Source organism: Lutra lutra, chromosome 5 (assembly GCF_902655055.1).
Source record: "Lutra lutra chromosome 5, mLutLut1.2, whole genome shotgun sequence".
NCBI classification, from domain to species: domain Eukaryota; kingdom Metazoa; phylum Chordata; class Mammalia; order Carnivora; family Mustelidae; genus Lutra; species Lutra lutra.
The window spans coordinates 85,836,964-85,909,052 of NC_062282.1; the positions used below are offsets into that span (position 1 = coordinate 85,836,964).

Genomic DNA, 72,089 nt, shown 5'->3' on the forward strand with positions numbered 1-72,089 from the left:
TGATATACTGCATCACACTTAAATTTTATTCTATGGCTGTTTATATGATTATTATGTAATATCCCTTTCCCTTTAGGGAGAAAATATGGTTGCTTTGTAATTGCAATACCTCACCAAGTGCCTGGTAAATAGAAAGTTCTGAATAAATATTTGCAGAAAACATGAATAAAGTAATATATATGCATATGCTTCTTTTCTTGAAGACCTAGATCTATGCCTTGTTCATTTCTGTGTCTCTTGCCTGCCACAGAAGAGTCCCTTATTGGGTCACTCAGTCTTACTCATTTAGCCATCATTATAATTCAGATACCCACTGAGTTCCTCATATTTAAAAGCCCTGGCCTGACTGCCAGGGAAATAGATTTTAATTTCTGTGTTTATGGAGTTTAGGCTAAGCATTGATGGATACAGGTTGAATGAGTAAAACTTTTTTTCTTTTCATAATTTTCTTTTCATAATTTTCTTTTCATAATTTAAATAGCAGTTTGGTTGACAGTAAGAAGTTTCTAATAGCCTTTGTAAGGGGAGTTAATATTTGAGAGGAGGTTTTTTCCTTTGGCTTCGTAAGCAGTCGGAGGAGAAGGGAATTGGCTGGCATCTCGTTGCAGGAACTCTTTAGGTAATGATACCAGCAGTGATAACATTCAGATTTAGACCTGTCTCATGCCAAACCCCAGGCTCTTTGCCTTGATTTTTAAACATTTTTGACTGTATATCCGAGGCAAAAAATAAATTTTGTGTTATAGCCTACATAGGTGTAGACAAATAAAATTGTTAAGAAACAAAACTTAGCCTTATTATATGGGATGACTCTTGGTGCCTTTTATTCTCTTCTGTCTCATAATTCACCAATTCTGACTTGCATTTTGAAAACACTTAAGTATAGTAATATCCTGTGCCCTCATACAATCTTGCTTTTTTAATTGCTATGAAAGTAGAATAAAATTCTAGTTAGAGACTAGTCCTAAAACTGTAATAGGAAGTGGCTCTTTGAAGGCGGCAAGTTGAAGAGGACATGAAGAGAGACATCTGGCGGCAATTACAAACCTGCCCTTTCACCTTTGATGTGACTCTGGTTAAATCCTCAACTACAAAAATGTGTGTCATGATATATTCATTTGGTGTGAAAAATAAATGTAGGAAAGCAAATAAATACTGTGCAAAAATATTATCCTCCATTTCCCCTGGAATAATCATTACTAGCAGGTAATGACATGAGCCTTCCATGGATTAGAAATGAATGGATCATATATTAAAGCTTTTTCTGATCACTGTCTTGATAGAATAAATATTGTTTGCCCTAAGGGATGAGATGGGTAGGCATTGGCTGTAACAACCCTGCTGCCCTGCTAGACTGTAGTCATATTTAGTGTGTCTGCATGGCCTAGCCTTGTGTAAAGCTCTCCGTCTGTCTTCTTTTCTTCTCTGGGGACATATTTGTGTGTGCATGTCTTCAGGGACTCAGCAAACACACTGTGACCTACTCCCCTCAGTTTCAAGGACTAATTATTCACCTGAATAAAGAGTGATGACAAAACTTAAGAGACCTGTTCTCATGGTTGCTGATAAGACTTGCTGGAATGGGGATGTCGCTTGAGCACCTGTTGATTTTCACATCCTGGGCCCAAGATTTGACTGGTAAGAAAAATGACAGAAACTAATATATTTAGCCTGATATATGAAGATCTCTGACTTAATTATATCTTAACTCTTCTGTCTTATTTTTCATTATTCACGGAACCTCATCACTTTTTTTTGGAGAGGTAGAGAGCACAGGCACAGGGTGGGGAGAGGGGAGAGGGAGAGAGTGAATATTAAGCATGCTCCAAGCCCAGCACAGAGCCCCGCTCCTGACTCCATGATCTCAGGAGGCTGAGATCATGACCTGAGCCAAGATCAGGAGTTGGATGCTTAACCACCTGAGCCGCCAGGTACCCCATGGGCTGTTGAGGTCTGTCATCTCTCTAGTGGTCTCTTGTTTGTTTGTTTTTAAAGACTTTAATCATTCATTTGAGAGAGAGAGCATGAGCAGGGGGAGGTACGGAAGGAGAGAGAGAAGCAGACCTCCTGCTGAGCAGGGAGCCTGACGCGGTGCTCCATCCCAGGATCCTGAGATCACTACCTGAGTGGTAGTGGGGGGGGGGGTTGGTAGAAGGAGAGGGAGCCTGAAGTGGAGCTCAATCCCAAGACCCTGGGATCATGGCCTGAGCCAGCTGAAGGCAGACGCTTAGCTGACTGAGCGACCCAAGCACCCTGTTTTTTCCACAATTTTATTGAGTTATAATTGACATATGTCACTGTATAAGTTTAAGACACACAGCATGATGGTTTGATTTACACGTATTGTGAAATAGTTACCACAGTAGGGTCAGTTAGTAACCATTTCATCATATAGATACAAGAAAAAGAAAAGAAAGAAGAAAAGATTAAAGGGGGAAAATGTTCTCCTTGCGATGAGAACTCTCAGGATTTATTCTAACACATTTCCTCTGTAACTGGAGGTTTGTACCTTTTGACCATCTTTCTCCAATTCCCCCAACCTGCGTTCTCTACCTGAGGTAACCACAAGTCTGATTTCTTTCTCTGTGTATTTGTTTTCTTGTTTTTCAGTTTGTTTGTTTGTTTTGACTCCACATGTGAGTGACATCATAAGATATTTGTCCTGTGTCTGACTGATGTCACTTAGCTGTAATGCCTTCAAGGTCCATTCATATTGTTGCAAATGGTAGGTTGTCCTCATTTTCTATGGCTGAGTATTATTCCATGGTGTGTGTGTGTATATACATACATGTATACCACATGTATATAACAGTTCTTTATCCGTTCATCCTTCAGTGGATGCTTACTTAGGTTGTTTCTGTGTCTTGGCTATTGTAAATAATGCTGCCATGAACATGAGGGTGCAGATATCTTTTCTAGTTAATGTTTCATAAGTCTTTGGGTAAATACCCAGAAGTGGAATTGCTGGATCATATGGAAACTCTATTTTTAATTTTTTGGAGATGCTTCGTGCTATTTTCCATGGCGGCTACACCAATTTACTATCCCACTAACAGTGCCCAAAGGTTCCCTTTTCTCCACATCCCTGCCAGCATTTAGTATCTCTTGTTTTTTGTGGATGGCTGTTACGCTGGCATGCGGTGATATTGCACTATGGTTTTCATTTGTATTTCCCTAATGACAAGTGATGTGGAGCATATTTTCATGGACATTTGCAGAAATGTCTATTCACCAAGAAATGTCTCTGTGCATTTTTTAACTGGGTTATCTGGGTTTTTGCTACTGAGTTGCATGAATTCTTTGTACATTTTGAATATTGACCTTTTAATAGATGGTTTGTAAAGATTTGTAATATTGTAAATATTTGTAAAAAGAAAAATTGTCTTTTCACTGTGCAGAAGCTTTTTAGTTTGATGTAGTCCCATTTATCTACTTATTTTTGTTTTGTTGCTTGTGCCTTAGGTGTCACATCCAAAAACTTATTACCAAGAGCCGTGTCAAGGAACGACGTTCCTATGTTTTGTTCTAGGAGTTTCATGGCTTCAATCTTACATTTAAGTCTTTAGCCTATTTTGAGTTCATTTTTGTGAGTGATGTAAGATCCACTGGGGCCAGTTTCATTCTTTTACATGTGAATATCCAATTATTCCAGCACCATTTTTTGAAAAGGTTGCATACTGAACTTTTTTTTTTTAAAGATTTTATTTATTTATTTGACAGAGAGAGATCACAATTAGATGGAGAGGCAGGCAGAGAGAGAGAGAGGGAAGCAGGATTTCTGCCAAGCAGAGAACCCGATGCGGGACTTGATCCCAGGACCCTGAGATCATGACCTGAGCCGAAGGCAGCGGCTTAACCCACTGAGCCACCCAGGCGCCCCCATACTGAACTTTTTATCTGATGGGGTTTTCTGTGTGTGTGTGTGTGTGTGTGTGTGTACACACACACACGTACGTATATATGTATATGTATATATGTATGTATATGTATATACCTATATATGTATATGTATGTGTATGTATATATCTATATATGTATATGTATGTATATGTATATACCTATATATATATATGAGAAACAACTATTTGGCCCTCACAGATTCACTAACTTTGTTTACTGCTATGCACAGTATATGCAGCCTTCCCCTGTATGATTCTTGTCTTTGCTATTGGATGATGTTTCTTGACTTTGTAGAGGCCCATTCTTTGGCTTTAGAAAATCCACCCTAACCTGTCTATCGGACCACTTTGGTCTCATTGAAGTAGGTCTTTAATAACTGCTAGTGAATCTAACTGGAGTTGAACTATCTTCTCTTTCTTGCACTTGCTTTTTTGGTAGTCAAAGAATGTTGAAAATAGTGGAGGTGAGCGCTTGGAGTTTAGGTGTCAATGAGGTTCTGAGATTAGAGGTTCCTCATGATTCCAGTAAAACCATTGTCACAAACATGTCATAGTTAACCTTAGGGGATGTACATACTATTTTATTATCAACACAGCTTTAAGGCAAAATAGATGTCAGGTGGCAACATGCCTTTTCAAGATTTGCAGTTGTTCTCTAGAATAACTATGTTCCTCACAGGGCTAGGAGGGAGAACTGTCAATCTGTTCCAACTTTAACTCTTGTGTTTAAATCTCACCTATTATTGGGCATCTAATCAATGCTTAAATCTTTCAGGTGATAGATCAGGATCAGCAGTGCTTATATGGTGCTGAAACCTCTCTTGGAGTTTTGATTTATTTATCCTAGTGCTTGACTTCAGAAAAATTCTACTTGATTATCTCCATGATCCTCCTTCAAATGTTTGTTAATAACAACTATAGTCCAGTTTAAATTTTCTTTCTGTGAAATAATCCAGTCCATCAACTACTTCTCATTTGGTAGTGCTTCAGGTTTCCCCCCCACTCAGCATGTCTCCATTTTGTCTTTTCTGCTTTTGAGAGTGAACTGCCTGGAAGGCTCTTCCAGGACAGTCTGATGACCACAGTGGTCCAAGGTCTGCTACCCTCTCCCCTACCTCCCCACCTCCACTCACACAACACACAAAACTAATATCTAAAATCTTTTCAATTATCTTCTGACTCAAAGCTGTACTTCCACTTCATTACACAAAATGTAAGTACTACTTTCCCTGCCTCATACGATGCTGCTGAGTTTCTTCTCTTGCATCCGTCCTTTTGTTGACACTCGGCCTACTGCTTCTTCAGGGTAAGCCAGATGGGGAAGCACCTCAACTTCACTGCTTTCAGAGCACGTTGAAATTTTATATTTCATTCAACAGATACATGAATAGACTTATTACGTGTTAGAAGTTGGCAGAAGGGATATGTAGATTTCATTTGAAGTGGGTTAGAAAGTGAACAGAATGTGAGGAGATGGAGACAAAGAACAACATCTATTACAAGAAGTTTTGCTCTGAAGAGAATGAGAAATAAGAGTCATTGCTGCAAGGGGACATGGGGTTAAAAGGAATTTTAAGGTGGGAAGTGACGTACTTCAAACAAAGGCTTATGAAGACAACTGTCAGGCCCATTCTAAATACTTTATTTTTCCTGAAGACTCAAAATCCTGAGTTCCTTTAATCATTCATCAGAGTGGCAAGAAAATAATGTCATAGACCCTCCTTAGAGCTTTCCAGTATTCCACACATAAAAAAACAGGTGATGAGTTTCTACTGTTGGGGTAGTAAAGGAAGAAAACAGCTTGAGAACATGTATTTTTGAATACAAGACTGCTAAGAAATATCAAAAGCACCTGTGGAGCTCAAGAGGGAAATTTCTTCCAGCATTAGGGATCCAAATAGTGAATTTCCAAAAAACAGTTACTGAAGAAGCACATTTCAGTATCACGTGAAGATGGTCTTCCCTGCCTGGGCTGCACTTGTGGGTCCATAGGGAGAATAATGTGACCCCGCTAGGCAGATGGAGTTGCTCCTTTCTCTCTGCAAACCCTGCACTTATGCATGCTTCTAGTATAGAAGGTTAAACTGGGAATTCTAATTTTTTCACTTTTTTATCTCTCTTCTCTACTAAACTGCTCGAAGTCATGACCTTTTGGTTTTCATCCTGAGAGTCAAGCACACTGTTCAATCTAAAGGTACCTGATAACCACTAAATTCTAGTCATGAACAAATATTATACTATATGTTAACTAACTAGAATTTAAATAAAAACTTGAAACAAAAAAGAAGTCACCTGATAAAATGGGAAAAATCCATTCCCCCCAAGCATTTGAGGGCATAGTAGATTTAGTAAATATACAAAGAAATGGTGGAAGAGATAACATCACATACCAGACAACAAAATACTGTAAAACTACACCTTAGAATGTGCAGCAGTGTTAGCCTTTAGAGCTACTCTTATGCAAAGTCTTTCTTGGTCGGTTTCCCTCCAGGCTAGGGACAAGTCTGCAAATATTTGGTTCCTCGTTTTCCTTCTTACTCTTTCCTACCTCCTCCACTCATGAATAAAACAGCCAGTTTCTTTCCTTACCTAAAGCAGAACCAGATGACACATGGGTCTTCAATACCATACCCAGAACATTTTTTTCCAGGGTCTTTTTCCAACAAAGACAGAACTTTCCCCAGGATAAATTCTGGTACCACCTGTTAAGTTAATAACATTTTCAGCACATTACATAATAATTGAAAGCCCAGTCTTTAGAGAACAGCAGACCTAATTTCAGATCTACCTGTGTGACTTTGAGTGAAATGTCACATTTATGATCCTCGGTTTTTAGTATTTTCTCTAAAATCCCTGCTGCTGATGTGTTTTGGAATTCAGATGTTTTCTTAATTTTAGAAAAGTCATATGATGCCATACTGTTCATTACAGAAAGCTCCGTGGTGTCTAGGGTAGCACTGTTTGCTCAAACGCACTAGTAATTTTGCAGCAAAACAAATGATATAAAGAAAATAAATAGCCCTTAAGTCGTCTCCTGATAGGTTTTGCTGTCAAATGAGTTACAAAATAAAACAAAAACTTCTGGTTCTCAGAACTCTGTAGGGTGTGGAATGATGAATTAGGGACTGGGGACCTATATCTACTTCATGGGCTTGTCACAAGGCATAAAGAGGATAATATATGTCAAGCTCATAGCTCAGACCATGACACTAAAGGTTTAATACATGGTTATTATTACCACTGCTGCCCTATTTCAGCACATGTTAAACTTAGGATCAACTTCCTGCCCTTTCTCTTTCCTCTTATTGGTAAAATCTTTCCATACTGTGTATTTAATTTATAGGAAACTTCCAAACTGCTGTTATATTATGTTTTTTAGTTTGTTTTGTTTTTTAGAAGGAGTAAGCCTGCAGTGTTGCAGACCACCTCCGTTAGACCCAGCACAGTTGTGAACACCTCCCATTCTGGCTTCCTTGTTGACAGAGCCCTGAGTCTCCCTTTCCAGCAGCTTTACCTTCTCCCAGACTGGCACTGGTTCCTTTCCAGGAATGATTAACTAAAAGTTGAAACAGGGGAGAAGGAAGCATTCCAGTTGGCAAATATAAATGTTTACCAAGAGAAAAGAAAATATTATTATGACATACGGGAAAAAAGAAAAAAAAATATAGCCAAAGGTAGAAGCCTGTATTTGGGCACAAAAAAACGAATATGCAACTAACCACATTTCAAATAAGGAAATAATAAGATGGATATGAAACAAACATAGCAAGAGGAAGAGGATGTCCAGAACGTTAAAATAAATGGAATGAATTTTGATTTCTGGCCCTATGGCTCCTTTTTAAAATTATTTATTTGTTTTTAAAAAATTTTTATAATTTTTTTTTTTAAGATTTATTTATTGGACAGAGAGAGATCACAAGTAGGGAGTGAGGCAGGCAGAGAGAGAGAGGGGGAAGCAGGCTCCCTGCTGAGCAGAGAGCCCAATGCAGGGCTTGATCTCAGGACTCTGAGATCATGACCTGAGCTGAAGGCAGAGGCTTAACCCAATGAGCCACCTAGGCGCCCCCCTATGGCTCTTTTTAAAAATTTTTTAAGAAAGATTTTATTTACTTGAGAGAGAATGGGAGAGAGCAAGAGCAGTGGGGAGAAGAAGAAGCAGACTCCCTGCTGAGCAGGGAGCCCAATATGGGGGCTGGATCCCAGGACTCTGGGATCATAACCTGAACTGAAGACAGACACTTAATTTACAACTGAGCCACCCAGGTGCTCCGGCCCTACTGCTCTTAGACTAACTCTCTCATTTTATTGAGTTCATTCTTGCTGATTCTAATGATCTTTGTTAGTCTCTCTCATCTTTAGATATCTAGTATACGTCACCAGACCCTACCTGCTTTCATTCTGCCATGTGGCATGTCCTCTGAGGCTTGGAAATCTTTTCAAACATACTTTATAAAACAAATCTGATTATGTCTCCTGTCAGTCCTTCTTTTCCAGGCTTCTCCTGTTTTCTTGAGAGCAGTAATCAGTTCGGATCTTAGGCTTAAAGGCGTCTTTGGTGACTACTTTTCTGTGGCCCTAGATCTAACCAGCCACCAGTTTTCCTACTTCAACTTTTAATCCACATCCTGTTTCTGTTCTTCTTCTACCACTCTGCCCCATGCCTGGAGTATTTCCCTGTGTTCTTTCAGATGAGCTCTCCTATGAGCTACAGCGTGCATCAAAGGGTCATAAAGAGGCAGAGGACCTGGATTTATGAGTTGGTTTGCCCACTCACCCACAATGTATTCTCTGTCCCCTCTCAGTACCTCACCAGTTACCTTTGTCCCCTGACATAGTCACCAAGTCTTGTTGAGCCTACTCTAAGCATACTGACTGACTCTGTTCTCTTTCTCATATAGTGTTCTCTACTTCTCTAATTCAGACCGTTATTTACTCCTTGAAACAGTTTCCTAACTGCAGTTTTTGGTAGTTTTAGATTTATAGACATGTTAAAAAGATAATACAGAGAGTCCATGTATACCCCTCATCCAGTATTCCTTATTGTTAACATTTTACTTTACCTTGGTATATTTGTCATGACTAAGGAAGCAACTGACACGTTATATTATTCAACCTCAGACTTGATTCCAGTTTCACTATTTTTTACACCAATGTCCTTTTCCTGTCCCAGGATCTAATCCAAGACACAATATTTAATTTACTAGTCATGCTTCGTTAGTCTCCTCTGGTCACACTTTCTCATTTATTCCTTATTAATATACCCTGTTTATTCCTTGACAAGTTTTGTGGAGCGCTAGCCATTTTTAGAATATCCGTCAGTTTGGGTTTGTTCAGTATTTTTCTCATGGTTAGACTGGAGCTGAGGATTTTGGCAGGGAGAGCATCACAAAAATGAGACACCCTTCTTGCCATATACCACGGTTGTGTGCAATTCATATGACTTGCCGTGAGAGTGTTAAACCCAGTTACTTGGTCCAGGTTGTGCTTGCCAGTTTCTTCAACTGCAGAGTTACCTTTTATCCCTTTTCATAGTCTGTTATTTAGCATAAAGCCAGTAAATGTGGCCCCCACAGGGGAGAAGGGAAGTTAAGCTCCATCTCCTTGAGAGTGGAGAGTCTATATAAATTATGTTGAATCCCTCTCCACGAGAAGAGTCGTGTCTTCTGTATTTATTTATTCACATAACCAATAGCATATTTTTATCAATATAGAAGGACAAAGTTTCATGGATATTTATTTATTTTGTTTGTTTATTTGTTTATTTTTTGGTCACATTGTTCATGCTTTTGCAGGGGGAGTGCTTTCCACCCCTGTAGCCATGGGGCATGCTCTAATTCTTTTGTTTTCTGCTCAGTTCCTTCTTTTCAGGCACTGTAAGATGCTTGCAAATCGTCTTGTATTTTGCCTGTCTAGGCCTAGAATCAGCCATTTCTTCCCTGCCAGCTTTTTAATCCTCTAATCTTCACTTGGAAGCAGAATGGTCATGTACTCTCTTAATTAAACATTTTCATTGACCCCTTTTTGTAGTTAAAATAAAAGGCATAATTGCTCATTTGTGATTCATCTCTTGCCTAGGAATCAGTTCACCTTCATCTTAGCTTGGATTTCACTTCTTCTGGGAGATCTCTGCATTTCCTTAGTGTTCTGACCACTTGGTAGTAGGCTCTGAATGAACTATACAGAGTGCATCATACTATGAACTTTACAGTGGCAACTAACCATAGTCTCCTCAGTTGAAAAAATGGGCATCTGTAATCCAATCAGACTAATAGTTTGAATGCAGTGAAGTAGGTTTGTCAAAATTCTATGTGAATTTTAATCAGCTCCCAGATATAAGTTACGCTGACAAATAGAGGTGAGGAATGAAGTTTCATTATTTTTAAGGCAGTGGTTCTTGAAGAAGTGACCCCTTTATCATTATGTAATACTCTTTATTTATTTATTTCCTTTGAAGTTGGTTCTTTCTGAAGTTAATATAGCTACTTTGATTACTGTTAACATGGTGTATTTTTCTCCATCCATTTACTTTTAATCTGTGTCTTTGTATTTAAAGAAGTGTTTTTGGTGGGGGGGGGTGTTTGTTTTGTAGAAAATATACACCTGGATCATGTTTTTTTGTCCACTATGACGATCTCTTATCTTTTTGTATATATATATATATATATATATATATATATATATATATATATTTGTGTGTTTTTGACAGACAGAGAGCAAGCATGAGCGACGGGAGAGGGAGAAGAGGAGGACAAGCGGACTCTATGCTGAGCATGGAGCCCAGCATGGGGCTTGCTGTGGGACTCCATCCCATGACCCTGAAATCATTACTTGAGCCAAAATCAAGAGTCAGATGCTTAGCCAATTGAGATACCCAGGCCCCCTGATAATCTTTTTTTTTTTTTTAAAGGTTTTATGTATTTATTAGACAAAGATCACAAGTAGGCAGAGAGGCAGGCAGACAGAGAGAGGAGGAAGCAGGCTCCCCACTGAGCAGTGAGCCTGATGCGGGACTTGATCCCAGGACCCTGAGATCATGACCTGAGCCGAAGGCAGAGGCTTAACCCACTGAGCCACCCAGGTGCCCCAATCTTTTATCTTTTAATTGGTGCATTTAGACTACTGAAATTCAAAGTAATTATTGATATAGTTAGATTAATATCTACCATGTTCATTGCTGTTTTCTCTTTTTTGGCCATGTTCTTTGTTCTTATTTTTGTCTTCCACTCTTTTCTGCTTTTTGGGATTTTAATTGAACATTTTGTATGATTCAGTTTTCTCTCATTTGTTAGCATATCAGTTACACTTTTTAAACTTTTCTTAGTGGTTGTCTTAAGAGTTTGCAATATATATTTAAGATTAAGTCCACTTTCAAATAACACTATACCACTATGTGACTTCATGTATAGTGTGAGTACCTCCCTCCTGTTCCTTGTGTCATTGCTGTCATTCATTCCACTCGTATATAAGCTTACATAAATACATGTATAATATATACATTACATAAATATGCATACTCAAATACATGGTTGCTCGTATTATTTTGAACTGTTACTTGTTAGATGACTAAGAATAAAAATAACAGTTTTTAATTTTACCTTCACCTGTTCCTTCCGTGATACTCTTCTTTACTTTATGTAGATCCAAGTTTCTGACCTATATTATTTTCCTTCTCTCCGAAGTACTATTTGAAAACACTTTTTACAAAGCAGGTCTACTGGCAACAAATTTTCTCAGTGTTTGTTTACCTAAAAAAAGTCTTTATTTTTCTTTCACTCATGAAGGATAGTTCACAAAGTACAGAATTTTAGGTTGGTGGGATTTTTCTCCCAACACTTTAATTATTGCGTTCCACTCTTCTTGCTTGCATGGTTTCTGAGAGGTCAGATGTAATTTTTATCTTTGTTTTTCTGTGGGTAAGGTGGTATTTTTCCTCTGGCTTCTTTCAGGACTTTTTCTTTACCTTTGATTTTCTTTCTGTCTTTAAAATGTTATGCATAAGTATAGGGTATTTTTTGGCATTCATCCTGCATGGTGTCCCCTGAGCTTTCTGGATCTATGGTTTGGTGTCTGGCATTAATTTGGGGACATTCTCAGTCATTGTTTCAAATATTTCTTTTGTTCCTTTCTTTCTTCTCCTTCTGATATCCCCATTACATGTATGTTATATCTTTTATTATTGTCCCAAAGTCCTTGGATATTCTGTATTGTTTTTTCAGTCTTTGTTATCTTTCTTTTCAGTTTTCAGGGATTGTATTACTATAGCCACTAGTTCAAAGTGTCCTACACTGTGGGCATAAGCATATCAAAAGCATTCTTCATTTCTGACAGAGTGTTGTTTTTTTTTCCTCTAGCATTTCTTTTTGGTTCTTTCTTAGGAGTTCCAGCTCTCTGTTTTTATTGCCCTTCTTGCATGCTGTCTTCTTTATCTGTTAGATCTCTAAGCATATTAACCATACTTGTTTTAAATTCCTGGTCTGATAATTCCAACATCGCTTCCATGTCTGGTTCTGATGCTTGCTCCATCTCTTCCCATTGTGTTTTTAGCCTTCGGATGCCTTGTAATTTTTTTTTTCTTGATATGTGGATATGATGTACTAGGTAAAAGGGACTGTTGTAAATTGGCTTTTAGTAATATCATGGTGAGGAGTCAGGGAGGCAAAGTGTTCTGTGCCCTGTGATTAGGTCTCAGTTCTGTAAGCTTATGCCTCTGGACCTCGAACTTCACAAATGTTCTTAGTTTTTGTTCTCCCCATTTAGATGGGACAGGATGGCTAAATGACCTATGGCTGGTTATTTCTCTTCCCCACATCAGTTAGGCTCTGATAATACCCCAGTTGGTTAGGCTCTGGTTAAATAGTTTATACTAAGGGCATGCCTTGTTAAGAAGAACAGAATGCTCTGGCATATTTTAAAATGGTCCCTTTTCCCCCTTTTCTCTGCTGGAAGCCCAAGGGATTTTTCTGACCCATACTGTGGGAATCCTGCCAAGCTCCTGGAGGTAAATCTTACAATACTGTGGAGTCTCCTGGAGTTTTTAACTCTCAGACTTGTCCACACTGAGCTTGCAGCAATTTATCAATTACAGTTCAGGGTTTCCTACCCCAGTACTGGTACCATGGCAATTTCCACTGATGAGGCTCTGCTCTAGTAAGGTGTGATTCCCTGTAATTGCCTTGCTGTCTCTCCAGTCCTCCAGCAGCAGTTTGTCTTACGGATAAAGAATTGTTAATTTTTCAATCTGTTCAGCTTTTTACTTGTTAGGACAGAATGGCAACTTGCAGGCCCCTTATATTGGAACCTGAATCAGCTCTGTCCCTTCTAAATGCTTTCTCCTATTGTTGTTGATAACATCTCAGAAGTCCTGGGTTTGGCATCCATGCTAAGAAATGCAGACGATTGAATATTGATGCAGCCTGTGTCCAGCAGAAAGTCCACTTGTTTATCAAGGTTCTGGCATGACAAATCTTGAAGGTCTCCTTCTACACTGCTAAATATTTAGGGATGCTGTAAAAATCTCTGAGGATTAGAGGCTTCCAAGGCTTCCTGGTTTATTGGTCAGTTTGATTACTCTGCCATCACTCCATGTACAGCCCCTCCCCATATGGATTTTGTGGACCCCCAAATCATTGTAAGAGTTTCCACACCTTCTCTTACATTTGAGAGTGTTTCTTTTAGCTGGCTTATAATCTGAGAAGAAGATAAAAAACCAGAAACGATAAACTCTCCCTTCCCTTTTTTAACTTTGCAATTCCTTATTTTCCTCTAGCAGGGTGCCTAGCACAAAGATATTCATTAATCTGTTGCTGTTGCTTTGCTTTTTTTTTTTTTTTTCCTAGACAAACTCTAGCGCCATCTCTGAACTGGCCAGAAGAGGGCACTGGTGAACCATTTTTTAAATGATTCATTTCAAATTTCACAAACCCCATGGTTTCCCATAGTTTTTCCTTTTATTCAGCCCTGGAAGAAATAAAATATACAGGGACGCCTGAGTGGCTCAGTCGGTTAATTGTCTGTCCTCAGCTCAGATTATGATCCCAGGATCCTGGGATTGAGTCCCACATTGGACTCCTTGCTCAGCAGGGAGCCTGCTTCTCCTTCTGCCTGCCATTCCCTCTGCTTGTGCACTCGCATGCTCTCTCTCTGGCAAATAAATAACTAAGATCTTAAAAAAAAAAAAAAAAAGAAAGAAAGAAAAGAAAAAAGAAATAAAATGTAGTTATGGGACTTCTAGAGCAGAGAAACATATCAGACATAATCTAATTCAGCTGGTCAAACTGACGGCCCCAGCTTTCAGGACCTGTGAAAGTGTCATTCTTTAAAGTATTGATGAGACAGTGTGAGCTATTTGAAATATTTCAAAAGAGAAATATTTTAAGTATTTAATTTGGTGTTGAGCATCAAGTAGCTTTGCTTTTGACTTAAATTATTATAGTCTCATTTATCTCATACCCAAAATCTTTTTTTTTAATTAAAAAAAATTTTTTATAAACATATAATGTGTTATTAGCCCCAGGGATACAGGTCTGTGAATCGCCAGGTTTACACACTTCACAGCACTCACCATAGCACATACCCTCCCCAATGTCCATAACCCCCCCCACCCTCTTGCTACCCCTCTCCCCCTGGCCCCCCTCAGTTTGTTTTGTGACATTAAGAGTCTCTTATGGTTTGTCTCCCTCCCAATCCCATCTTGTTTCATTTATTCTTTTCCTACCCCTTAAACCCCCCACGTTGCTTCTCCACTTCCTCATATCAGGGAGATCATATGATCATTGTCTTTCTCCGATTGACTTATTTTGCTAAGCATAATACCCTCTAGTTCCATCCACATCAAGTTGCAAATGACAAGATTTCATTTCTTTTGATGGCTGCATAGTATTCCATTGTATATATATATACACCACCTCTTCTTTATCCATTCATCTGTTGATGGACATCTAGGTTCTTTCCATAGTTTGCCTATTGTGGACATTGCTGCTATAAAAAGTGCCCCTTCGGATCACTACATTTGTATCTTTAGGGTAAATACTCAGTAGTGCAATTGCTGGGTTGTAGAGTAGCTCTATTTTCAACCTTTTGAGGAAGGAACCTCCATGCTGTTTTCCAGAGTGGTTGCACCAGCTGGCATTCCCACCAACAGTGTAGGAGAGTTCCCCTTTCTCCGCATCCTCGCCAGCATCTGTCATTTCCTGACTTGTTAATTTTAGCCATTCTGATGGGTGTGAGGTGGTATCTCATTGTGGTTTTGATTTGTATTTCCCTGATGCCAAGTGATGTGGAGCACTTTTTCATGTGTCTGTTGGCCATCTGGATGTCTTCTTTGCAGAAATGTCTGTTCATGTCCTCTGCCCATTTCTTAATTGGATTATTTGTTCTTTGGGTGTTGACTTTGCTAAGCTCTTTATAGATTTGGGATACTAACCCTTTATCTGATATGTCCTTTGCAAATATCTTCTCCCATTCTGTCAGTTGTCTTTTGGTTTTGTTGACTGTTTCCTTTGCTGTGCAAAAGCTTTTGATCTTGATGAAGTCCCAATAGTTCATTTTTGCCCTTGCTTCCCTTGCCTTTGGCCATGTTTCTAGGAAGAAGTTGCTGTGGCTGAGGTCGAAGAGGTTGCTGCCTGTGTTCTCCTCAAGGACTTCAATGGATTCCTGTCTCACATTGAGGTCCTTCATCCATTTTGAGTCTGTTTTCATGTGTGGTGTAAGGAAATGGTCCAATTTCATTTTTCTGCATGTGGCTGTCCCAATTTTCCCAACACCATTTGTTGAAGAGGCTGTCTTTTTCCATTGGACATTCTTTCCTGCTTTGTCAAAGATTAGTTGACCAGAGAGTTGAGGGCCCATTTCGGGGCTCTCTATTCTGTTCCACTGATCTATGTGTCTGTTTTTGTGCCAGTACCATGCTGTCTTGAGGATGACAGCTTTGTAATAGAGCTTGAAGTCCGGAATTGTGATGCCACCAACTTTGGCTTTCTTTTTCAATATTCCTTTGGCTATTCGAGGTCTTTTCTGGTTCTATATAAATTTTAGGATTATTTGTTCCATTTCTTTGAAAAAAAATGGATGGGACTTTGATAGGGATTGCATTAAATGTGTAGATTGCTTTAGGTAGCATAAACATTTTCACAAAATTTGTTCTTCCAATCCATGAGCATAGAACATTTTTCCATTTCTTTGTGTCTTCCTTGATTTCTTTCATGAGTACTTTATAGTTTTCTGAGTATAGATTCTTTGCCTCTTTGGTTAGGTTTATTCCTAGGTATCTTATGGTTTTGGGTGCAATTGTAAATGGGATGGACTCCTTAATTTCTCTTTCTTCTGTCTTGTTGTTGGTGTAAAGAAATGCAACTGATTTCTGTGCATTGATTTTATATCCTGACACTTTACTGAATTCCTGTCATACCCAAAATCTTAAAAAAAAAAAAAAATGAGACCCAGAGAAAAAAAGTAATTTGTGCATCAACATTTACTGCACTGAGGAATTCTGCTTGTGGTAGAGTCCAAGAAATGGCAGATGAGAAGCTTCCCCAATTCTAAAATGGTTTCTTCTTGAATTAAGCTTCAGGTTAAGGAAGCTGTTAGAATCTATGATCACAGTATTGGATTTTTTTTTTTTTCTTCTTCTAAGAACCTTTCTACAGTAAATATAGCCTCAGCCAACCACTGTTTGTTGGTTTCAGTACTGAAATACTAAACTGTACATTCCTGTGATTTCTCATCACATTTCAAAAAAACCTCTCAAATTCTGTTCTATATCCTAGTCTATTCTTCTTTCATTAAGGTAGCTTTCCAAGTATTTGAGTAATATTTTAAGGTCTCCTTGATTCATCTTATCTCAAGGCTGGTGTTACCATATTCATTAACTGTCTCTAATATGATTATTTGAAAGTCTTGTACACCCTTCTTAATATAGCTTTGTTGTGGATTAAATATTGTAAAGTCATTTTTGCAGAAGCTTCCACCAAAAAGTCTATTTCCTCTCCCCTCAGATCTGGGCTGGTCCTATGGTTTGATTGTCATCAGACTATAGCATAAGAGATGTTGTATATCTGTTGAGGCTAAGACATTAAGATATATACAATTTCAATTTCATTTCTTGGAATATACTTTCTTGAACTTATAGACAACCAAGACTTCTTGTGGACAGCCTCTGCTGGACTCCTTGCCAAAGCCAATCATAAATGCCAGTATTTTGTATATCCACCATCCCAGTGCTCCAGTAAACATCCATGAAGCAGAAGAATGCAGTTGTTTTCAAGAATCATGAGAAATAATAAACTGGGGTTGTTTCAGGCCAAATTTTGGAGTGATTTGTTATGCTGCCTGAAATAACTGGTAAGATTTTGCAAATGGCTTCAAAGTTTTGAATTGGATCTAAATAGGTTGCCTGTAAATAATAACCAATAATAAAATGAGTTTTTCTTTGATTTTGATACCACATTCATGGATAATTCTAGTAGATTTTTATATCTGTGTTTTCATAACCTGTGGAGTCTTAGGTGACTTCGGAGCCCTGGACACTTTTTGCTCTTGTTGACTTAAAAAGAAAGACTATTGAACTTATGTCTTATTTCTCAGTTCCCTTTTCTGACAATCAAGGAATGAAGCCTGAATTTTTTTTTCTAGGTTTGATGGAATGAGAATGATGATTTTCATTATTGTAATGCCGACTATAAACCAAGGGACTGAAACTATACCATCTAAATTAATCCACACAGCCCTATATGGTAGGCATTAGTGACCCTTCTTTATAGATGAATAAGCCAAGAGTCAGAAAGGTGAGATGATTTGCTACAGGAATTAGATCAAAGAGATTGGGCTCAATTAAAACTTCTCTGACGCCTGTCAGCTGTTCTTTTTATTTCATCATCAATCAAGTTCATGGAGCTAGTAAACTGAGGCATGAATACAGGATAAGATCAGACCTTGGACAGCCCAGCTGAAATGAGCAACCTAGTACATAGATGATCCCCCAAGATTACTCTTTTTTTTTTTTTAAAAGATTTTATTTATTTGTCAGAGAGAGAGGGAGAGAGAGCGAGCATAGGCGGACAGAATGGCAGGCAGAGGGAGAAGCAGGCTCCCCGCCAAGCAAGGAGCCCGATGTGGGACTCGATCCCAGGACGCTGGGATCATGACCTGAGCCGAAGGCAGCTGCTTAACCAACTGAGCCACCCAGGCGTCCCCCTCAAGATTACTCTTAGATGAAGTACTAAGAGTCACTCCTTGAAGAAGTGTTTATTCAGGGCTGGGGCACAGAATTTTGATCATGAGCCTGAAGCATCTGGTAGTGCCAGAAAGCAAGGCAGTGCACAAAGAATGTTGGGGACACACCCAAAGGCGGTGAGGTCAGCTTGAAGAGGCTCAAAATTTGGGGCTCCAGTAAAACTTTAGAGTAATGGATCATAATCCATTTAACAAAGTAGTAAACCATGAGTCCATTTTGATATTTAAATGATAAATTGAAAATTTGATTAGGAATGGGATATTTACATAGTTTCAGAATAACTTCCCACAACAGGAAAAAAGTATCCTGGAGAAGTCTGGCAGACTTCACCTTAACCAAGTAATTGAGATGAACAGCATAAATCAGTAAGGGGAAATGCCATGTGCCAACTTAGGATCCGCTGGGATCACAGTGTGACTTCTTCCATAACCTGAAACTAGCCATGAGGAAATATCAGACAAACCCAAATGAGCAACATTCTACAAAAAAGCTGGCCTGTAATCTTCAAAAATGTCAAGGTCCTGAAAGTCAAGGAGTAACTGAGAAGTCTTCCAGACTGAAGATGACTAGAAGACCTGACAGCTGAATGAAACACATGATTCTGAACTGGATCCTTCACTGTAAGGGACATTATTCAGAGAACTGATGAAATTTGAATTGGATCTAACTCTTGGATGGTAACACTGTATAAATGTTAAATTCCTGCTTATGGTCACATTGGAGAATGTCTTTGCTTGTATGCACTAATATTTGTAAGCGAGGGAGCATTGGGTCAACAGTTGACTCTCACACGGTTCTGAAAAAAAAGTCTGTACTGTACTCAAATCTTTTCTGTAAGTCTGAAATTGTCTCAAATTGAAGACCATGTACCAAAAAAAACTCCCTTATTTGTTTACAGGATACAGTGAAGATCTATTCTCCTCCTATTCTTTGTAGCAAGCTTAAGAAATATGGAATTCCTTAAAGAGAAAATTATAAATAGAGCTTCCTAAATATAACTCAAAATTAAATGCATGAGTCCTGCTCATGAAGTCATTGGTCATGGTGCCTGCTGTGTTTGAGGTTATGGTTAGGAGGCTGGAAAACTAAAAGAGATGGAGAGATGAGGAGGAGGAGGGGGATGGTGATGTTAATAGTACTATCTAACATATATTGAGTACCCATTCTGAGGTACTAATTTTTAAGCATTTTGCATGTATTAACTTACTACTCCTTTTAACAGTCTCACAGGGAACTCATTTTGTTGGCTTTATTTTTCTAAGTTGACAAAACTGATACCTAGAAAGGTAACATAACCTCCTCAGTGGAGAAGCTAGGACAGGAATCCAAAAATGGCTAGCCCCAGGACCTGTGCACTTAATCACTGAAGGAAGAGTAAGGGCATTTGAGGAACAAAAGAGCAGTTGCAACAGTGGAAAGATTTGGAGAAGGTGGAGACATTGTCGAGAAAATACCATCTATTGTGCACATTTGATGAGGCTTGCCAAGGGCCCACACACCTTAGTAAAAATGCCACAGCAAACTGTACTGCTGGTCAGTAGAGTCACAGTGTAAACATTTGGAAAGGGGGAAAATGATTTATAGCTGAGATGCTGAGTGAGGACCTAAACTTGGCAGTGTACCGTGAAGTTTTCATTTTCCTCTCCAAGTCGCACCCACATGGTGTACATGCTTTTTGGCTGTTTACTGGAAGGGTGTCAAGCACACACATTTAAGACAAGGCAAGGCTAAGCCTGTTGTTTTTTAAGTAGAGCCAGATGCAGGGCTTGAACTCATGAGTCTGAGATCAAGATCTGAACTGAGATCAAGAGTCAGACACTTAAAACCCCCTAAGCCACCTAGGTGCCCCAAGGCTAAGCCTGATTGATTCAACTGTTAAAGAGACAGGAACCCCTTTTAGGTCAGGCAGTTTACCACTTACATAGACAGCAAAGAGAAGAATAAACCAAAAGTGCCAGCTCCCTGTCCTCTTTGTCCCATACAGCAGAAAGGATGACACCAGACAAGAAGGAGTTGGAGGACTATAGCATAAGTTGAGGGATATCCTCTTGCCTGAGTATCCATTCTAGAATATAGCAAAATGGTTTTGGTTTTGTGTTCTGCAGGTCTTTTCTGAGAGGGGTAGAGCAGGAAGCCTTAGACCTCATAGAACCTGGGAGTTGATGAGGAATGTCTTAAGACAGCCTTCCAGGGGAGATGGAAAGATGAGTGGGAGATGACCTCAGAGTAGCTCCAGCAGGCCCCCCACCTCTCAGGTTCAAGGTCAAGGTCAAACACCCTTTGCTTGAGTGGATCTTGGCAAGGTTGCCAGGGTACCAAGGTGAAATTCATTTCTCTATAAAGAGCAATTGTAAGGCAAGACTTTTTTTTTTTTTTTTTTTTAAGAAGGCAAGACTTAGGACAAGATCATGGTGTGAAGAATGCATGCTAGAGGGGCGCCTGGGTGGCTCAGTGTGTTAAAGCCTCTGCCTTCAGCTCAGGTCATGATCCCAGGGTCCTGGGATTGAGTCCCACATCTGGCTCACTGCTCAGCAGGGAGCCTGCTTCCCTTCCTCTCTCTCTGCCTGCCTCTCTGCCCATTTGTGATATCTGTCTGTCAAATCAATAAATAAAATCTTTAACAAAAAAAGAATGCATGCTAGACATTGAAGAGCCATCTTTTGTGAGGGCTTGACATTTTTGCTGGAAGTAAATCGTAGCAAATGCTCTCCTGGTCCTCTAAAAAGACAACAACATTAACTATGAATGGGGGAGTGGACCATAGATTGGCAGTATGTGGTCATGTGGGCCCAGAGTCCTCCTGGTCACTAAGAGATCTTTATGCTTTCCTTTCCACTAATCTGCTTATGAACTCTTATGACTAGATTTCCCTCTGCATAAGAATCTGTATTTCTCATTATTGATCAAGTCTTGACAGATAAGCAACAAAAGCAAAAATAAACAAGTGGGACTGCATCAGATGAAAAGCTTCTCTACAGCCAAGGAAACCAACAAAGAAAAGAAGAGGCAACCTACTGAATGGGAGAAGATATTTACAAATCATTTAGCTGATAAATGGTTAATATAAAAAACATATAAAGAACTCTTTCAACATAATACCAAAAAACCCCCCAAACAATCTAATTAAAAAATGGGCAGAGGATTTGATTAGACATTTCTCCAAAGAAGACATACAAATGGCCAACAAGAACATGAAAAGGTGTTCAACATCATTAATCATCGAGAAATGCAAATCCAAACCACAAAGACGTACCATCTCACACCTGTTAGAATGACTACTATCAAAAAGATGAGAAATAACAAGTGTTGGTGAGAATGTGGAGAGAAGGGCACCCTGGGACACTGTTGGGGGGAATGTGAATTGGTGCAACCACTATATAAAAGAGTATGAAGCTTCCTTAGAACATTGAAAATAAACTACCATACAATCCAGCAATTCCACTTCTGGGTATTTATCCAAAGAAAAAGAAAACACTAACTCAGAAAGATATACACAACCCCATGTTCATAGCGGCATTATTTACAATAACCAAAATTTGAAAACAACCTAAATGCCCATCAATAGGTGAATGGATAGAGAAAATATGGTGTGTATGTGTAATGGAATATTATTCTGCCATAAAAAGAAGGAAATCCTGCCATTTGCAGCAACATGGACAGACCTCAAGGGCATTAGGCTAAATGAAGTAACCCAGACAGAGAAAGATAAATTCTGTAGTATCTCAAGTATATGTGCAATATTTTTTAAAAAGGAAAGAAAACCAGGCTTATAGTTACAGAGAACAGATTGACAGATTGGTGGTTGCCAGAGGTAGGGATGAGGGTGGCAAAATGGGTGAAGAGAGTCAAAAGGTACAAACTTCCAGCTATAAAGTAAGTCATGCAGGTGTCATGTACAGCATGGTTGCTATGGTTAATAATATTCTGTTGCATATTTAAATTTGCTAAGTGTATAAATCTTTCATCGTAAGAAAATTATATAACTGTATGGTGAGGGATGTTAACTATACTTGTGCCAATCATTTTGCAATATATACAAATACTGAATCATTATGTTGTACACGTGAAGTTAATATATGTTGTATGTCAATTATACTTCAAAAGAAAAAAAGGTCTTGCTGGATCAAGTGCTTGTCTGATTCAGCCAATCAGCATTTAGTCTTTTTTCTAGCCATACCTTCTCATTGAATTCATGACACAACTCATTGCTTGGCTGCAAATTAAGGTTTTGTTTGAAATCTACTTTTGTCAGGCACTGTGAATGAACTGGGGTAGGCATCAAAAGGTAAAAGAGACACGGTCCACACTTCATTCTTTTCAGCCCACCTTATCATCTTTGTTGCTTTCTAAAATAAAACATTGCAGGTTGTAGTTTTCTTATCTTCTCTGTTTATTCATATCTTTGAATTTAAGAACCACTTAAATTCATTAAGTCTCTATATTGAAAAATCAACCCCTGGACCAATAACTTATCTCCCCTTCTGATGCTCCCCATGTTTTGGTTCAAGCAGGTCTTGGTTTGCCTATTACTTCCTGTGTTTCATCATACTGAGCTCACATTCCATTTGGGGTTCCCTGCAGTGCCTAGAAAGGGGCTAAAAGGGACTGATTTTCACTGGCTAGGATTCAATCAGTATGAAAGGGAGCCAGGAACAGATTTTTTTGCTTTTCTCCAATATTTATGAGATTGACATACTGGGCTGTGACATTTGATTATATTTTATGTGGTTGTGTATGTGTGCTCTTTTTAAAGACTTTACTTACTTATTTGAGAGAGAGAGAGCACAAGTTGGGTGGGGAGAAGAAGAAGGAGACTCCCCATGGAGCAAGGAGCCCAGCATTGGGTTCAGTCACAGGACCCCAAGATCATGACCTGCACCAAAGTTAGGGGCTTAATCAACTGAGCCTCACAGGTGCGCCTAAGTGGTTGTATTTTTAAAGACGAATTTTAAGATTATTTCCCCCTCTTATATGGCCTTCAGTTTAGGCTACTTGACCATCCTATTGTCACAAGTAGAAGAGAGAAAATAAGCTGTAGTATGACACTTCCGGTGTAACTTCCCAATGACAGTCTCCTCTGCAGCTAGAAGATGGAGTGTTAAATGAAATCTCAGTCTGATTCTTTTATTTTTCCTGATCACTGTCTTGCATCTATATTCAGTTGGTTTCATTATAACTGTCATTCCTGTTACAGAGAAAAAAAAGACTTACTGACTTGCTTCTAGTTTTCTTTCATAGAATTAAAATGAGGCAAGAGTCATTCTTGTTTTTGTTCCTGCTGTATTCCTAGCATCCACCACAGAGCCAAAAATATGAAATATGCTTAGTAAATCATTGTTAATGGCTAATGGAATTTCCATTCCTGATTATAAATTTAGTCTTCACAAAAAGAATTCATTCAAAAAGCACATCCCAAATTAACTTGAAAACATTGCTACTTGTTTCCTTTTCATTTTGTTTATCTTAATGAATTAATTCATTTCACCAATGCTTACTGGAAATGCATATTAATTAAGTGTTTAAAAGTAAAGAAATACAAATCAGAAGAGGAAGGACTTAAGTTCTGGTTGCATTATTTATTATCTAAGTAATCTTGGCAATTAATTCATTGCTTCTGGCTTCAGATTTCTCATTTGTAAAGTGGGATAAAAGCTCTTATGGTCAGGGATTTTGTGAGGATGAAATAGATAACTATATGCAAAGTGTAGTACCTGGCACTGATTAACGGTTCCTAAAAATATTATCAGGTGTGTAAGCCTCTGTGTTAGGATACAAATGTGAACAAGATAAACCCCCTTAGGACATTTACAAATTAGTACTGGCAAAGAAAACATTAATTGAATAATTACACTGCAAGAAAGACAATATCAGTAGCATCACAAAGGTGCAAGAAAAGACTTGATTCCTGTTTTAAAATACAGGTTTTATTATTTCGGCCAACAGATCAAATGACTGCCATTGAAAAGACAGTTTGTTATACTCACAGATCCCTGTGGCCACATCACAGGGGGTAGGGGCACAAGGGAAGAATGAGATCTGTCAGAAAGGTGATGGGGTGGAGTGTGTATGTTGTGGCTGAAGTGGACTGAGCCTTTACTGCTTCTTTTGGAAGGATTGGATGAGACAGGGTTAGCAGGTTTAGGATTGCCTTGTCTGAATAATTTCTTTTGGTTCTGGGATGTAGGGGCTGTCTTTAGTTGTCTGGTACCTGGCCTTGCATGATTGTGGTAGGCGTAGAGTGGCTCCGAGTGTGAGTTCCATAAAGGAAGTGGTTGACAATAAGGGCTCTAGGGTGGTTGGTTTGCATATGGAAGGGGCAATCCTAAGTGAAATATTTGCTATCTCTAGGAATTAGCTAGCTCTGGGAAGAGCAGTACCTCCAAGGTCAGCAAGGCCCCAAGATCTCAGAGCATCAAAGATACAGAAAAAAAAGACCTGATGAATGCAGTGGCTCTGAACTCACGAAGCATGGAAGTAGCCAAGTCCAAGTTTCTTTTCAAATCCGACTGTTTCCCCAATCCACTTGTCCCCTGTCACAGCACCATATTTACTTCTGACCACTTACCGCTTGTTCTTTTCTTTGCTCACCTGTTCATTCTCTCTATCCCATTACACTGTCACATCCAGGAAGGTGAGAAATTTGCTTGTCTGGTTTACTGCTCCAGTTCTAGTTCCTGACATGCAGAGGATTACCAATAAACATTTGTTGAATGAGTGAGTGAAAACAGTAGTACTTGATGGTTGTGTGTGGATGTGTGCACAGACACATATGACTATTCATACATGTGTAAAAATGTGGATATTTGTGTTGCTGAATGTGTGTGTGTGTTTTGCATAGAACAGGTTCCAGCCTTTAGTCTAAGCTGTGTCTGTGGCTAGGTTTCAGCCAACGCTGCATGTCTGGCAGGTTCTTTGATAGGCCTATCAGAATCTAGCACACAGATCTTCCTAGAGAAGTGAACTCATGCTGGTCAGGCCAGCAGACAAGCTCAAGACAGTACAGGAAACCTCAGAGGACAACCCAGGTTGGAAGGAAGAATCGTTTTTGTGCATATAATGCTATATTTCTTGTGGAGGAGTCTTGGCCCTGCCCCCTCGTGGATGTATAACTTATTACTTGTGAGAGAGACACCTCTGCTTAAAAACTGAAAGATCTGTTTTTAACAAAAACTCTATAATACTTTAGAATGCTTTGTTAATCCGATTCCAGCCAGAAAATCAAAACCATTCCAGGTAAGCAAAAATGGAAGAATTTAATAAACTTGGAGGATAATTTACAAGGTGCTAGAAATGCAGTTAAAGCAAGAAGCAGGGAGCTGAGTCAATCCAGATATTAGAAAATGCTGGAAAGTGCTAGTGTTCTTTGGCCAGGAGTCAGAGAGAGGACCTGGAGCCAGGAGCTGGAGCCTAGCTGCAGAAGCTGGAACAATGGTGGGTTGGCCTGGCTTGGGTGGGAACACAGACACAGGGCCTTTTTGGAAGGAGCTGGAGCCATGGAGAAGATGAGTCACTCGTCAAGATATTTTCTAAAGTGAACTAAGGAAGAAATAGCCTGGCTTCTCCCATTTTCTCCCTTTGAATCTTCTACCAGTGCCCTCCATCAGCTGAACCTAACCAGACACAGTAGGTAAGGAAGTCAGAAAACCACAGTTTGGAAAACTCAGCTTCCTCTAGGACAGAGCAGAGGAGAGGATGTGCAAGGAAAGGATCTGAAAGGAAACTGGGAAATGACAAGCACAGGTGAGGGCAGTTTTGGTTAGTATCCCATAAAGAGATCACAACATAAAATTTTTTATTTATTTTTTCAGTTTTTGGTTTTAAGTAGGCTCCATGCCCAGCATGGGCCTTCAGCTTACAACCCCGAGATCAAGGGTCACATGGTTTACCCAATGAGCCAGGCAGGTGCCCCTCAACATAAAAATAAAGGCTGGCATCGACTCACCAGCGCTTTCCCACACAACCTTGGCCTTTTGAGCATTTTGGCAGATTAGTATGCCTCACTACGTGCTTAATACCCAGGAGAAATGGAAACCGTCTCTGGCAGAGACAGCCAGTAGAAGCAGAAGGAGGGAATCAGATGGTGGTAATTCATCTTCTCCTTCATGCAGTTTATAAAATAAAGGATTGGCAGTTACAACACAGTAACTCTTAAGAATAAATAACAGGTGACACATGATAAGTATTAATCTTGGTTTGGTACAGTTACATTCTCTGTTTCCATCATTTTACTAAATTTTCCTGACATAACCACCCCCACAAGCAGAGCACCAACTTGTGGTCGTGCACCATAAGGGGCTTGTGTCTTGGCATAGCTTTCTCAGCATCTTCTGTGTCCCTCCTTCATGATGGTAATGGCTGAGGCCAGCAGTGCTGTTTGAGCTGGAAGTGGCACCTACCTGTACCCTGATTCCTACTGTTCTCCTTCAGGGTTCTTTCTTTCCCTCTTTCTTGCATGGGAGGCACCAGAAGTCTCAAGGAATTCCAGGGCTTGTGCTTATAAGTAAGATGTCCTGGAGCTCCATGGTTGAGTCCTGGCTCTGGGATGGGGAGGCAGCCTTGCAAGCAGACTGCTCTTATGGCTGGCACAGTGTTTGTTTTGTGTGACTGTGTGGGATTGGGTTGCTGGAATGGTTCTGAAATGCATGTTTTGGTGACCTAAATTATTTATGTAGACAGGGTCTTGAAAAAAATTTTTTTTTCCTCAGGATCACACACTACTCATGTTTTAGATGAGGAAACCAATACTATAGATTTAAAAAGTTTAATCCAGCGTGCCTGGGTGGCTCAGTGAGTTAAAGCCTCTGCCTTTGACTCAGGTAATGATCTCGGGGTCTTGGGATCGAACCCCGCATTGGGCTCCCTGCTCAGCGAGGAGCCTGCTTCCCTCTCTCTGTCTACCTCTCTGCCTACTTGTGATCTCTCTCTCTGTTAAATAAATAAATAAAATCTTAAAAAAAATAAAAATAAAAAGTTTAATCCAAGATTACACCAAGAGTAAATATTGAATCCTAGGTTTTTACAAAGGCATTTTGAGTTTTAGCTCCTATAACGTATTATTCTATATGAGAACAGAGAAGGCACATTGTAGAGATTCTCAAACTAATTGGGAGATCCTAGAAAAAATAAGAGGTCTTGCCATGGCAGATCTGTGGGGATGGGGCGGGCAGAGGTAAATTCTAGAGAAATATGGCCTTAAATGCAATGAGGCTGAGTCTGTATATACTGCAGCTGATGGGACCTACTGATTCCTTCCACGACTAGGTCGCTTATCAGTAATATGATTCTGCAAACTGAATAGAAAGCTGGAGGAAAACGACATTTGCTCCTTTTAATCCTAATATAAAACTTCCCCTTCCTTTCAAGATTCTTTCAAGACAAGGACTCTTAGAGCTCTCTGTTCCCACTGGCATCTCTGTACAAGGAAGGGCTTTTATGAGAGGTCCTTGAGAATGCTTCAAGTTAGGGTTTTGTTTCTTGTGGGAATACGAGGGAATGTGGAAAAAACTCCATTTGTTTAGTGAGGAAACATGATCTTCATGCTCTTCTCTAGGGTGAGTCAAGTGGTAGTGACTGAAATTAGGTTATGACTGGGCTATAAATATGTGTCTGTGCAGAAATCGTATAGTAACTGGAGCCCTAGCTCAGTGGATTCAGTGCATTTTGCGATTCAATTTTAAACTCCAGGCATATCTCACAGAAACCCTGTCATGAAGCTGGTAACTGTGTTTCTGCTGGTGACCATCAGCATTTGCAGTTACTCTGGTAAGTAGCCTGAACACACGTCTCTACTTTTCTATTAATATGAATGTAATCAGTAAGCCTTGGCTCCCAGGGGAGTATGGTGGAGGGAATTTTAGAATCACAGAATGGAAAGGTCGGAAGGGATTTCATATGCAGCAATCCCCCACCCTCACCCCAGCCTACAAATCTCTAACCCCATAGAAGCACTATCCTTAGGGAATCCTACCTAAGAAGTTAGCCAACTCATACTAATTGTCAACATTCTTGAATGTTTTCCTTTTCTTTCTTTCTTTTTTTTTTTTTAAAGATTATATTTATTTATTTGACAGAGAGAGTTCACAAGTAGGTGGAGAGCAGGCAGAGAGAGAAAGAGGAGGAAGCAGGCTCCTTGCTGAGAAGAGAGCCTGATGCAGGGCTTGATCCCAGGACCCTGAGATCATGACCTGAGCCTAAGGCAGAGGCTTAACCCACTGAGCCACCCAGGTGCCCCTTCCTTTTCTTTCTTAATCTTGAGTCAAAATCTCACTTTGTAACTTCTTTCTTTTGAAACTATGTGGGATCATTCTTCCTATCCTCTATAATCAGTTGCCAGGTTGTTTCTCCTGAGACATAGCTACATTTATCATTCACACAGTCAATGGATAGTTGCTGAATAACTACACCTGTTGGGCACTTGGATAAGTAGTGGAAGATTTAGATATGAATCAGACACAGAGATGGTTTACAAGGGGCATGTAGTCTGACAGGAGAGAGAAGACTTGTTCACACAGAAGGCACTACAATGCGAGACTAATGCACGGAGATGTATATAGCCAGCGCTCTGTGGGAGAACTGGGGGGCCTACAGTTCAATTTCTAGGTGAGGCATAGAAGTTGGATTCTTGGAGGAGAATGAGAACTGCTCTGTTTTTTTGTTTTTTGTTTTTTGTTTTTTTTTTGAAGGGAGTCATTTTAACCTTAGGAAAATACATTTGGATGCATCTGCAAAATGCACTGTGATAGCCACTGTACATTCAAAGAACAGAAAGCCTTGAAGGTCTTCCCCTGGAAGTATATAAGTCTATACAGAGAAGATAGTCACCAAAGCCTTTAAAATAAGTAGGGAGATTAATCATGAGAAAAATGGTTCTGCTCACACCCTCACTGGCAACTTTAGTTTGTGCTTTTTACTGAAATTTTGGACCAATTTGTAACTTCACCGGTTTTGGCTATTTTGTTGTATTTAGTAACCAGCATCAAATACCTACATATGGGGGTGGAAACAGAAAGCTGGGTGGAAGGAAATAAATATCCCTCTTATGGGAGAGAATTTTGGAGGGACAATAGGTGGTAGAAGAGAAAGAGAAGATAGGTGCACAGGTTTCACTTGTACGATTTGAATGGGGAAATGGAAAGGATTCCAAAGGAAAATGAACTATGGCAGGGTCCTACTAGGAAGATGTGTGTTCTTTTTTTTTTTCTTAAAGATTTTATTTATTTATTTGAGAGAGGAGCAGAGAGAGTGGGAGAGAGAGAGAGCACAAGCAGTGTGAGGGGAAGAGGGAGAAGCAGACTCCTGACTGAGCAGGTAGCCTGACATGGAGCTTAATCCCCAGACTCCGGGATAATGACCCAGGCAGAAGGCAGACACTTAACGCACTGAGCCACCCAGGCATCCTGGAAGATATGCGTTCTTATGTGTGTGCTTATGAATGTGTGTGTTTATATATCTGCACATGTGTTTTGTTAAAATGTATACTGTATGTATTTTTCTCATTCTCTACACTCTACCTCCTATTCATCTTCTATGTGAAAATTATTTTTCTAAAGACAAAGATACAAAATTCAGTTGTTCCATAGAAAAGCCTTGATACCTCCCCATTGCCCACAGGGAAAAAAGTCTCAAATACATTAATATAGCATTCCAAGCTCTGAAAATCTGACCTCACCTGGGTTTTGCTGCCTTACCTCCTTTCCCCACCTCAGCATACCTCACTGCAGTTCTGCACTCCATCTGCTCTGGAAGGCTCTCCAGGCAGTGTGCATACTTTCATCCTCACATTTCAGTGCCCTGTTAATTTTGTTCCTTTATACAGTGCACCTTCCCTCTCCTTTACCTTGTGACCCTTGATTCTGCTTCAAGACACGGCTCCAGCAGCATCTTTCTGTGAAGATTGCTCTAACACTCTACCACATTAGAACTGATCATCTCTTCTCTTAGGTTTCCATGGAGCTTTATCCATGATGTGAGCATAGCACACATCACATTATGGCATATACAATCTTTATTGTCCACTAGACTGTGTAAGTTCTCTGAATGGAATATCTTTGTCTTATTCATCTATGTATCTGCACCAGCCACTACAGAGCTGGGGTTCAGTTATGTTTCTAGCATTGAGTTGAATTGATTGGGAGCAGTTTCCTGGGCTGTATTTGGTTGGGTTCATGCATGTCCCCAAGTGAAGATTCTTTATGGAATCTACTCTTTGGCCTCAAAGCCATGGACTGTGGAGATAGCCACATGCAAAGTACATTCTTGTTCAGTGAACCACCAATATCTACTGAGTGCTTCCTACATGCCAGGGTCTATTCTAGGCATGAGGTGCAGGAGTGAATAAAACATAAACTTCTTGTTCTTATGGAGCCTGCATACTAGTGAGAGGTTGAAGGCAAGAAATAAATAAATGAGATTTACTGTTTTAAGTAATAGTAAGAAAAAATAAAGGACGTTAAAGGATAATGGATGATGCTACTTTAGATACCTTTCTGAGGAGGTAACATTTGAGGAGAGACATGTAGCTAACTGGAGAAAGAAAGTCCTAAGGAGACAGAACAGCAGATGCAAAGGCCCTGAGGCAGAAGTTCTCATCAATCAAGTGACATTTCATCGAATCAAGTGACATTTCATTGAATCAAGTGAGACTGAAACAGAGCTGTTTATGGATACAGTGGAAAGTAGGACAGTCATAGACAGGAGTCAGATGTGCTTATTTCACTCAATTTCCCTTTTGCTCTGCAGCTACTGCCTTCCTCGTCAACAGTTTGCCAGATGCTGTCAACAAAGCCTTACCTTTACCTGTGGACAACATTCTCCCTTTTATGGATCCATTAAAGCTTCTTCTGAAAACTCTGGGCATTTCTGTTGAGCACCTTGTGGAAGGGCTAAGAAAGTGTGTGAATGAGCTGGGACCAGAGGCCTCTGAGGCAGTGAAGAAACTGCTGGTAACTATAGGTTGTGGGCTTATTTGTCAATGGGCAGAGCTTAGCCACCTAAATATCTGCGCTCTCCCCACCCCCACTCCCCGCTTTCCCCTTCACCCTGTTCTCGCTTGTGGACATGTATTTCCTTGGATGTACTCATACAAAGCTTGCATGTCCAGGAATCTCAAGGAAGGTGCAACATCTACACTTCTAGAAGGGATTTTTTAACGAAAGAGACCTATGTTCTGATTATCACTTTGCATTTCTCAGCTTGGTGATTCTAGTTGGGACTTAACCACTCTGGGTCTCCATTTCCACATCAGTAAAATGGTGGCTAAATAGGTTGGTGACTATTTTTGGAAACATGCTAAGCACATGTAAGCCACATTATTTTTATTCTTATCCTTCTGCCTTTCAGGAGGCGCTGTCGCATTTGGTGTGATGTCAGCACAAAACAGCTGCAGAGGGGAAGGGGAATGGTGTTCTCCTCCAGGGCTAGAATTCCTTCCATCCTAAGATGTAGTGACCCCTGAAAAGAATGAATAAAGCAATGAATAGATTTTGTTTTGTCCTGTGTTTATTTCTGGATGTTCTGCTCAGAAGGGCCCAGAAGATAATTTTCCCCTTGGGTCATAAACTCCAGAGAGCCTCTTGTTATCAAGAGAACACACATTTTCCTCCCTCTCTGCTTGATTCTTAGTTAAACATCATCATTTTCTTCAACTGCTCTTTGACAGTATTTCTGTGCCTCTCAAGCTCCTATTCCCTCACTTCTAAAGAATTTTTTAAAATATAAAAAATGAAAATATTTGTAAATCCTGTATCCAATAAGGGGTTAATATCCAAAATGTATAAGGAACTCATATAGCTCAATAGCAAAAACCGAAACAAGGTGAAACAAGTAATCTAATTTAAAAATGGGCAAAAGAACCTGAGTAGATATTTTTCCAACGCAAATACACAGATGTCAAACAGGTATGTGGAAAAGTACACAGCATCACTATTCATCAAGGAAATGTAAATCAAAATCACAATATCACCTCACACGTGTTAGAAAGGCTATTATCAAAAAATAAGAAAAAAACAAGTGCTGACAAGAACATGGAGAAAAGGTAACGCTTGTGCCCTGTTGGTGGGATGGAAACTGGTGCAGCCACTCTGAAAAAAAGTATGCAGATTCCTCAAAAAATGAAAAATAGAAATACCATATGATCTAGCAATCTCACTTTGGGGTATATATCCCAAGGAAATGAAATCACTATCTTGAAAAGATATGTATACCCCCATGTTCACTGCAACATTGTTTGTAAAAGCCTGGGCATGGAAACAATTTAAGTGTCTGTTCATGAATTAATGGATAGAGAAATAGACACACACACACACACATACACACACATAGAGAGACACACACACACAGTGGAATATTATTCAGCCTAAAAGGAGAAAATCCTGCCTTTCTCTAAAAGGAGAAAAACGGTATGGATGAATCTTGAGAGCATTATGCTAAGTGAGATAAGTCAGGCAGAGAAAGTATTTGTCTCATTTACATGTGGAATCCAAAAAAAATGGAACTCAGAGAAACAGAGTAGTTTGATGATTGCCACGGACAGAAGGTGGTGGGTGAAATAGGTGAAGGCTGTCAAGATATACAAATTTGCCGTTATTAGAGCAATACTTTCTGGGGATGGTAAGGAGCAGTATGGTGACTGTAGTTAACAATACTGTATCATGGGCTTGTAAGTTGCTAAGAGAGTATATCTTTAAAATTTTTACTCCAAAAAAAATAGTAAATATGTGAGTGATAGATGTGTTAACTAACCTAATTATAATCATTTTGTACTATACATGTATATCAAATGATCATGTTTATACCTTAAACCTACTTACATTATATGTCAGTTTTATCTCAGTAAAAAAAAGAAGAAATTGGGACAATCTCTGGAAAATGCAAAAGGTGGTTTGTTTGAATACACTGTAGGGAGTAAGATGTATTTTCAGTATTTTGTAAGTGTTCACTATTAAAGTTATTTGTATTATTAAAGGTTCTTTGTGTTGCATGTAGACATATTCTGGCTATTAAAATAGGAAGCAGTACAAAAAAAAAAGATTTGTTGAAACACTGCTGTTGCTTTCAGAGTGCTTAGGAAAGGCTAGACACTGGACAGCTGTTGAGAAGCCACTAGCAGAAATACAGAGATCCTTTATTCTAGGGCACTGCCATAATTATCATCATGCTCCATGATTTCAGTCTGTTCCTACTGGCCACATAAATAATTCTGGGAGAATCTTTCTGGCTCAGGTGGGTCAGGTTATACAGGAGTTTGATCCTCTGTGACCAAGTTGGCAAGTACGGTAACAATGGCCACCGGGCCCCACCTCTGTGTAATGGGTCATTTTCCAGACTCTCCCATCTCTGACACTCTCCTATTCTATAAGAATGATGAATACTCTCTGGAACAGTAATAAGTTTGTTTCTTTGAAACATGGTTGGTTTTTAATTTACCTAGCCCAGGAGAGTGGGCTCAGATGTATTTGAAAGACTTTCCAAAAAGAATGTATGAAGCTTTTAACTGTGAAACTTCATACATTTTTATGGGTGAAGGGTTTGTTCTTTGGAGTCAGGTTCAAATTCCCTTTCTTTCTTTTCCTAGTTCTTTGACTTTGGACATGTTACTTTATCTGGGCTGTAGCTTCCTTATTTTGAACCATTCTTTGGATGGCTAATAATAACTTCTGTATATTTTATATTTGTTGGCATTAAATATGCCCAGGAAAGTGACTACTACTACCAATAAAAATCTTCTCAGTTACCTAGGATATGTGACCCCTAAGGAGACATATTTATTCTGACTTCTAGAGGCAAGAATGCAAAGTCAGGATGTTTAAAGTAAGCTGTGTTTGGTTGAGCCAGGTCCTGAATTCTGAGAACTTGCTTGGAGCTGCTTTTGGGGCCTCTGTTCTGGAGGACTCATGAAGCAGAACTGGAAGAGCAGGATTGGCTGCCCTTGGGTTATTCTGGAGCCTTGCGGGTGTGTCCTTAGAAACACAAACCAGATAGAGGGAAACAATTACCAACTAGAGAAGGTTTAAGGATTTAAGAAAAATACAAAGAATTTTTAATCTTTAACATTTTAATGCCTTTGCACTTTAAAATGTGAGATGATTTATAATGAAATCAACTATAATAATATTGGATGAAATGAGCAACAACAACAAAAGTGAACATGCAAGGTGTATGTGGCAAGAATCAGTGACAAGGATGAGGGAAGGAGGCACATAGGTTAAACTCAGGGATAGAATGAGTCATCAGTTTTACTCTGAGTTTCTGTAGACAGGAAAAAAGAAGAACAGACCATGCTTCATAAATCTTAAAATGAGAAACGAAGAAGGAGTTTTTAGGGAAGGCAAGTTTTTTCTTTCTCTAAATTCAGCAAGAAACTTCTCCCATAAGGTATCATGGAGTGGATAGTGAGTAATGTCATGCCCAACTGCAGTTTTGCTCATCAGCAACATGAGGATTTCCTGTTAAATGTGTTTATCCCCACCCCCCCACAACACCCCAGAATGTGTTTATTCCCAGGTTCCTCTCTTGGAATTTCTGACTCAGCAATTCTATAAACATGACATCTAGTGGGTCCATAGTACGTTTTTTCTTAATTCAAAATACGTAATTAGAAATTAAGAATTCGTGGAGTGCTTTCCCAATTTTTACTTCTTTTATCAAAATTTTTTTAATACAAGAAAAGAAATTCATACCTTAAGAGGTCTAGTGATTTAAGACACTAGGGGATTTGAATCCCTGTGATGTATTTCAAGTGATGCTGGACAATAGGAAAAAAGATTTTAAGTCTGTTAATATAAGGTAATTGTACTACTGTGATTGAGCAGAGGTTGGGAGGGTCTCAGATTAATTAAGTGTCCAGCTGTTGGATCAGTTGCTTTTGAGACCTTGCCCCTCTCTGTAAATCATCTGAGAATGTGTGCTGAAGTTCATCTTCTTTGTAAAACCCTTTTAGTTCCCACCCTTTCCTACAGACATGTCTCTTACCTCCTTTCTCCAAGGCATGTCCAAGGCACTTCCATACATAACTCTATCATTTCCCTACACAGTCCTGGGGTACACTGCTAAGTGACAGCCTAGACTATCACCTTCTCAGTGGCTGGATATCATTATTTATCTTGAGAGTACTGGCAGAATCTGACCCATAGTAGGTATAGAGTAAATAAGCACTAAATGGTATGTTAGAAAGGGGCATATGTTATAGAAGAAAGATGGGATATCTAGATAGCTGTTTATCTGTCTTAATTTAGGAAATACTGAGAACTTTGGCCACATTTTATGTACTGAAGAAATAGGCACTGCGGTGAGTCATTTAATTCTAAGGTGGTGAGTTGCTTTTGATTTGATGCAGCAATCATCATACATGTGCAGCCTTTAAACCTACTTATTAAATGCACAGTCACCAGGGTTTAAAGAGATAACTCCTGATCAAACCATTCAAAATTTAATCTTTGCCTTAGAGGCTTCCTTCTCTCTAGCCCAGTTTTTTTAAATATCCCTAAATTGAGCCATTCCTTCCTGTCAATAAGAGCATCTACAATTGGTTCATGAATCTATTCAAAACTTTTTTCAGATGTAGTAAAGAAAAAAAAAAAAAAAGAATTCTGGCATTAAGATTTTGAACAAAGAAGTTCCCAAGAGTTTTAACATTAATAAGGAGTAAAGTGAACCTCCACAAGGTCACATAACCAAAAGCAGACAAGTTAGAATTTGAACTTCTTTCTTCTCTATGTCTTTCGGTCTTTCTACCCCTTCATGACATCTTCTCTGTTGGACCACCTCGTACACTGATTTGTTAGTGTAGCACTCTAAAGACTCAGGGTGTGGGTACCAATGGGTGGAGGCATGTACCAGTAGCCTGAATGAACCAGCTAAGGGTTGGGACACTGGCAACAAGAGGTAAGCTGTTCTCTGAAAAGATGGAAATGGAAAATGGAAACATAAGTGAATACTTTTAGAAGCTTAGCTGGCTTTGGGGTGAGAATCAGATGTGTATGGGTTGGGCATTTCTTGATTTCAAAGCCCAAAACTGATTTCTGTCCTTAGAAGCTTATGGAAAAGAGTGGGCTAAGTTCCTGGGTAATATGATAGTAACTGGCTAAGTTTACATTAATAACACCCAGGGTATAAAATGAAGACCATAGGGAAAAGAAGCCTTCCTAGATCAGATATGAAATAGAAGTTAGGAAAGGCCATGCTTCCTGGAGATGCATATAAGGTAACTGAATTAAGCAAAGGGGTAGTGTTTTGTTTCCTTGGGCATCTGGAAGGCATGTGTAAGATCACATAGCTTACTCACTTTTTTCAACTGCCTCCTCCTACACTGTTCTTTGTTCTCCACTAGCACTGCTGCTAAGGGATAGAATGCATACCCTGAGATCAGGCTGCCTAAGTTCAAATCCTTTCCTCTTCTCTAACTTGGCCACGTTAGTAACTTGGTCACATTCTTAACTTATATGATTAAAAAAAAAGAATATCCTTTTTTCATAGTGATGCTAGAATGAAATCAGGTACTACGTATATAGCACTTAGCTTAATGCTTAAAACAGAGTATGTACTCAGTTCATGCTAGCTGCTAATAAAATAATTACATTCACAGCTATATCATTTCTGTTTTTATATTTCAATATCCGTTCTCAGGAGAGACTAGAATAAGGAAATAGTGGCTGTTTCTGAGCACTCAAACTATATTGTTTGTAATTGTGCCTTATTTGTGGTTTTGCTTTCCACAGTTCCAGTTACCCATAGTCAACTGAGGTCTGGAAGCAGATGATCCTTTTCCTGACATAATGTTAGAGCATCAGTAATAGCCTGATGCTGTGTCACAGTGAAGTGTCATTCAAGTTGCTTCATCTCATCATGGAGACATTTTATCGTCTTACATCATCATAAGAAGAGGAAAGGTGAGTACAGTACAATAAGATATTCTGAGAGAGACCACATTTTACATAGCTTTTATTATAGCATATTATTAAAATTCTTCTATTTTATTATTAGTTATTGTTGTTAATCTCTAACTGTGCCTAATTTGTAAACTAAACTTTATTATGGGTATGTGTATATAGGAAAAAGCATGGTATATATGGGATTCGTACTGTTCATGGTGTAAGGCATCCACTGGCCTCTTGGAATTTATCCCTTACAGATAAGGGGGGACTACTATAAATCCAACTATGTGGGATTAGAGAGTTTGTTAGTATTTTCTCCTGGAATTAGGTTCAACAAATCTCAGTCTTCTCATGAGTAACTAACTGCACAATTACATGGGTCCTTCTACTCTAGTGCACACAGTCCCCTCATGTCATATGTGCCAGGCACACAAAGCAAGGAAGCAGAGTTGTGGTTAGGGCCAGGCCCTCTAACTCCCAGTGCTTACGTGTTTCACCCCACAGTTGTGCCTCCTCTCTTCAGATAATCTGATTAGGTCAGGGACTTTATGATGATTAAAAAAAAATGTATTTAAAATTAAGTTTAGGAAACTACAGTAGAAACAACAACAAAAAAATACACCTTTTCTGCTTATAGGTAGGCAGAGGGGTGCCCAAATTAATTAAATAAAATAAGACCCCCTTTTTTGTTCAGTATGCTATTATTTTAGTTGTAAATTATAAGTTAAAATCACCTGGGAAAGTCACTTTGCTGAATGTTCTCCTCGTTTATCATCAAATTCCATAAATCCTCTTGAAAAGAAAAAAAGAGAAAAAAATGAATTATGACTGAGATTGAATAAGAATGTTAGAATGATCATTAGGATGTCTTAAGTTGTTTGAGCCACAATTTTCTTCTGCAGATTTTCCTATGTCATAAATAAATAAGATTTAAGACTTCCACAACAATTTGTAGTTGCAAGCTATTTATGCACAATTATCTCTTTTGAATCTGCCAACAAATCTATTCATTAGGTGTCCATTCATACACAAACTGTATAAGACAGATATTTTGGTATATTCTTTTTAGTAATATATCCCCAGTACCTGGCAAATAGTATAAATTTATATAAGTTTGAATTAAATAAATAATAAATGAATAAATAATTTTTTTTCTTTTTATGTATGAAGAAACTTTTAAAGCTCAAAGAGATTAAACAACCTGTCTAAATCACATAACAAAGTCTAAAACTGAGAGCTCTAGAGTCAGGAGTTAATACTAGAAGCACTATACTGTTCAAGGAAAGGGGTACACAGTAGCTACAGGAAAGGTAAAATGATTAAAAATGTGGCCTGCGAGAAGTTTATAGTCTAGTGCAGAAAATAAACACAATCAGATACAAGTAATTTAAAATAGTGAACAAGTAATTTAAAACAATGAGGGGGAAAGAAAATCGATGTGAAGGTTATTCCAAAGCATTATGAAATCCAGAGTATGAATAACCTGTGTTTTGTAATCATAGGGGTCTGTGATGTCTTCACAGAGCTTATCTTTGAATTGGATTTTAGAAAATGATTAAACTTGCTAGGTGGACAGATCTACCTAGCAAGGCCTTGGGGGCAGAGAGAAGAGCCATGTGCAAAGATGTTGGGCATTATACAAACATGACCAGTTCTGAAACAAATCATTTGTTATTGGGGGCATCAGGTGTTTGATGTTAGGAGTGAGATACACGATTGAAAGAAACATAAGCTTCAGAAAAGAACATTTAACATCAACCAAATGCATTTGTTCTGATTTTGTAGGCTATGGAAATTCACAAAAGGGTTTCAAGCATGGCAGTAACACAACCCAACTTGTGTTTTTGTTATATAACTCTGAGAGTAAGGGGATAGTTTGAAGGGAGGCAGACAGAAACAGTGAACTAGTCATAAATCTAATAAAAAGAGCTCAGGAAAGAAGTAACGAAAGACTCTACTAGGCCAACTAGCCAGTGGAGTTGAAGAAAAGCAATGATACAGGGAAAAAATTAGAGGTAGAATATTCTTCAATTCGAGGATGGTGGTAACGAGCAGGAATGATCCAAGAAGACCCTGAGGTTTTTGGATTCTGGGTGGGTGGGGATGTGATTCCTGAAATAAGGAACATGGGAGGAGGAACAGGTTTGTGGGATGTTGGGTTTGGGTTTAGACCAGTTAAATTTCAGTTATTGGTGGAAAACCTAGGTGAAATTTTCTAGCAAGCAATTAATCATTTCAGTCTGAAGCTCAATAAAAAGAACACAATAGACATCTGATTCTGGAAGTCACTGGATCATAAGTCAAATAAAAAGAAGAAGAAAGAATGGCTAGACGTAGGGAAAGAGCCAGGAAAATGTCATGTCCTGGAAATTCAGCAGGTGAGGGGAAATTCACAAGGATTGGAGCCTTCTTGAGGGGTCAAAGAGATTAAGAATATGTATATTTTTCCAAACAATGGTGACCAGAATCCAGTTCACACAGCTCTAAAGTAATTCAGAATGGAGGAAGTGAGCTCTTCTATTCAGTGTCCTGAAAGTACATATCTAGCATTTATTATGTGCCTGACATAGTACTTAGGCATCAGATATATTGGAGTAAATAAACAAAATTCTCATCTTTATGAAGTTCCCTCATTCCTGTCATTCTCTCTAATCAAAGCTCATTTCATCTTTTAAGGCCTAGATTGCATCTCACCCTTGCTATAAATACTCCCCTAAGCATCCTGGTGTCAGTCACAGCTCCATTCTCTAGAAATCACCTGTGTTGTTTTACTGACATTTATCTTAGCATATTAGTCATCACAGCATTTGGTATGTCATCTTACCATAAGGACTGCAAATCTTTGGGAAGGTTTTACATTTTAGATTTTTCCTTCACAATTTCTGTCCCAACTTTGGTATATACTAATGTACTTAGAAACACTTCTTGATGGTCTTCTCCCATTCCCTATCCCCATTATATTTATGGTCTTCCCTTGGACAGAGAAAGGACAGCTAGATTTTTCCCTTGAGCAAGGACTGCTGTGTCTTGCAACAAATATCCCTCAGGATTTCTCAGTCATATTGCAGTAATTGGTTTTAGATTTGCTCTTTAAGATATTTCTTTAATTAATCAATTCAACAATTATTTGCTGAGTGTCTCATTCAGTCTATAAGGTACGTGTTAGAGCGATGAGCTAGATAGATCTGGTCTCTGATATAGCTACGTGACTACAAATAAATAAAAATATTATAATGACACTAAGACAAGGTAAAGTAAGAGAGAAGAACGAGGGAATGAAAGAAGGTAGTGTAAGAGTGGTTATAGAACTGTTTTCTGAGGAGGTGACTTTTAGATGAGCTGCAAGATAAAGCACTAGCCACGAAAGAAGGAAGGAGCATTTTAGGAAATGAAAGCAAGAGAGCCTTTGATGGTTATAAGTTCCAGAAACAGAAAGAACATCGTTTACTTGGGAAAAAATTAGGAAAAGTGGAAATGGTTGAAGTCAAGGTGCCATTCCTGAACCCAGAGCTGACAGCAATTGTCTTGTATTTCAGATAATGAGTTTTCAGGGTTAACAGAGGTGGGGGAAAGGGGCTATTTTATGTCTGGAGAATTCCCCAAGGAAGGAATAAAAATAAATATTATTGCTTCAACTCCTTGCATTGCTATTGTCGTGCTTTGTAACAGTATGTATTCAACTGGAGTGTAATGTGTACTTTGTACATAATGGGTGTTACTCTTGCTTCCTTGTCAGTTTCCTCCTTGTTTACATTATCACTGAAACTCAACAGTTGCAAAAGTCAACCACAATAGGAAAAATAACAATACAAAAATAAACATCTGTGAGTTTCAATAATTTGTGCATGTGGATGGTATGCAGAATCCTGCCCATCATGTGATAATATATTGATTTAAGCAAATCAGAGATTACAACATGGCCCCTGATTACTTCTCTGTAGAAGTGTTTCTTAATCTTATTGGTCATAGACCCCATTGAGAATCAAAAAAAAAGTCAGAAACATCCCCCCCCCCAATGCTAAGATGCACATTTACACAAAATGAATAAAAAGTTAAAGGATATGTGGACCTTTAAGTCAAGGCCATATAGTATAGAGCATCTAATCAAGGGCTATCAAAATTGTTGGGATATCAGAATCACCAGTTGGGGCACCTGGGTGGCTCAGTAGGTTAAAGCCTCTGCCTTTGGCTCAGGTCATGATCCCAGGGTCTTGGGATCGAGCCCCGCATCAGGCTCTCTGTTCCCCAGGGAGCCTGCTTCCTCCTCTCTCTCTCTGCCTGCCTCTCTGCCTACTTGTGATCTCTGTCTGTCAAATAGATAAATAAAATCTTTAAAAAAAAAAAAAGAATCACCAGCAAGCTTGTTAAGAAGCACACCCTTAACTTTGTCCTAGGAAGACGCAAGATGGGATGAAGGAAACTTCATTTTGTATAAATTATCCAGGAATTCTAGACCACGCTTCGTCAAACTGGGCTTTGGGGTCTATGAAGGAGAGAATTAGAGACGGGCTCAGTGAAGTGGGATTGAAAGCACCTGGAAATTCAGAACAAATTGGATCCTGGAGAGCTGAAAGTAGGAATTACTGTAGGTTGAATAAGAACAGGGTGAAGTAAAGTTGAAAATCTGAGCTAGGTAGATCGGAGTAAGATGTGTTATGTGTTGGATACAGTGGCTTGGGAGCATGTAAAGAACTCTGGGAAGATTCTTGGTATATGCTCAGCCACCATGGCAGTTCCTCATGACCAACACTCATATGAGAGGTTTTCTAGATTGTCTCTGAAGAAATAATCAGCTACACTCTTTGCTAACCCTCTTGAGTTTCTCAAACTAGGAAATAAAGGCAGGACTCATCACACCTCTCATTAGTGAACATATCACTACCCCCCACCTTCACCAAAGAATTACAGTGCCTGTATTAGATGGGTCCTTTATTCTTTTAACTTTCCAGATGAGGAAACTGAGGCATTCAGAGAAGGAGGGCCTTGTTCAAGGTCACCCAGTCAAGTAGTACATGTGGGAAGACCAGAATCTGGCCTTCTGTTCCCTGGTCTGGTGCTCTTCCTCCTTTCTCCTTAGTCCTGAGATAAAAAAATACTTTATGGAACCACTTGCACACTCCAAAAGAGTTTAGGAAAATTCAGTCAGATGCAAATATAGCTTAAGGTAGGACAGTACTTTTCAACTCAAATAATATATTGTCATGCACACTTCTGTTTCTCATTCATTTTAATACAATGTGGTTATTACCAACAGCAAACTGGACAAAAATAAGGTTTATCTCAGGGCTTACGTGCTCCTGGTCATGGAGCGGAGGATGAACTCCACTGCATTCTCAATGATCTCTGTGCCCAAGAGGTTTAGGAATTTGGGGAATTCTGGCTCTGGGTTTTTGTCCGAGCCATCTGGCTTGTCATCTGGTTTGTCATCTGAAAAACAGAACAGAATCTTGGTGATTCTCAGCAATAAGAAAGGAAAGACTCTTTTTTCTTTGACGGGGGCTCCTGGACCACTTTGTATCTCCTCTCACTAATTATACAGCCTGGTACAGTTATATTTATAGAACATTTAATGCCTTCCTGGACAAAGCCTTCACATGCATCATCTCACTTATTCCTAAAAGCAACATATATCAATACTTAGGTAGACATGGATTTCCTTTCTGGATAGAGAAAATTGAAGCTCACGGAAGTTAAGTAACTTGTCCAGAGTAAAGCAGCTAGTAAATGCCAGTACCAGGATTGAAATATAGAATGTCCTCCCCCTTTTTAAAAAGATTTATTTATTGATTTTAGAGAGAGACAGGGTGTGCAAGTGAGTTGAGGGAGGGTGTGGAAGGAGAGAGAGTCTTTAGCAGACTCTGCACTGAGTGAGGAGCCAGATTCCATGAGCCTGAGATCATGACTTGAGCCAAAAATTAAGAATCAGACATTTAATGGACTGAGCCAGCCAGGTACCCCCAGAATGCCCATTTTAATGTCATTTTCTCCATGCAATCCCTGGCCTGTGGTAATGATAATAATGATGACATAATAATGGGTAGCCTTTGTTAAGGATAGACCTATGACAGATGATCTACATGCATTATCACATCATTTTATTCTCACAGCAGCACTATGAAGTAGGCAAAACTATTATCTCAAGCTAAAGGTCAAGAAGGTAAAGTTGAGAGAACTTTAGGAGCTAATTCAAAGCACAGAGTTAGTGAGTGACCAAAATAGAGTTCAGTCCCATGTCCTCCTGGCATTAAAATCTGGATCCAAAAGCACTCTCTGCTGAACTGCTTAGCCTTGTTCCCACCCTTCACCCCCGTGGAAATCCTTTATTTCTTTATATTCTCTAAATTTTTCTACAACAAACATAGATTACTTATAAAATACAAATATCATCAGCAGCAACAAAAATGAGCTGTAGTGGCCTTTGACAGAAAAAGTTATGCTCTCACCACAAGTGTGTCATAAGATTGAAAGTAGTATAATAAGGATGATGGCAAGGAGAAATTCTATCACTTGTACCTCATTTGATATTTCTGTAAATAATGACTTTACAAATACCAGGTGATTTTACCCTTGTCCCTTTTTATGGGGTGTATAGTTCTTACTGCACTGGACTAAAAAACTGAAAAGATCAAGTGACTTGCAGGAGATCTCACAAACAGCAAGAGAGGATGCAATGCTAAATTTAGTCTTCTTACTCTTAACTTTTAGTCAAGTGCCCTTTGGAATGAGGACTAAGGATCCAGGGAGTGAGGCTGGGACGTGCAAGGTCCCTTGTGGGGGGGCGGGGGTTGGCTTTGCTTTGTAGTCTAAATTGTTCAAGAGATTAAAAGTAAGGGAGTGGGGGGCGCCTGGCTCAGTGGGTTAAAGCCTTTGCCTTCGGCTCAGGTCATGATCCTGGGGTCTTGGGATCAAGCCCCACATCCGGCTCTTTGCTCGGCGGGGAGCCTGCTTCCCCCCCCACCTCTCTGCCTGCCTTTCTGCTTACTTGTGATCTCTGTCTGTCAAATAAATAAATAAAATCTTAAAAAAAAAAAGAAGTAAGGGAGGAGTGTCAGCAGCTTCATGTGGCCTCCTTCCTGGACTCTGGTGCCTAGATAAAGTGGGACCTTTATCTTTCAGTGTTACTGTAGCCTCACAAGTAGTGTCACAGATTTAGTAAATAAAAATATAGGATACCCAAGTAAAATTAAATGTTGGATAAACAGCAAATAATTTTTTTGGTGTAAGAATGACCATGCAATATTTAGGTCATATTTAAACTAAGAAATTACTCGTTGTTCATCTGAAATTAAAATTTAACTAGGTATCCTGTATTTCATTTGGTAATGCCACCGTAAGTTTTGACTCAAAAAGTCCCAACATCTAGACCCTGTTTCACATGACTCTGAATGAGGGAGGTGTAACTAGCTTTTTGTGTGAAGACTGTCAAAAATTGCATTAGAAGCCTTGCATCTATATTACATCCTAAAATAGAAACCCTTAGTCAAAAAAATGTGTCTTTCGGGCGCCTGGGTGGCTCAGTGGGTTAAGCCGCTGCCTTTGGCTCAGGTCATGATCTCAGGGTCCTGGGATTGAGTCCCATATCGGGCTCTCTGCTCAGCAGGGAGCCTGCTTCCCTCTCTCACTCTCTCTCTCTCTGCCTGCCTCTCTGTCTACTTGTGATCTCTCTCTCTGTCAAATAAATAAATAAAATCTTTAAAAAAAAATGTGTCTTTCAATTCTGCAGGCATTTGTGGTTTACTATGCCACAACATAAGATTTGGTAGGAGCACCAGTCTAGGACCTTAACCAAAATCAGTATACTAATCACCAAGTATTTGTTCCTTTAGCTGTTAGTGTTTGCATTCAGCAAGTGTTTTTTGAGCCTACCATTATGTACATAGCATATGCTAAGAGTTAGGGTATGAACAAACATATATAGACATGATCCTTTTGTGGAGTACAGGTCACCACAGTGACCAGAATTGCTGTGTTTTCATCAAGGGAAGAAGGAAGGAGAATGGAAATTTGTGATGTGCCTGTTGAGCAGGTACTGGGACACTTTTTACATGACAATCTTTTATCTTTATTAAGTTCAGTGAAGATACTGTGGTTTTATAGGAGAGAAAACGTGTTCGGAGAAATTAAATGACTCACGTAAAATCACACCTCTAGAATCTGGCTGAGCCAAGGTTTGAGCCTAAATTGCATTATCTACATGATATAATACTATTTTCAAGCAGTTTTCCCCTGAAGACATTTACCAGGTACAAAACAGCAATTTCTTGCATGAAAAGTGGGTCCTTTTTCCTATGTTGCTCTATGCATACTTGTGTCGGCACATTAATTTTACTGACCTTTAATTTTAATATGATACTAAATGCTAGCTTTTCATTATACAAAGAGCCCTTGTTTGGAGTATGTGTGAAGATTGGATCTTTGGCTCCAGCCCTTGGACTGCAGCTATATTAAGAGGTTTTAGAATATGGAGGACCATATGTTTTGGAATCCTATATACCTGAGTTTGGTTCCTGTCCTCAGCAAAAATCTACCACGTAAACTTGCACACAATGCTTAACCACTCTGTCTCAGTTACTCCATTGTATTATTGTCAGGATTGAGAGATATTTTATATATATTTCATTTATATCATATATGTGTTTCAATATAAATGCATATATATGTATATACCCATATCTATATATCCATATCATACACACACATACACACACACACGTGTGTTCATCTGAAACATCTGAAATGTGTGTGTGTGTGTGTGTGTGTACCACTTATCACAGTACCAGGTCAAAGTAAACCCACAATAAATGCTTGCTGCATTACTCTGGATATGTATCCATAATAATGAAGACACACACACACACACACACACATAATATATTCATAGTAATAGTAGCAAAACAATTTATAGTAGCTTTTTTCTCTAATGCTTTAAGAGATTGTGAAACTTTAAAAATGTGATTAAAATATTAAGGCATTTGAAAATGTTGAAAAACAGAAAAAGAAATATAAATAATAAAAATTAAGAAGTCTGACATACTAGAAACAAATTATCAAAGCCAATAGTTGAATATTTTTTCTTTTCAAATATACTGTGGACTAACCTTTATTTACATTAAGTATTTGGTTGAGTTTTTCAGTTAATGTTATCATAAAGTTCAGAAAAAATACATTACTGCTGATATTTGTATAGTGTTTATAGTTTACAAAGTGATTACAAAGGCATATTCATTTGACCTGGTGAAGTTGATTGTTATCACATTTTATAGATGAAGAAACTTGAGATTCGAAGCAGTGAACTGATTTAACCAGTTTCAGAGTTCATGAGAGACAGAGCTTTGGCCTGGTCCTTAGCATATAAATCTCATCTTTCACTTTACTGTGGTGGTGACTCTCGAGGAGTTGATGGACACAGTAGTGTCTGAGGCCATCTCTATAGCAGTTCTGTTAGGATATGTTCTGCTGGTGGACAGTGGGTGGCTGATGGTGTTGAGTTCTGCCAAGTTACAGTTAGAACATTTCAAAAGGTTCTGGTACTAAATTATTTCCACTGGCTGTGTTTTCTGACCTATCCTTCTGAATAAAGACAAGTCAAGAGCTCTCCATCTTCTGCAGGCCAAAAATAAATTAATTAGGGATACTCTTAAAGGTGCCTTGTGGTCCCCTATTTGCTTGGGACAGACATGAAAGAAGTAGGTGCTTAATCATAATGGTCAGACTCAAGGGATCTGGGGTCTCAGTCCCAGGTATGCCTCTTCTACCTGTGTCTTTGCCCAAGTGACTTTCTTTCTGCAAGCTTTGTTTGTTAACCTGCTGAGAGGGAAATGGATAAAAGTTTGAATGTTTACTTAAAAGGATTATTATAAGAATCAAGTGAGATAATACGTGATAACAATAACAGTTAATATTTATTGGTGCTTATTAAGGATCAGACTTTTGTCTCTTATTCAGTTTATTCCATTTTTGTGTTAACTTTATGAGAAAGTTAGCTGTTGATATTCCCTTTAACATGTGAGACCCAGAGAGGTGAAATAACATGCCTGAAGTCACATTCCTGATCAGTGGACAGCCAGGCCTAGGAGTCTTATTCCAGGGTATATATCCTTTACCTTTGAATATTATTAATTAGAATGATTAAAAAAAAATACCCCCCATCAAGAAATCTGTAATATAATAGTTTCACTGTCTTGCGTCAATATATAAAAAAAAAGATCATCCCAAACTTCATACATTCACTGAGGATAGAGGGTGCAACTGAAGCACATTAGACTAAAAATCCTTTTATTTTTGTTGGATCTTCCTGTTGGCCCTTAATCCAGTGCTCTTTCTGCACTGCCCAAAGCCCCCTTCCTCTCTTTCCCCTTTATGTTCTGGATCAGCTCCACCACCTCCCTCCACTTCTGGCTGACTACCACACATTGCATGAGCTGCATTGAGGAGCACTTACCGGCCTGGCAAGTCAGGATGAGGGCAAGTAGTCCCAGGACAATTGTCAGCCGCAGCGCAGAGACAGCCATGCCTGCAGCACTGGGCATCGGTGCGGATCACCTGTTTGGATGCACCCAGAGACTTGCCCCATTTATAAGGCATTTATAGGTGACATCATCTGCAATGGAATTAGGTTGTTGCACAAGATATCTGCACAGTTTGCGCTTGGATTTCTACTAATGAAGCCTGCCCTATCTTTTAAACCAAAAGTTTTTCATATAGAGAAAGAAAAACCCTGTCAGTGTTTCTAATGTGTATTTTATAAACAGCACTGGAGTATCTCTTTTACAGGTAGTTCCAATGCTTGCATTGATGATTCGTTGGATATGAGGCAGAATTACCATGCAGGGCCAAGGAGCAGGTGATAAATCAGATTGGTGAGGTGTGCCTCCTCCCCTCCCTGTGTACTCTGCTTGTTTTTCCATGCTCTGAAGTCATTACTTGTCCCCACATGGCCATGCCCAGTCACACCCTCATGCCCTTAGCTCATGCTCTTTATTTTTCCCAGGATACTCTCCCCATCATCTCCCCTTAGAACCTTCCTCTTATTCCTCAGGTTCAGGTTCAAATGCCCCCTTCCCTGTGAAACCTTCATGATGATGATTCCACCCCACTCCAAACAATTGCTCTGTTGTTTGCCTTCTGGAACCCTGCCATATTGTTTGAGAACAAAGTTCTTGAAGAGCTCTTTTCTCCTTTAGCTCATGGATCAGTTAAGGGCAGAGTGTTTTGTTTACTACTGAATCTTCAAGGAGCTTAGTATGGCTCTCCTAACCGTTCTCAGCTTTGACTTCCTATTCTTGGGAATCTTGTCCTGGTTCTTCCTGGAAGAGGTAGATGCTCCGCTATGTGCCTGATAAGTGTGTGTTTAAATGTCTCCACTAACACACTGTAGGTACCTTAAGGGCAAGACTGTCTTTTTCAGAGTTGAATACATGTTACTCAAGCAAACATTAAAAAAAGAAAAGAAAAATAAATTTTTATAGTCATTAAAAAGGAATATTGGGGTTGAGATGCTGCTATGTATCTCATGGGTAAAATATATTTCCTCTTGAATACAAACACTTAAGGGGATAAATTTTAGTTCAAGTCTATATGATATTGGTTATCCTGATAACTGCTATAAATTTAGTTAATTGGGATAAGGCTTTAGTTCCTAAACTTATAGATTGGCCAAACATACACACTGTGAGTATCAGAGGGCCCTGTTATATTAATTGAGGTATGGAAACAGGAGACTTGTCTGGTGTCACGGAGCCAGGACATGGCTCTCTAATTCAGGTTAGTACTTCTAGATACGAAGCTGCACTTGAAAGCCATCAAGCACCTCTGCTTGGACCCTTCCAGGTCTTCTCTCCGACTCCAACCTATTTTCTTCTTCTCCTCCTCCTTCTCCTCCTCCTTTTTCCCCTCCCACACCCCTCTCCCTCCTCTTCCTATTCCTTCTTCGTTGTCGTCATCTTCATTGTTGTCTTCCTTTTCTTCGTCTCCTTCTTTGTCTCCTCCTCCTCCTCCTTGTTTTAAGAGAAAGCTGGGTATTTACCCTAAAGATACAAACGTAGTGATCCAAAGGGGCACGTGCACCCGAATGTTTATAGCAGCAATGTCTACAATAGCCAAACTATGGAAAGAACCTAGATGTCCATCAACAGACGAATGGATAAAGAAGATGTGGTATATATACACAATGGAATACTATGCAGCCATCAAAAGAAATGAAATCTTGCCATTTGCGACGACGTGGATGGAACTAGAGGGTATCATGCTTAGCGAAATAAGTCAATCAGAGAAAGACAACTATCATATGATCTCCCTGATATGAGGGAGAGGAGATGCAACATGTGGGGTTAAGGGGGTAGGAGAAGAGTAAATGAAACAAGATGGGATTGGGAGGGAGACAAACCATAAGTGACTCTTAATCTCACAAAACAAACTGAGGGTTGATGGGGGGAGGAGGGTTGGGAGGGGGGTGGGATTATGGACACTGGGGAGGGTATGTGTTATGGTGAGTGCTGTGAAGTGTGTAAACCTGGCGATTCACAGACCTGTACCCCTGGGGATAAAAATATATGTTTATAAAAAATAAAATTAAAAAAAAAAAAAAAGAGAAAGTTGGGAAAAGGTTGAGAGGAGCAGAGGGAAAAAGGGAATCTTAAGTAGTCTCCATGTCCAGCACAGAGCCTGGTGTGGGGCTCAGTCTCAGAAGGCATACCTGAGATCATGACCTGAGCCAAAATCAAGAATCAGATGCTTAACCAACTAAGCTGCCCAGGTGCCCCCACGCCAATCTATCTTTTTAAGAAGACCCTGATCCTGTTACTCCTATACAAAGGGTTGTGATCTGGAGATAGTTGTCCATAGTAGGAAGCTTTCAATGAATTAGATTGATACCATCAGGGTCACTGTTTGGGAGAGCACTGTGCTTGTCCGTTGATCTTAGTGGGAAAATAACAGTCAAGTTTCCTCTTTTAGCCATGCCATGGTCCCTGATTTGCATGGGAAAGGCCAACAGTACCTTCCACTTTGCATGAGCTTTGAGCCTTCGGGGGACTCTAATTCACCATAAGAATGCTGTTCAGGCAAGCAAAGACTCTAATATTGCAGCCTGGGGGAGAGGTCCCTTGGCTTCTCAAAGATACCAGTTAAATGGGGCATGCAGACAAATTCCTGAATCTGCTTTCATTGGTCTGGTATCATGGAAGTAACACCACATTGAGGGGTCAGGATAGCTGGATTCTCTTCCTGTCAGTAGCACTGACTCATTGTACGACCCTGATTAAATACTCTCTAGCCCTGATGCTCAGTTTCTGTGTTTACTTTATTTTTATCTGTTCTTTTCTGTTGGTTTATTCCTTTTAGCTTCAGATTTCAGTTAAAAATGCCTCTTTTTGGAGGAAAACTATGACTCTCTAATGTAACTCAGATCCCTTTATTATTATCTTTGGTATACTCTGTAGTCTTCCTTCTTAGCATTTAAATACTGATTTTTGTTTCATTATTCATCTTTCTTCCAGAGATGTTAAAATCCAGGATGGAAGGATTCTGGTCTTTGTTGTTTGCTGAGATAGCTCTGGTTTCCAAAATAGTGCATGTAGAAGATACAGAAAAAATATATACCAAATAAATGAATAATTTTGAGGAAAGAAGTGTGGACTTGTGTGATATTTCTATCAGTTAATACCTGTGATGTTGCCAAATGACTGATGCCACACTCTTGGGTTCCTCATCTGTAAAACTGGGCTATATTATAATTTCCTGCCTATTTGTCTATAGTATTTAAGGATATAAGAGAGAACAGATAGAATAACTGATAAGCTGTAAAGAATATTTATTTGTTTTCCCAGTTTTATTGAGAGATAACTTGACATACATCACTATATCAGTTCAAGGCATAAAGCATGATGTTTTGATTTACATATATTGTGAAACGATTACTGTAATAGGTTTAGTTGACCTAAATCTTCTCAAATAGATACAATGTAAAGAAAGGAAAAAGGATAAACATTGTCTCCTTGTGATACTCTTAGGATTTCTTCTCTTAACAACTTTTCTATGAATCATATAAAGGGTGGTTAGAGTCCTATACTCTGGTAGCTCATAAATAGGAGTTTGTACCTTTTGACCGCCTTCCTCCAATTTCCCCTTTCCTCACCCTCTGCCTCTGGTAACTGTTAAGTCTGACCTCATTTCCTATGAGTTTGGTTTTTTATTGTTCTTTTTTAAAATTCCACATGTAAGTGAGATCATGCGATAGTTATCTTTCTGACTTATTTGACTTAGCATAATGCCTTCAAGGTCCATCCATGTTGTTACAACTGGTTGGGTTTCCTTGTTCTTTTTTATGGCTTAATAATATTCCACCGCGCGCGCGCGCGTGTGTGTGTGTGTGTGTGTGTGTGTGTAAAACAATCTCTTTATTCATTCATCCACTGATGGCCAGTTAGGTTGTTTCTGTGTCTTGGCTGTTGTAAATAAGGAGCCTTTAATAAGCTGTGACTTATCCCCCATTGGCATAAGCAAAGGAGTTTGCCTTTAGGTGGAGGAGAAACTGAGATTATGAAAGATGGCTTTATCCAAACTGAGAAGAGGAAGATAGGGACCTTCTCTTGAAATACCATTCTAGTGTGGTAAGAAGATATGAGAATGAAAGGAATGTGGGACTCTTTAATTCCTATGGACATTTGCATGCATAAATGATAGTCACTAGAGTTCTTGATACAGGAAAGAATTGCAGTCTGGGTTGAAATCTCACAGAAGGATTTTGATGTATGTATTACTGCTTAAGCATGGGCTTTGGGATCAGGCAGACGTGGGTTTAGTTTCAGATTTGCCACTTACAAGTTGTTTGACCTTGTCACCTTAGTAATATTTCCTAATCTTGTTATGCTTTGGATCCAATATCTACAAAATAGGAATAATGGTATCTCTCAGGGTTGTTACAAGTATTAGATGAGAAAATAAATACATACAGTTAGCACAATGCCTTGAGCATGCTAAGTGAAAAATAAATGGCAGACTAATCATTCTATTCCATTCTACCCTACCCTATCCTATTATTCTACCCTGTCCTATCCTGTTCTGTCCTATGCTCTTCTCTCTTGTCTTGTCCTATCCTGTTCTACCTTGGGTTGTCTCAGAGGATGGGGTGACAGTTAGCAATGTAAGCAGCATTAGGGCTAATAATAGTAATAGGCTGATGTGGGTAACTCTGTCCAGGTATCACACTAGATACAGTGTGTCAGTGAAGCTGGTGGGAGGCTGCTATTATTATCCTACATTATGTAAGGAATTCAAGCTTGGAGAAATTGATTTGTCCAGGCTTGCAAATCATGTATGAGACATAGGAAGGAATCAAACTCAAGGCTGTGTGATTTCAAAGTTTACACTTTTAACTATTATATTATGTTGTACTGGTATGTGCTCTGGGTCACAGACTGGCAAAAAGCCTGGGTAAACGAAACTTGCACTCATTAGCCTGCTTGCTCACGGATCCTTCTGTGTCTACTTTGTTTTTCCCGTTAGTCTGTAGGTTTCCCACTGACTCCTGGATGAAGATCTGACCCACCTTATTCACCTTTATTGTAGCTCAGTTTGTTTTTTTTTTTAAATTAAAAAATAAATTTTTATTCATTTTGACAAAAATATCCATGTAACTTCTTTCACAAATAAATTTCTATCCCACTAATATTTTCAATACTTATCACACATGAATCTTAAAATTATACCTGAATATTCTGTGTGTGAGAAAAAGAGAATGAGTCATTTCTCAAATTGTCTGATAAAGAGGCACTCTAAGATACCAACTTTTCTGTGTCACCCAGTTCAACTTTATGTATTAATTTTCTCTCATGGAAAGCTTAAATGCCAGACACATTTTTAAAATGGACAAACACGATTGGTCTTTTCATACTACAGTCTTCTGAATCAGAGTTGATTGATGATTCCTTTGCCTTCAACTTGAGAGTTATTAGAGGTGCGGGATATGGAGTGTCTTAATCCTTGCAGAAAGTAAACCAGAGATAGGGTTATAGAGTAAAACACAAGATGTTCAATTAAATTTGAATTTCAGATAAACACTGAATAATTTTTTTCATATAAGTATGTCCCAAGTATTTCACGGGACAAAGTTATACTAAAAAATATTTGTTGTTCCGCTGAAATTTAAATTTAACTGAGTGTCCTATACTTGTATCCACCCAATCTTGGCGATCTTACAGGGGTAGGCACTCATGAGTGTTTTCTTGCATTTAACCCCAGATCAGAGAGTGACGACCAGGATAAGAGGGTCAAATAAATGATTAAAAGTTAGTACATGAGAAGTTAAAATCACTTGTGGAAAGGGGAAGTTAGAAGTTATTAAGGGGCCCAGTTCCTCTTTAATATCATGTCTGGGACATTTATTTCCGCTGCGTTCCTCATAAGGAAATCATTAGCCTCTCTCTTGTTCTTGGTTCACTCTAGCTAAAGTATTAGACCAGCCCTGGAAGGAATGCCTATGGCTTCAGGAAGGGCTCCTCTGGCCTTGGTGACCAGATGCTGAGGAGTGACCATAGTCATGGTCACCTTTCTGCATTGTACCTGATGTCTTAGTCAATCCTTATGCTACTGATAAATTTATTAATTTCTTAGTCAATGGGCATTTGTTGAGCTTGTGCCATTTGCAAGGTGGTCTGCTAGGCATGAGGGACAAGTAAATGTAAAACACTAGTCCCTGACCTTACCTTTGTTGAGGAGGCAAATATGTTACCAAATGATTACAATTTAAATATGAAACATGCTAAAGGAGTTATGAACAGATTCCTGTGGGAGTATATTATGTAGTAGTTAACATTGTCTCAAGAGACAATCATCGAAGTATCGTTTGGGGCCTTGAAAAATGGGTCAGTGGGTGTTCACTATGCAAGCAAGTTGTGGAGAAGACACTTCATGTAGGAGAGATGACATCTACAAAAGCACAGAAGCATGGAAGAGTGTAACATATTTCTAGGAATGAACCTTCAGACTCTTGAGTGTTACTAGAAGTGAACATTAAAGTGAGTGAACTGAATCTTGAAGTTTGCTTTAATTAATTGAACATGCCAAGAAGAAATAATAGGGAAAGAGAGGGAAGGACCAAGAAGAGGAAACAACACTGGGGGGAGTAAGAAATCACAAATTACTAAGTATTAAAGCTCATAGTTAGTTTTTCCTTTGTTTCTATGTCCCTATTATAATCTCAGATAAGCACATGGCCATCCATCCATTATAAGAGTTAGAAATGCAAATTTGGGGGGCTAATAATACATTATATGTTAATAAAAAATTAAAAATTAATAAAAGAAATGCAAATTTTCTTTTTTTAAAAAAGATTTTATTTATTCATTTGAAAGAGAGAAGGAAAACATACATGGGGGGGAAGGGTCAGAAGAAGAAGCAGACTCCCCACTGAGGGGCTTGATCCCAGGACCCTGAGATCATGACCTGAGCCAAAGGCTAACATTTAACTGACTGAGCCACCCAGGTGCCCCTAGAAATGCAGATTTTGTTTAACTCTTTTTTCACTCTGGAGCCCATTTCTTCACAGAGTCCTAACAATTCTCCTGTTAAATAGCCTTCATATTTATCAAATTCTCTTCATTTCCACCAAAAGTGTCGTAGTTTGCAACTTTGTCTTGACTGTTAAAACAACAACAAATTGTCTTCCTGATGTATACCTCTTCTGTCACCTCGACATTGCTGTCATTTTTATGTTTCTAAACATGATTATGTTAATATCCTCTGTCATTTCCCTTCACTAAAAATTTCCATGACTCCTTACTGCATATGGATAAAACCCTTCATATTTTATCTTCAATCAGTAGTTTTACTTTATCTTAGTTATGGTATAGAATGAGTCTTAGGACACAGATCTGCAGTCAGTTGGCCTGGATTTAATTTCTGACTTCATAAGGACTAATATATACCTGGCAAGTACTGAAATGCTCACACTGATTGTTTATATCCAGTCCACTAAGGAGGATCAATCTCTGTACTTTCATTATTTTATTATATAATTACTTATTATATAATATCTCTCCAGTTCCTAATAGTGACTAGAGAACTTTACTTCTCCATCATGAATATGAAGATTACAAGGGTGTCAGCTTCATAAAATTTTTTATGAGCATAAATGAGATCATGCTGTAAAGAGGTTAGCACAATGTGTGTCTAATACATGTTACTCTTTGCATTATAACTTCCTACCACTCTTGAAGAACACAGCTTCCCCTCTTACCTTACCAGGCATACCTCCAGACTATTAGTTATTCCATCATTCCGTTAATTTTACTTGGAATATCCAACTCCCACCAACTCATCCTTCAAATATTGCATCCTTCAGAAAACACTATGACCACATCCCTGGACTAACCCATGGCAAAATTAATCACTTCTGCTGTGGACTCATTTGCACTTACCTCTATTACAGCATGCATTATTTTGAGTTGTAAGGTCATGTTTTATTTTCGATACCTTAATTAAGTTACAGGCTCATCAAGCATGAGCCATACTTTATTTATCCTCAGATACTCTTTGCCTACCTGGCAAGTAGACAATGCTGAATAAATGCAGTGGGTATTCAATGGATGCTAATTAAATGTGTAAATGGACAATTGGGGCTGGTGGCAGAGGATTCTAGATGCCCACTGGAATGAGAGCCAACACTCAGGCCAAGAGATGAGGTATAAATAGAAAGACACCTAAGAGTCCAGTGGCTTTTGTTTTTCTAGCAGCTAGAGCTGAGGATGGAGACAACATTCCAGAATTGGTACTTAGTTGGTCATGCCTCATTTTGGCACATGGGATAGAATGAAGGGAACTTTAAAAAAAATTAAGCATAAATTGATCACATAAAAATAGTAATTTTACCCTAAATTATAAAGACTTCAGCCTTAAATTCACAGTATAAATATTTCTATATCATTCATATATAATTTATCCATGCCAGATAAGGGTATAATAACACTTAAATCACAGGGTTTTTCTGGGATCACTGGGTTCAGGTTCTATGTCAGATTCCATGCTCAGCAGGAGTCTGCTTTTTCCTTCCCCTGCTCTTATACTCTTGTGCTCTCTCTTTCTCTCTCTCCCTTCCCCAAAGAAATAAATAAAATCTTTTTTTAAGAAGTAGGTGAAAAGGAGGGGAAAAGAAAGAATAGAGGGAATTAAAAAAAATCTAGCAACATTGTGGGGTTTAATGCAATCATATCAATAATTGCATTAAATGTAAGCAATCTAAATACATCAATAAGGCAGAGATTGTCAGACTATACTACATACAGAAACTTATTTTAAATATGAAGACATAAGTAAGAGTAAGTAAATGCAAAAATGTATATCATCAAACACTAATCAAAAAAAAACTTGGGGTTAAAAGAAACTAGAGATCAATCTACAGATTGATAGAACAAATAGAAAATCAAGAAGGATACAGAAAACCTAAATACCATTATTAACCAAATAACCTAAATTACATTATAAAATACTCTACATCAAACAATGAAATATCCTTTTTTTTTTCTTTTGCAAAGGAAACATTATTCAAGATAGACTTTGCTGAATCATTCCCAAAGCCTTAATGCATTTAAGAAAATTAAAAAGAAGAAAGAAAAAAGAACAGAGAACAAAACAAAGAAAAAAGAACAAAGTTTGAGGAGTCATTTTACCTGATTTCAAGACTTCTGTAAAGCTCATCAACTAAGACAGTATTGTACTGGAGAAAGGATAGACATATTGGTGAAACAGAGCAGAGTATAGAAATATATTCACACTTTTATGATCAACTGGTTTTCAACAAATGTCATTCAGTGGAGAAACAGTAGTCTTCTCAATATATGAGACAATTGGGCATCCACACTAAATAAATTTTCATCTATACCTTATTCAGTATATTAATTAATTAAATTCAAAATATTTCAGAGAATTACATGTAAAAACATAAACTCTAAAATTTCTAGAAAAGATATAGAGAAAAGGCTTTATGTCCTTGGGTTAGATGAAGATTTCTTAGCTGTAACAACAACAACATGATCCACATACACAAGACACTATAGATAAAAAACAAAGACAAACCAGACAGTAGGAGAAAACTCACCTATCTGTTGAAGGATTTATAGCCAGAATACATAAATTCTTTTCAAAACTAAGTAATAGGAAAATGACTTGATTGAAAGAAAAGGGCAAAAGATCTGAACATTTATTTCATCAAAGTAGGTATATGGTTGAAAAACACATAAAAAGATATATTTTGCACCATTTGTCATCAAAGAAATACAAATTAAAAACCACAATGAGGTGTCACTACCCACTTAATCGGAATCACTAAAATTAAAAAAGAAAAAGACAAAACTGATCATAGTAAGTGCTAGAGAGTACACAGATAAACTGGAACTCTCATGGGTTGCTGGGGGAATCAAGTGAAATAAATTTTATGTTCAAAAAATAAAACATACATGCCAGTTTATAGTGGCTTTACTGGTAATGACCCCAAAATGGAAATAATCCAATGTTCTTCAATCAGCAAATGGATAAACAAATGTGGTGCATCCACATAAAGAAGTACTTCTTACCAAGATCTATCACAAAGTGGTGATCATCAAAACAGTATGGTAATGGCACAAAAACAGGCACATAGATCAGTGGAACAGAATAGAGACCCCAGAAATGGACCCTCAACTCTGTGGTCAACTAATCTTTGACAAAATAAGAAAAGAATGTCCAATGGAAAAAAGACAGTCTCTTCAACAAACGGTGTTGGGAAAATTGGACAGCCACATGCAGAAAGATGAAACTGGACCATTTCCTTACACCACACACGAAAACAGACTCAAAATGGATGAAGGACCTCAATGTGAGACAGGAATCCATTGAAGTCCTCGAGGAGAACACAGGCAGCAACCTCTTCCACCTCAGCCACAGCAACTTCTTCCTAGAAACATGGCCAAAGGCAAGGGAAGCAAGGGCAAAAATGAACTATTGGGACTTCATCAAGATCAAAAGCTTTTGCACAGCAAAGGAAACAGTCAACAAAACCAAAAGACAACTGATAGAATGGGAGAAGATATTTGCAAATGAAATATCAGATAAAGGGCTAGTATCCAAAAATCTATAAAGAACTTATCAAACTCAATATGCAAAGAACAAATAATCCAATCAAGAAATGGGCAGAAGACCTGAACAGACATCTCTGCAAAGAAGATATCCAAATGGCCAACAGACACACGAAAAAATGCTCTACATCTGTCAGAATCAGGGAAATACAAATCAAAACCACAATGAGATACCACCTCACACCTGTCAGAATGGCTAAAATTAACAAGTCAGGAAATGACAGATGTTGGCGAGGATGAGGAGAAAGGAGATCCCTCCTACATTGTTGGTGGGAATGCAAGCTGGTGCAGCCATTCTGGAAAACAGTATGGAGGTTCCTCAAAAAGTTGAAAATAGAGCTACCTTACTACTCAGCAGTTGCACTAGTATTTACCCCAAAGATATAAATGTAGTGATCCAAAGGGGCACCTGCACCCCAATGTTTATAGCAGCAATGTCCACAATAACCAAACTATGGAAAGAACCTAGATGTCCATCAACAGATGAATGGATAAAGATCACACACACACACACACACACACACACAAAATGGAATACTATTCAACCATCAAAAAATGAAATCTTGCCATTTGCAACCACATGGATGGAACTAGAGGGCATTATGCTAAGTGAAACAAGTCTGAAAAAGACAATCATCATATGATCTCACTCATATGTGGAATTAAGAAACAAAACAGAGGCTCATCAAGGAAGAGGGGAAAAAATAAAAGAAGACAAAACCAGAGAGGAAGACAAACCATTTGTTTCCGTAATCATAGGAAACAAACTGAGGGTTGCTGGAGGGGAGGGAAGTGGAAGAATGGGGTAACTGGGTGATGGACATTAAGGAGGGCAAGTGATGTAATGAGCACTGGGTATTATATAAGACCGATGAATCACAGACCTACCTATGAGCCCAATAATACATTATATGTTAATTAATTGAATTAAAATAGTCAAAAAAGAAGTCTATTTAGTATTAATAGGCTCAAACTCCTGATCCATTGAACAGTGTGGATTAATTTCAAAGTATTATTATTATTATTATTATTTGTTGTATGCTTCATGCCCAGTATAGAGCCCAACATGGGGCTTGAACTCATGACCCTGAGATCAAGACCTGAGTTGAGATCAAGTCAGATCCTCAAAGGACTGAGCCACCCAAGTGCCCCTCATACACATTATTCTAAGTGAAACAAAATGCTGCATAGTGTGTAATTCTAAGTTTATTTGTATCATGTTCTAAAAAAGGGAAATTTTTAGGGATAGGAGACAGATGTGGTCACTGAACAGGGAGGGAAGGGTTTCCTATAAATGGGTTAGAGGGAATTGTTCAGGATGATGGACACTTTATGCAATGAGTATGCTTGTATCATGAAATTTTCTATTTGGCAAAGGACACAGAACTTGATATTTAGAAAGGTAAATTTAACATGATTTCACTCATATGGAATTTAAGAAACAAAACAAATGAGCAAAGGGAAAAAAAAAAAAGAGATTGGGAGGGCAAATGAAGAAACAGACTCTTAATAGAAAACAAACTGATGGTTACCAGAGGCAGGTGGATAGGAGGACGGGTGAAATAGGTGATGGGGGATTAAGGAGTACATTTGTTGTGCTGAGCACCAGGTGTTGTAGGGAAGTGTTGAATCACTATATTATACTCCTGTGACTAATATTATATTGTATGTTAACTGGATTTAAATTAACCACAAAAAATATTAAAAGGGTAAATTCAAACTGTATGTAAATTTTACTTTAGTATCTTAGTACATGTAAATTATACCCTAATAGGAAAAAGAAAAATAATTATAAGAGCCTTCTGGATGAAAAATAATTATATTAGTCTTGTAGTCAGAGTGGTTAGAATGTATAGTGAACTGGTGACTGACGTTTATATTCCAGCTCTGCTACTAACTTGCTGGGTGACTTGAGCACTTCTTTTTTCCCTTCCAGGGCCCAAATGTCTCCATTTTTCCCATGACATTGTTGAATGGAGTAATGACTAGAATGCCTCTAGCCTTGGCACTCTGTGATGACTAAAGAGGTCATCTCACTAGTTGCTTTTGTATTCACTTCATATTTGAGACCAGGTGCTTTGGCTGAGGTCTGGGCTGGGCCCGTGTTCTGAGGCATTACCATACACAACATGTGGGTGTGTGCTGTGGATATCTAGGGCTGGACTTAATGTGGCCACCACCCTTTATCTTTCATACCCTTCCTTCAGGAGACTTTTTATGGCTGAGCTGTGAATAACTGCCATCAACACCTACCCAGACCTTCAGGATAAACAAAAGAAAATATTTATCTTGCACCCTGGTAGGCATCCTGCTCTGTCTCTCTTGAATGAATAACTCAATACTGTTTAGTAAGGATAATTCTCATTTCTAAGGCCCTCTCCCATGTGAGAACTCATGCATTCCTCATAATTACCCTACTTGAAATGTAGGTCAGGATGGGTATAATTATCCTCATTTTGTAAATTCTTAAAAACAAAGCAAAACAAACTAACAGTCACAGTGAGAAAATAAACTAAGGTGTGGGCATTTTAATTCCCTAATCTAACATCACTCCACTAGTAAGGGGCCAAGATTGGACTGGAACTTAATTCTATCTGTTGTGAAAAACTGGTGATAAGAATACATTTTACTGGGTTCCAGTCTGAAATACAGTTACTTCTCCTATGCTTATTTATCCATTACTACATTTACTCATTTATCAACAAATACTTTCTGACCTTGGAAAGAGGAGACTTTACATGAGATATGGGCCTGGGAGTCATTGCTGAAAGATAAAGCCATTGGAATAGATGGGATAATTAAGGATAGTGGGAAGATTAGAAGAGAAGAGCACTTCACCAGAAGCTTGAGGAGCATCCACATTTAAGGGCCCCACAGAGCAAGAAGGGCCTGGAAGAGAAGTTTAGAAAAAGCTATCAGAAGGGAAGAAGGAAATAAGATATTTAGATGCTGTGTAAACCAAGTGAAGAGAGACTTTATCAAACGGAGAGCTGTCTTTGTTGGAGACTGCTCAGAGATAGGTTGTGATATTTCATTAATCTCGTAGCGAGGAGTCTTTGGTCCCTTGCAGGAGGGGTGCTCATGTAGCAGTGGTGATAATACCTCCCTCTCTGATGTCAGAGAGTCAAGAAAGTCAATTCCATGCCTCTTTCTCAAGGCTGGCTTCTTTATCTGTGAAACATGTATCCACAGCCTTCTCCACTTCAGAAGGATAGGGAATGCAAGGAACCTTAATATGAGGCAGAATATGATCATTATACTCATCACGTATGGAAGAGAAAGGGGGAAATCATATTCTGTTCTTGCTAGTTCTGCTGGTTCCATCTTAAATATCCTGTTACATTCATCACTGCATACTATAGAACTATAGAACTATTTAAAATTCAAAGTCTCACATGATTGGGAAGGCCAAAATGATTCTCGAAGGTCTCATTCAATTCATCAGCCACTTAGAACCTCATTCTTTATTTTTTTTTAAAGAATTTATTTATTTATTTATTTATTTATTTATTTATTTATTTATTGAGACAGAGCTTGAGCAGGAGGCGGGGCAGAGGGAGAGAGAGAATCTTAAGCAGACTCTATGCCAAGCATGATGCAGGGCTTGATCTCAGGACCCCAAGTTTGCCTGAGCCAAAATCAAGAGTCAGATGCTCAACCCACTAAGCCATCCAGGCGCCCCTCATTCTGTTGTTCCAAGTACACATCCAGATTTTACAATTATACTTCTGAAGTTAGACAGTCCACTACCTCTTGGGATAACATAGTGGGTACTGCATAGCATAGACTCTGAAGTCAGACAGAACTCAGTTTGGATGCTGCTCAATAAGTGATATCTTGGGAAAGTTATTTGAACTCTCAAAATTTCAGTTTCTTATCTGCAAAATGGAGATTATAATACCTAGCTCTCAGACTCATCAAGAGACACAAATGTAATGATGCATGGAGAACAAGTAGCACAACCTCTGGCACAGAGAATATGTCTTAAAAAGAGAGATGGGTGACTCAGTTGGTTAAGCCTCTGACCCTTGATTTAGGCTCAGGTTGTGATCTCAGGGTTGTGAGATCGAGCCCTGCATCTCTCTCTCTCTCAAACAAACAAACAAACAAAACAAAACAAAAAAGCCCCACTAACCTGCAAATGATGCAGAAGGGCTTTAGAAACATGACATTTGAGGAAAGTTTGAAGAACTTAAGGTGCTCACCATAGAAGAGCTATTTAATGGGAAATGAGGAAGAGCATAATGAAGTTGCAGCAAACCAGCGGAACACATAAACTGAGGTTGGTTTTATTAAAAAGTAGAAGCATTTTACCTTCATCATCCCATCATCCAGTCTTGTATTGCTTAGCACCCAGTAGGATCCCCTTATCCATGACTTCCTCACTGTGGGGGAAAATAGGAGCAGGAAGATCCTAGCAGCCTTCACCATAGAAGACTCCAGCAACCCATTGCACACAGCTTTGCCACTGAAAATCCCTGCAGTTTTTGTTGACGTTGACCCCAGCCAGTGGAGCTGCATGGGGAGTATGAGCTGCTTTGCACCCCTCATCCCAGGCCAGAGCAGCCACTGCTCCCAGCCCCACTGGTCCAGGGCTGTTGACCCATCTGTTCCATTCTGGCACATGACTGGGACCCTGGCTGCACACCTCTTCCATGTGCACCTGTGCTCTGGACCCTGGCACTGCTGCCCCTCCATGCATGCCTGTGTACCATACCCCAGCTCCACAAATATGTGGAGACTAAAGAACATGCTCTTGAACAACTATTGAGTCAGAGGAAATCAAAGGGAATTTTACAAGTATATTGATACAGAGAATGGATCAGTGGTTACCAGAGGGAAAGGAGTTGAGGGTGGGTATAAGGGCTTATAGGGTGATGGATGATAAATAAACTTTTGGGGGTGATCACTTTGTTGTGTATACAGATGTCAGATTAGAATGTCATACACCTGAATATATGACAACAATTTAAAAAGTACCTTGAGACAAACAAAAATGAAAACAGAACATACCAAATTTATGAGATACAGCACAAGCATTCTAAGAGGGAAGTTTTTAGTGATGGACACCTACACTAAGGAAGAAGAAAGATTTCAAATGAACAACCTAATATTATACCTCAAGGAACTGCATAAATCAGAGGTAGCAGAAGGAAGGAAATAATAAAGATTGGAGCAGAAATAAATATAGAATAAAAATGGAAAAATCAATAAAACTGAGAGTTGTGGTTTTTTTGTAAAGATAAACAAAATTGACAAACTCTTAGCTAGACTAAGAAGAAGAAAAGGGAAAATTCAAATAAGTAAAATCAAGAATGAAAAAGAAGACATTACAGTGGATATCTAAGAAACAGAAAGGATCATGGGGAATATTATGAAGAATCACATACCAAAAACCTGGATAATCTAGAAGGAATGGATAAATTCCTAGAAACATATGACATACCAAAACTCCATCAAGGAGAAATTGACAACCTGAACAGACCAGTAACAAACATGGAGATGAAATCAGTAATCAATAATCAAAACCCCTCGCCAGTGAAAAGCCCAGGACCAATCCTTGTTAAACTCAGGAAATCCAAGACGAGGAAACACTTCCTAACTCATTTTATGAACCAGCATCACCCCAATACTAAAACCAGACAAAGACACTACAAGGAAAGAAAACTAGAGGCTAATACCCATGATGAACATAGCAGAGAGGAGAGTGACAGTCCTTCAAGTAGGAGGAAATGGGGAAATGTTGGTCAAGGTGTACTATGTTTCAGTTACACCAAGTGAAGTTTCAGTTACACCAAGTTCTGGAAATCTAATATCCAACACTGTAACTATGGTTAATGATACTGTACAGTGTACAAAATTTGCTGAGAGAGTAGATTTTAAGTGTTCTTATCACACACAAAAATGATGCTAACTATGTAAGGAGATGGATATGTTATATAGTTTGATTGTGGTGATTATTTTACAATGTATTTGTATATCACGTCATTGTGTTGTATACCTTACATATATATAATTTTTAATTGTCAATTATACCTCATTAAAGTTGGAAAACAGGAGTGCCTGTCTGTTGAGTCTGTCTTCAATTCAGGTCATGATCTCAGGGTCCTGGGATCTAGACCTGTGTTGGGCTCTCTGCTTAGTGGGGAGTCAGCTCTCTGCTTAGTGGGGAGTCAGCTTCTCCCTCTCCCTCTCTCTCAAATAAATAAATAAATAAATCTTTAAAGTTGGGGGAAAAAAACTAGTTGCACAAAAAGTAATAATTTCAAATTTTTAGGAAGAGACTCATGAGGAACTTAACACTATATATATATATATGTATATACACACACACACATACAATCATAAAAGGAGTATTAAAATTCTTGAACTGTGTGGCTGAATAGAATCTTTATTATTTTACTCCTACCCTCCAAACTACTTGTGTGACAAAACAAACACCTAAAAAATTTTTAAAACTCTTACTAAATAAGCGAACACAAAACTAAGAACTTCCCAACTAGAGATCTCTGGGTCAATTATGAAAATAACCAACTTGCCATTTACATATTATAGCAACTTTTACTTCTGTTTTTAAAGTAAGTTTAAACATGAAAAAAATGTACCATATTAAACTTGTGTAGAATCAGTCATGTTTTCATTGTTGGCTAGTAATGGTTAACAAGAATAAGATAATGAGAAAAATTAAGATTCCAAATTAATTTCTAGGGACTATGACAATGGCATCAATAAAAATGTTTCTCCACAAATAGTATAATCATTAGCAGATTAATAAAGCTTATTTTAATGAAGACAATATGAAAATAGTAAAACATATTCTTTTAAGAGTTACATGTTGTTTGTTTCCTATGGAAATCACTGTAATGGCCATTTTACTGAAAAGCATTACGGGGTCTGGTTTAAGAAGAATCTAGTTATGTCATTCTCTTTCATCCTTTGCATCTTGATTTTTCTTTTTCCCTTAAAGACCTTCTTCTCCATCTTCTCCGTTCTCCTTGTGAACATAATCATCATAATATCCATCCTGAAATTCTTTCATTGGCCATGAGAGATCTATTTCCTATTTTCCCTTTCCCAATTCTGAGCTTGCTTCATCTTGCCTTCATTCTCCTCTTCTTCTTCCTCCTCTTCCTTATATTCTCTGGATGGTCCAGCTCCGTCCTCCCCATTAGCTTGGTTATGGATATTTTCATACTCTTTCTCTTCCTCTTCAGAGTTGATGTTCATTATCCTGCTGACAAAATCCCTTTAAGTATGTTATGCTGTAGCCACTAAAAAATACTTTCTCAGATATTAGGATTATGATACCAGAGTTAAACAAGTCATGACCTTTCTATCTTTTTAATATTTTCCTGAATATCTACTGAACTGAGTACTTTGATTTTGATAACATTCAGATTGAAGTAGTTAGAATTTGGTCATTTCTCTTTCAAAACTTCCAAGCCCCCAGAAATGATATTGACACTAAGGACTCTGGCCAATGAAGTTAGTTCCATTGCAGCCATACTTAGAAACCCTGGTTTTTAAAAATATCCATTCAAGCTTTCAGTTTCCCAATGAATGACTAGCAATTATCGAAGACCAATTCGGTCACTCAGTCTTCATTTCCCCCTCTCTTCCTCAACTACCACAAATCTTGTTTCTCCTTTCCTCTCTCTCACACTATCTCCATTTCCAAAATTTGCAAACGATTTGGAAGTGAACGAAAAGAAATGCAAAAATACCACTCACCGCCAGCAAAAAAAGATACGAAGGTAAAGAACAGAAAAACAGATGAAATCCAAAGAAGTGGGATGCTAACATTGCCTTCCCTCCTCTTTGCTCACACATTTACAGTTACTTTCCCTTCGACAGCTATTCAAGGTTTGAATGATTTTTAAAAAAAAATGATATAATCAGAACTGTATTTTTGGAATATTAATCTGATGGTTGTGTTTGTAAATTGGGCTAGAAAGGTAAAAAAACAAGAAGCAAGAAATTAATTAGAAATTACTTTATTAGCCAAGGAAAGAAAAAAATGAGAAACTAAACAGCAATGTTGTCACTGGGAAATAAACAAAACAAAGGATATGAGTACTAGTGGTGTCATAGAGTTAGAATTTGTTAGACCTGGCTTTGAGACTGGGTGACTAGCAGGAGGGTGATGGTGACTTTATCATGAGAAGGGAGCCAAGAAGGGAGCTCAGGGGGAAGATGCTGAGTGTAGTTGGGCACTTGAAATTGAAGGGCTGCTTCATCATCTAAGTCGGGGTTTCCTGTAAGTAGATGGCCAGTGGAACTGGGTGAATGGGGTTGAGACTAAGCCCCAAAAATAGGGTGTTATAGCCTTCAGCAGATAAAACATTTTTAAAAAACTACTGTATTTAAGAAGAGATACTTAGGAATGAGTCTGAGAAGAAACAGTAAGATAATGACCAGGGGAATCCTGAGGGCTAATACTCTAGAGGCTGAGAGGGACGAGAATTTAGATAAGTGAGAGCTGCCTACTCAGAGGGAGAGAAGAGTGTTAAGTTTTTATGCCAATGGCAAGAACACCGACAGAGGGTCTAACCTGTCGGTGAAGAGACATACTGCTTTTTCACAGATAGTAGTGTCATCCGGTTCTAGGGGAAGTGTGCAGGCACAAAATAGAAAAGTATACCCCCTTCCTTCCCCTCTTTTCCTTTGACATTTGTTCCACCCTAGGTGAAAGAGTAGTTGGAAAGGAGCTTGGTCTGGTCTCTACAGAGAGGCAGAAGTGCATTGGATAGTGTCAGTGTGCCCTTCCTGAGACACCCTTCTGTTTTTCTCTACTCTGCTTTTTGCCCTTTGAGGCCGAGCTGGCTGGATTCTATCAGTGAACTCTTCTGCCTCCTGTTTCCTGTTGGTTTTGGCTCATGGTGATCTCCAGTGGGATGTCACAGGGCAGTAGGAAAGTCCTATGGAGTATTTCTTCCCAGCTTCTCCATGGCACATCATTATGCTTTGGCTGTGTCACTTTGTGATGCCTTCTCTGTAGTAGGGTTGGGAGGATTTTGGCCTGATGTTAGCTCAGAGTAATGATGTGAACATCAAAAATGGCCTAAGAGGGAGCGTTTTGTAATATCTAGGCTTAATATTTCTAACTTGACCAACTATGTTTTCCTTTTAAAACTCTGGCATTCTATGATTGGAAACTAGGGTTTTGCTATTCAAAGTGTAGTCTGTGGAATAGCAGAATCAGTTTCCCTTGGGAACTTGTTAGAAATGCAGTCTATAGTTTTCAATCATACTCAGGTGATTTATACGCAGGATTTGAGAAATACTAAGTTAGTATACCATCACAGTTACTTATTATCTCTGTGAACTTATGACATGTTACTATCTGCTTTCTAATGTCAAATTTCAAATTTCTAATCTTCCAATTTCTGAAAAATTATAATAACAATCATAGGGTTGTTGTAAAGAGTCAACAAGACAAAGTGATCCTGTACTGTTGTAGAACATTTTTTATTAAACAAATACTTCTGGATATCTTCAATGTGCACTACTGTGCTAGATGCTCAGTAGTCAACAAAATAGGTTTCCTGGCCTCATGCAGCTCGCATTGTTTTTGAGTCTTGTGGACCAAAGTTACTCCTGTTTTGGACTATGGCAGCATGTAGTTATAGGCCACAGATTGCAGTCCTGCTTGATTTCCACAGTTTAGTTAACTAATACTTCTAAAGCCTCACATAGTTATTTTTCTCTGTGTGTGTGTGTGTGGTGAGAATACTTAAAATCTACTCTCAGTAAATTGCAAGTATACAAAAACCATATTGTTAATGATAGTCATTGTACTGCACAGTAGATCCTCAGAACTTACTCATAACTCAGAAGTTTGTGTCCCTTGACATCTCCTCATTTTGGCATCCTCTAGCCCCCAGCAGCCACCACCGAACTCTCTGTTTTTGTGAAATTGGCAAATGTGTATGTATATACTTAGATTCCACATAAAAATGGTACCATGTGGTATTTGTGTCACTCTGCCTGGCTTATTTCATTTAGCATAACGCCCTCCAGTTTTACCCATGTTCTTGCAGATCAGTCCTCCTCCTTTGGAATGTAGTCTATAAGGCCTTAACAAGTTATTTCTGCTTTGTGAGCATTGCAAATGGAATCTTAGGAATACCAGACCACATTAACATATCTGAAAGTGTGCTTCATAGAACATTGAATGTGTGCACTTCTCCATGGAGGGGTAAAAAATATAAACGTGGCCAAATAAGTTTGGGAACGTATTTCTCTATTAGGAAGTCACAATACACCTTTACTCTATCAAAGGCTTCAAGAAGTACCAAGTAAAACACCCCTTTAATTTGGCATAATTCCACATTTCTGGCACTTATGTAAAGATTTCTCCCTTTCTTTTACTCCTTCATCCCTTCCTTTCCTTCCTTCCTTCTTTCTGTCATAGTAATTTGGGGAGATCTTAAATTGGCCCTCTAAGGACACTTATTGACATGATATTTGGTGGATCTATCTTAGAAAAGTCTGGAGGAAAAGAGGATTTTTGCCAGGGGCAGTCATCCATAGTGGGTGATCAGGATGACTCCCAGTGATTGTTTGATTTCCCAAGAGGAAACATTAAATTCTAATAAAAGGGCAGGGGATTAAGAGCACAGTCTTTAGGAGTCTCCTGACATTGAGCAAGTCTCTGGCCCTCAGTATCTGTGAGTATGAGAGGGTGTTTGACTTGGAAATGGTATTTTCCCCAGTGAAAGCTGGGCTTCCTCTCAAAGTATGAGGAATGGAGAGTACTGCATTTGGCTTGAAGAGGGCCTACTAACTTAATTAAGTGACCAAACCTGTCCCACTTGCTTAGAATGTGTGTTCCTGAAATATGGTCACAATCCAGAAGGAAGCAAGCCCAAAACTTGTCTCAACAGGTATTTGGAGATTGTTTCTTCTCCTACAAAAAGTTCTCAAGCTTTTGATGTGAAGAAAGGCATTTATTCTCATGTTCTAGAGTTTACTTACCTGTATACCAAGAAATAGAAACTGTGTGCACACGTATTTCCTGGTTTAGTGCTGGGGGGAAAGGAAGGTAGATAGTAACACACCAGCAATTTTAAACAAGGGGTTTAACAGATAAGAGGTAGTAGACTCAGAGAAAAGTTTACTGAGGCAATGGAGGAAAGCCTTCTGATCACATTCGGGTCAGAAGAGAAGTCCTTCTGACCACCTAGATTCAAGGCAGAAATAGGTATGGGGACAACAGAGAAGTTCCACGTATCTGGGGATACAAAGCAGTTTTGAAGAACCTGGACTCTGAGGAAGACAAACTCAGATCCAAACCTGTTGAAGGAGGTCACTGAGAGGATGTGATCACCAGTTGACCCATGAGCTGGACCCAGGCAATTAGAGGCTCCTCATCCCCCACCCTCCCCACCCCCATCCTTGGAATGTACGTTCCACCCACTGTCCACACTAAGTGTCATTTTCAAAGACATAGCCTTGAGACAGTAATGTGTTGTTGAGACCATCTGGACTGGATACATGACAGGATCCTATTCAAAACCTCTGTATAAATGTTTAAGATTCTGTCAGATGGGTGCAGAGATCTGCTTGTCTTGCCACTATCCGAGACAAGGCTTGTGTGTAAGTTCCCTTGTTTATTAAACCTGCCACCTACCAATCTAGAGTGGCCTGCCTCTTTCATAGTCACACATATTTTGATAATTCACCAAGAAATGTCGAGGCAAGATGGTGCTGTGAGAAAAGAATCTGTCTGGCCTGTGTTCAAATCCTAGTGCTACTACTTGTCAGTTTGGGAGATACTTTAACCTCTCTGAAAACTTGCAAGGTTATGAAGATTAAATGGATGACAAATCCATGTACCTATTACTAGTATCTACCTTATATAAGCCTTCAGTAATAAGAGCAGTTATCATTGTTAATATAGAATACTGGAGTTCTTAAGTACAAACATGAAAAAAAGAGAAAGACAAATACCATATGATTTCACTTATATGTGAAATCTAAAAAAACAAAACAAAGGAACAAACAAACAAAACACAGAATCAGACCTTTAAGTACAGGGAATTGATGGTTGCCAGTGGGGAGGGGTGAGGGGGGAATGGGCAGTATGAGTAATGAGGAGTGAGAGATAAAGGCGTCCAGTTACGGAATGAGTAAGCAACAGGGCTTAAAGGTACAGCTCAGGGAATACAGTCAGTGGTACTGTAATAGTGTCCTATGGGGACAGATGGCAGCTATACTTGTGGTGAGCATGGCATAATGTGTAGACTTAGTAAATCACTGTGTTGCTTACCTGAAACTATTGTAACAGTGTGTGTTAACTATACCTCAATAAAAAATGAATACAAACAGATGAAGTCAATAAACTTCAGAGTGTAAAAATGACTTATCCAAAGTTATAGAAAGGGAAGGACTAGAACCAAGTCCTCTAGGCTCTAAGCCAAATGCTTCTTACCTCTACATACTCTGCCATCTCCAAGAGGTAATTACATGAAGCACATACTTCATGGAGGGCAGACAGTGGAGAAGTGTGATGACAAATCCTATGGAGCCCACGGGACTTACAGTCGGAAATTAAAGTTAAAATCTGGCTCTGCCACATACTGACTTTGTGATCTTGTGAAAGCCATTCCAAGTTCTATGAACATCCTTTCCCTCATCTTGTAAAATGGTGATAATGACCCTTGCTTGCTTTCCAGGAATAATGTTGTCAAGTTCAAATGAGTTGAAAGTGAAGTTTAAAAGCAGCAGGTGCATTAGGGATTCGTATTTATATTACATACTTAAAAGTGGCAAGGGAGCCCAATTTGCTTAATATTGGTTCATCAGTATCACAGAAATGATTTATTTGACAGGTCTGCTTGTAGGCGAGGAGAAGCAAACAGGGTAAGAATTGCTCATTCCAGCAAGGTGGACATGTGTGTGAGTGCTTCGGATGCGTGTCGCTATAACCAGAATAAACCTGAGAGCCACCGCTAACTGGAGTTCTCTGTGCAGCCATCTTCAAAGAAACCAAGTGTGATGTCTGACAGTGATTCACATCCTGCCTTGAGTCCCTTGGCAGATATCAACAAGGATGTAATTCCTACTCAGTTCTTCCACGTCTCCCTTTGCCCTGTCTCTCATCTTCCCATCTCTCACACTCTCTACCCACCCCATGACTTTATCTTAAACCTTCACTCTCCATCCTCCATGGAATGTACCTGGGTAAAAAACACAAAACCAAGCTTTAGTGATCTCCATGTTTCTTTTCTCTTATCCTTCGCCTCTATATTTTATGCTTTTAGTGGACTAAATATTTGCCTTTCTGATGAAATTTCTCTCACTTTTCCATCCATCTCTCTTCTCATTTGCCAGTTCTCTGTCAAAAATGGGCCAGAAGCAGAACTGCAGCATTTTGAATCTATTTTTTGAAGGTGGGGAGGGATTGAGGTCTAGTGAAAAGCCCAGAACAAGGCAGAATTTTCTTTAATACATTGGGGAGGGAAAAAACATAATGAACACTTACAAATTAATATACATGTAAATTTATTATAGAGATATTATGTATCTCTTCAAAGAAATGACTAAATTAGCAACGTGGATACGAGGATGTGAAATTTGTGTGATGGGACCAGATATAGGGAAGTTAGTTGTGGGGAGTTGCTTATGTTTTGGTTCACACTCATGAAAGTTTTTCACTCATATTTTCTTCAGGCATTTAAGTGTCACTCTTGTGCCCTAATTTGTGCTACTGACCAAACCTCCTATCTATTCTCCTTGTTATTATTAGTTTACTTTTAAGATCTACTCTCTTGGCAAGTTTCAAATATGCATTGTAGTATCATTAACTAGAGTCACCCTGCTCTGTGTTACATCCCCATGACTTCTGTGCTCTCCCTAAAAACTAGCTTGAAGTACTGCTTTTGAAGGAAAATGCCTCCATTAGAAATGCTGACTTACCCCCATGGGGCCTCATTTTGAATTGCTTATCTGATTGCTTGAGAGGGTTTAGCAGAAAAAGCCA

General features: G+C 38.8%; 3 protein-coding genes and 1 pseudogene across 4 annotated transcripts in view; 2 read left to right on the plus strand and 2 right to left on the minus strand.

Annotated features, from left to right (window-relative positions):
• The window catches only part of SPINK1 (serine peptidase inhibitor Kazal type 1), a 20,075-nt gene extending 11,675 nt beyond the window's left edge, over positions 1-8,400 (minus strand). Inside the window, exon 1 of the mRNA XM_047730409.1 lies at positions 8,287-8,400. The gene's annotated coding sequence lies outside the window, so the exon portion shown is untranslated. The remainder of the gene's footprint in view (positions 1-8,286) is intronic.
• A 19,352-nt stretch (positions 8,401-27,752) lies between these two features.
• On the plus strand, positions 27,753-31,608 carry SCGB3A2 (secretoglobin family 3A member 2). Its single transcript, XM_047730408.1, has 3 exons — positions 27,753-27,891; positions 30,868-31,070; positions 31,468-31,608. The coding sequence occupies exons 1-3, from the start codon at positions 27,837-27,839 to the stop codon at positions 31,489-31,491; spliced, it is 282 nt and encodes a 93-aa protein (XP_047586364.1). The 5' UTR covers positions 27,753-27,836; the 3' UTR covers positions 31,492-31,608.
• A 6,124-nt stretch (positions 31,609-37,732) lies between these two features.
• On the minus strand, positions 37,733-47,549 carry C5H5orf46 (chromosome 5 C5orf46 homolog). 2 transcript variants are annotated; one of them, XM_047730407.1, is made up of 3 exons: positions 47,440-47,549; positions 42,290-42,425; positions 37,733-37,790 (listed from the first exon to the last, which is right to left on the minus strand). In XM_047730407.1, exons 1-3 carry the CDS (start codon positions 47,525-47,527, stop codon positions 37,742-37,744), a joined length of 273 nt encoding a protein of 90 aa, XP_047586363.1. In that variant the 5' UTR covers positions 47,528-47,549; the 3' UTR covers positions 37,733-37,741. The 2 variants fall into 2 exon arrangements, with proteins under 2 accessions (XP_047586363.1, XP_047586362.1); XM_047730406.1 differs by lacking the exon at positions 37,733-37,790 and adding an exon at positions 41,941-42,077.
• Positions 47,550-70,232: 22,683 nt separating this feature from the next.
• LOC125101168 (60S ribosomal protein L10a-like) overlaps positions 70,233-72,089 on the plus strand; it is a 3,670-nt pseudogene continuing 1,813 nt past the window's right edge.

Excerpts from the sequence above, each read along its gene's own strand:
- SCGB3A2 (XM_047730408.1), top strand. The coding sequence starts at position 27,837 with ATGAAGCTGGTAACTGTGTTTCTGCTGGTGACCATCAGCATTTGCAGT. Across the intron at positions 27,892-30,867 it reads CAGCATTTGCAGTTACTCTG|CTACTGCCTTCCTCGTCAAC; the intron begins GTAAGTAGCCTG and ends TTTGCTCTGCAG. Across the intron at positions 31,071-31,467 it reads AGGCAGTGAAGAAACTGCTG|GAGGCGCTGTCGCATTTGGT; the intron begins GTAACTATAGGT and ends TCTGCCTTTCAG.
- C5H5orf46 (XM_047730406.1), bottom strand. The coding sequence starts at position 47,527 with ATGCCCAGTGCTGCAGGCATGGCTGTCTCTGCGCTGCGGCTGACAATT. Across the intron at positions 42,426-47,439 it reads CATCCTGACTTGCCAGGCCG|ATGACAAACCAGATGACAAG; the intron begins GTAAGTGCTCCT and ends TCTGTTTTTCAG. Across the intron at positions 42,078-42,289 it reads CGCTCCATGACCAGGAGCAC|GACTAAGGAGAAAGGAGGAA; the intron begins GTAAGCCCTGAG and ends TTTTTATCTCAG.